At 37.6% G+C, this 72089-nt stretch overlaps 3 protein-coding genes and 1 long non-coding RNA gene across 4 annotated transcripts; 2 read left to right on the top strand and 2 right to left on the bottom strand.

The window, feature by feature from the left end:
* The first annotated feature begins 24482 nt into the window (after positions 1-24482).
* Positions 24483-26190, top strand: LOC127245603 (uncharacterized). Its single transcript, XR_007837456.1, has 7 exons — positions 24483-24621; positions 24846-24971; positions 25089-25173; positions 25247-25566; positions 25635-25767; positions 25846-26006; positions 26081-26190. It is a non-coding gene; the product is annotated as an uncharacterized LOC127245603 (long non-coding RNA).
* An 18008-nt stretch (positions 26191-44198) lies between these two features.
* On the top strand, positions 44199-45294 carry LOC127245486 (uncharacterized). Its single transcript, XM_051266405.1, has one exon. It carries the CDS (start codon positions 44422-44424, stop codon positions 45064-45066), a length of 645 nt encoding a protein of 214 aa, XP_051122362.1. The 5' UTR covers positions 44199-44421; the 3' UTR covers positions 45067-45294.
* A 1399-nt stretch (positions 45295-46693) lies between these two features.
* Positions 46694-51762, bottom strand: LOC127245689 (DNA replication licensing factor MCM2). Its single transcript, XM_051266702.1, has 17 exons — positions 51394-51762; positions 51103-51281; positions 50697-50866; positions 50393-50582; positions 50077-50296; positions 49793-50000; positions 49546-49680; positions 49274-49465; positions 49017-49189; positions 48751-48939; positions 48556-48672; positions 48113-48197; positions 47870-48022; positions 47589-47714; positions 47322-47504; positions 47092-47256; positions 46694-47012 (listed from the first exon to the last, which is right to left on the bottom strand). Exons 1-17 carry the CDS (start codon positions 51660-51662, stop codon positions 46896-46898), a joined length of 2871 nt encoding a protein of 956 aa, XP_051122659.1. The 5' UTR covers positions 51663-51762; the 3' UTR covers positions 46694-46895.
* An 8572-nt stretch (positions 51763-60334) lies between these two features.
* On the bottom strand, positions 60335-61827 carry LOC127245620 (uncharacterized). Its single transcript, XM_051266610.1, has 3 exons — positions 61766-61827; positions 61566-61691; positions 60335-61495 (listed from the first exon to the last, which is right to left on the bottom strand). Exons 1-3 carry the CDS (start codon positions 61808-61810, stop codon positions 60869-60871), a joined length of 798 nt encoding a protein of 265 aa, XP_051122567.1. The 5' UTR covers positions 61811-61827; the 3' UTR covers positions 60335-60868.
* Between the last annotated feature and the right edge of the window lie 10262 nt (positions 61828-72089).

Here is a 72089-nt window from a genome sequence, read left to right as displayed (position 1 = left end):
GAAATTAAAATGCTGGAAATTTAAAGTGGTGATCCCCGAATCTGACTTTGCTTTTGTCGAAGTTGATTGAAGATGCCTTCTCCAGAAAAATCCAAATCCTTAAATATTCCTTGAAGAAAACGCTTGGAACCGTCGTCTGGTTGGTTACAACAACCGCCGTCAACCGCCCAAAAGAAACGTTTTGAAACATCGTCTGGTCAGTTACAGCAACCGTCTCGCCAACCCAACCGACTAATCCAGCGACTAACTGGTCGCTAGACCAAGAGACTCCTTGGCCGCCCCCACCAAGCGACCAAACTACTGTTCACTTAAGTGGGCAATCAATTACTAGACCTTACTTCGCCCGACCTCCGTAGCAGCCGATTTTACTTGGCTGACCAACCAACTGTGAACCAACCGACTACAAACCATCCGACTTATTGATCTGACCTGCTGACTATCCGACCTGCGGACCTTCCGACCTGCGGACCTTCCGACCTGCGTACCTTCCGACTCGCTGACTATCCGACCTGCGGACCTTCCGACCTGCGAACCAACCGACCGGACCAATCGACCGAGGACCAACCGACCTGCCTATTCGACCGCAGACCTTCCGACCTGCCGATCCGATCAAGGACCAACCGACCAGACCAACCGACCAAAGACCAACCGACCTGAGCGCAAATTTTTCTCCTTTTCCACCCGACTTCGTGCCTAACTTCCTTTAAGATCATGCTATCCTTATTTTTATTATTATTATTATTATTATTATTTGTGCGTAACAATAATATTTTGTAAAAAAAATTATTATATTTTTATAAAAATTGTAAAACAAGTGTAATAAAAAAAATTAAAATTAAAGTTGGATTAAATATTTTATTTTTTATTTTTAAAGAAAATAAATTAAATAATAAGGATAGAATTTAGAGAAGAAAAAAATTAAATATAATCAAACACTATTAATTCTCTTTCTTATTTATTAGTATATATAATGGTGTAACTAATTAATTTATTGATTGAGAGAAATTCATAAAATTTGGAATAGAGGATTTATTGCCCTATTAGAGGTCTCCAGCCACAATTCATTGGACATACTTTGGGTGCGTTTTGTCTTAAAAGATTTAGAAATTTTGATTTAATTTTGTTATTAAAATAATATATGATAGAATATTTATCTAAAAAAATTTAATTTAAAATTCAAATAATAAAATTTAAAATTTTTTTAATTAAAACATACTTTGTATTTTAACATTCAAACTACCAAAATGCATACACCTGTTACGAAACGTACATGTAGTAATTACGTAGATGTTATTTGGATTACTACATAGATGTTATTTGGATACTTTGTCATGCTATATACGTAGTAAGCACGTGAATGACTTGTGGTATATTATTAACCAAAAATGTCATTTATTGTTATGCTATAAATACCTAATGCAATGTAATGAAATACACAAATAGAAGTGATCCCATTCCACCCAAACTTCATTCTCTGCTCTCCCTCTCAATTTATTTACATCCATACATATATATATATACTCACAAACACAAGTCACTTAACACACACTACTATCATCGTTACATATATATATATATATATTGTTATACACTCCACCCACCTATTATACATATATATAACACACACTCACCATTATATTATTATTATATAACACGTTATCAACACGAAAGCTCTTGCCTATTTTATTTTTAGTAAGTTTTATTTTTATATTATCTATATTATCTATTTTCTACACTATGAAAAATCTTGCAAATTTTCTTTTAAATCTCTGTCTCTCACTGGCAATAATTTTCTGACTTGGTCTCTGGATGTAGAAATACATATAGTTTCTATGGGCCTTATTTATACAATTGCCAGTGAAAATGCGGCTACAAGTCAAGATCGGGCTAAGGCTATTATTTTCATTCGTCACCATCTGGACATTCCTTTACAGTATGAATATTTGACGCTGAAAGATCCACTTGATTTATTGAATGAATTGACGGAAAGATTTGAGCACTTGAAATATATCACTCTCCCCAAAGCCTGACATGATTGGCTACAGTTGCAAGATTTTAAAACTGTTACGGAGTACAACTCTGCTATCCATCAGATTACATCTCAGTTGAAACTCTGCGGAGAAATTGTTACTGAGAATGATAAATTGAAAAAGACTTTTTCTACCTTTCATGCTTCTAATGTTGTTCTGCAACAACAGTATCGTGAGAAAAACTTTCAAAAGTACTCACAGCTCATTGCATGTCTTTTATTAGCTTAGCAAAAAAATGAGTTACTGATGAAAAATCATCAGTCTCGGCCCTCTCATTCCAATATGTTCCCTGAAGTGAACGTGACATTTTCTTAACGAGGCCGAGGACGTGGTAGAAGCTGTGGACGTGGTCGTGGTCGTAACAGTCAACGCGGTCGATATACCCTATACAATTGCCGCAGTTTTGACATTAACAAGATACAGAGTAAACCCCAATATGGGGACATAGCCGAAAAGGCTAAATAGAGAAAGAGAAAAATTGTCATTTATAATCGGTGTGGCATTGAAGGCCATTGGATCAATACCTGAGAACAACCAAACACTTAGCCGATCTTTATTAAGCCTCATTGTAGAAAAAAGGGAAAGAGGTCGAGATTAATCACGCTGATAATGATAATAACCCCGATGATGATCTTCTGGATTACGACACAACACATCTTGATATAGCGGATTTTGTCGTAGATCCAGCAAACCCCCAGTGACAGACATACTATGTCATTTTACATTATGCTATTTTATATTTTGTAATATTTAAATTATCGCATATTACCTTTTTATAATGCATTTTATAATACTTATATATGCCTTTATTAATACTTCATTTATTTATATTTGAATGTTAAATGGATGTCAATCAAAATGATGCAAATATGTGTTTCATTAACAGTGCAACGACACATACTATATTGAAACACAAAAAATATTTCTCTCATTTGAAAAAGGAAAGGACGAATGTCAATACAATAAGTGGCAGTGCAAAATTAATTGAAGGCTCTGGAGAAGCCATTATATTTCTCCCCGCAGGGACGGAAATTGTGATACAGTTTACACTGTTGGCCACTAAAGCTCGAAGAAATTTATGAGCTTTTATGACATTCGGAAAAATTGTTATCCCATTGAAACTATAAGTAATACTGATGGTGAATTTTTATTGATCACCAATATCGTTGATAAAAAGAAATGCATCAGTGAGAGATTACCCTCATTCTCTACTGGTTTATATTATGCCAGATTAGGAGCTGTTGAAACACACCTCACGGTAGATCAAAAGACTACCGATTTTCAAATATGGCATGATCGCCTTGGGCATTCTGGCAGTATAATGATGAGGCAAATAATTGAGAATTCGCACGACCATTCATTAAAAGGTTAAAAAGTGTTAAACTCAAATGAGTTAACCTGTGTTGCCTGCACTCAGGAAAAAATGATAATCAGGCCATCGTCAGCTAAAGTAGGTATTGAAACACCTACATATTTTAAAACAATATACGGGGATATATATGGACCAATAGACCCACCATGTGAGCCGTTTAAATATTTTATAGTGCTTATTGATGAATCTACCAGATGATCCCATGTCTGTTTATTATCTACTCGCAATATGACATTTGTGAGATTGCTGGCCCAAATTATTAAATTACGGGCACAATTTCCCGATAATCCAATTAAGACTATACGTCTGGATAGTGCTGGTGAATATACATCGAATGCATTTGATAATTATTGCATGTTGATTGGAATTAATGTAGAGCACCTAGTTTCTCATGTTCATGCACAAAATGGCTTGGTAGAATAACTTATTAAAAGATTACAACTGATTTTTAAACCATTACTGATGAGGTCTATGTTGCCTGTTTCTGCTTGGGGGCATGCAATCTTACATGCAGAAACACTTATAAGAATGAGGCCGACAAGCTATCATAGCTACTTCCCGATGCAGTTAGTATTTGGTCACGAACCAAATATATCTCATCTACGTATTTTTGGGTGTGCTGTTTGTGTTCATATTCCACCCCCCAAACGTACAAAAATGGTTCCTCAACGTAGATTGAGCATTTATGTCAGATATGAATCGCCGTCAATTATAAAATATCTTGAACCTATGACGGGTGATTTATTCACTGCAAGATTTGCAGATTATCATTTTGGCGAATCATATTTTCCGACATTAAGGGGAGACAAAAATGAACCGAAAAGGGATATTAATTGGAAAATCCCATTGAATTTTTGTGATCCTCATACAAAGCAGTGTGAACTAGAAGTTCAACGCATTATACACTTGCAAATATTGCAAATCAGTTACCAAGCCAATAGCTGTTTCCCGGACAAACTGATGCTAATGCTCCGGCTAAAATAATTGTCCATGGTGGACAAATTGCAAGCGTTAATGAATCAGTGACACACTTAAAGCGTGGTAGACCATTCGGTTCCAAAGACAAACATCCTTGAAAGAAAAGAGGAATTAATAATGATAATCATGAAAATATCATGAATGACATTGATAAACCTCAATCTAATGAGGAAGTCAACCCTAAAATAATTGCTCCAGAAGAGCACGATCTTGAAGAACATGATGAGATTATTGAAAACTCAATTAACTATGTTACTTCAAGAAAATATTGGAACCGTAAAGAGGTAATTATTGATAATGCCTTCGCATACAATTTAGCACTTGATATAATGAAAGAAAATGAGGATCTAAAACCAAAATCGGTTCATGAATGGTGGCAAAGAAATGACTGGCCAAAATAGAAAAATGCGATTCAATCAGAGCTTGACTCATTAAACAAAAGAGAGGTCTTCGGACCAACTGTTCAAACAACAGATGGTATAAAACCAGTTGGATATAAATGGGTGTTTTTACGAAAAAGAAATGAGAATAATGAAATTGTGAGATATAAAGCCCGTCTTGTAGCTCAGGGATTCTCACAAAGACATGTAGTAGATTTTAATGAAACATACTCTCTGGTTGTTGATGGAATAACATTTAGATACCTTATGAGCCTAGTAGTGCGAGAAAAACTCGACATACGTCTTTTAGACGTAGTTACTGCATATATTTATGGCTTATTGGATACTGATATTTATATGAAAGTTCTTGAGGGATTCAATATGCCTAAAGCATACAAATTAAACACAAAAGAATCATATTCCATCAAATTGAAGAAGTCATTGTATCGACTTAAACAATTAGGGCGAATGTGGTATAACCGTGTTAGCGAATGTTTAATAAAAGAAGGTTATACTAATGATCCAATATGCCCATGCGTCTTTATAAAGAAAAATGGATCAAATTTTTTTTCTTATTGCAATATATGTTGACGATCTCAATTTAATTGGAACTCCTGAAGAGATCCAAATTGCAGTTAAATATCTAAAGAAAGAATTTGAGATCAAAGATTTTGGAAAGACAAGATATTGTCTGGGATTACAAGTGGATTATGTTAATAATGGAATATTTATCCATCAATCCACATATACCCAAAAGGTATTAAAGCAATTTTATATGAATAAATTTCACACTCTGAGTACATCAATGTTGGTCAGATCCCTTGATCCCAGTAAAGATTCATTTAGGCTAAGAGAAGAAATTGAAGAAATACTTGGCCCCGTGGTACCATATCTCAGCGCTATTGGGCGCATTAATGTACCTTGCAAATTGTACCAGGCCAAACAACTTTTTCAGTAAATCTACTAGTCAAGTTTAACGCATTCCCCATAAAGCGCAATTGGAATGGTATCAAGCACATTTTTCGTTATCTTCAGGGAACTCATGAGCTCGGTTTATTTTATTCGAGTGAATCTCGAAATGAATTAATTGGTTATGCTGATGCTGGTTATCTGTCTGATCCACATAAAGCAAGATCTCAAACTGACTATTTATTTACTTGTGGTGGAATCACAATCTTTTGGAGATCTTCTAAACAGACAATAACAGTTACTTTTTCAAATCATGCTGAGGTTTTAGCAATTCACGAAGTCAGTCGTGAATGCATTTGGTCGAGGTCTATGACTCACTATATTCAGAAAAATTGTGGTTTGATTTTTGATGATGATTACCTCCTACAATATTATTTGAAGATAATGCAGTTTGTATAGCTCAATTATAAAAGAGATATATCAATGGCGATCGGACAAAGCACATATCTCCGAAATTTTTTTCACTCATGATCTTCAGAAAAATGGTGAAATTAGTGTGCAACAAATTTGATCGTCTGAAAATTTTGCAGATTTATTTACGAAGGTGCTACCGACTGCAATATTCAACAAATTGGTGCAAGGAATTTGAATGCATCTGATAAAAGATATCAAATAAAGTCCAAAACAGGGGGAGTGCATTAATACAAAAATGATGTACTATTTTTCCTTCACTATGATTTTTTCCCACAGGGTTTTTTCATAGTAAGGTTTTAACGAGGCACATTCTTCGTATGAAAGCATCTAAGGTGGAGTGTTACGAAGCGTACACGTAGTAACCACGTAGATGTTATTTGGATGCTTTGACAATGTTCATATATATATAGATATATATGTGTTCCCAAATGATAATATACAAAAAAATGCTAACATCCCTTTTAAACTCAAATGGTAAAGTATAAACCAACTTAAGTTTGCTCAACAATGTGGAGAACCTGCTTGGAAAGAGGGACTTGGTGAAGATATCCGCAGTTTGATCCTCGGAAAAGACAAGAAATAGGTGAACAATACCTGCACAAATATGCTAGCGAACAAAGTGGCAATCAATCTCAATATGATTGGTGCGCTCGTGAAAGATATCATTATGGATATCTAAATTGCGCCCGTGCTGTCACAATGGAAGGAAGTGGAAGAAGGGTGAGGAACCTCGAGATAAGAAAGAAGCCAACGAAGCCAAAGAAGCTCTAAAGTCGAATCCGCAAGGGCACGAAACTCAAACTTTGCACTTGAGCGAGAAACAAGATTCTATTTCTTGCTACGTCAAGAAACAATGGAACTCCCCAAGAAAAAACAATAACCTGTGATGGATCAATGATCAATTGGATCATCTGCCCAATTAGCATCAGAGAAACCAACAAAAACCAATAAAGAGTCAGCAGAAAAGTGAAGACCATGTAGGAGTGTTCCCCTAACATAGCAAAGGATGCGTAACACAACAGCGTAATGAACTGTCCGGGGATTAGTCATGAACTGACTAATAACATGAACCACATGAGCTATGTTAGGGCGAGTAACCGTGAAATAGATCAGGGATCTCACCAACTGCTGATAGCAGGAGGGATCATCTAATAGAGTGTTGTCGAAATGAGTAAGTCGGCAGTTCCCCTCGAGAGGGGTGGATGCGATCTGGCTGTCATTCAAACCTGAACGAGATATGAGATTAAATACATATTTCACCTGAGATAGATATATATCATCTAGAGCGTCAGAAATCTCAAGTCCAAAAAAGTAGCGGAGCTGATCACAAGACTCTTCATGTTGAAGTATCGATGGACATAGGTCTGTAAATCTGATATACCAGAGGTGTCGTCATCGGTAATAACCATGTCATCCACATACAATAAGATAATGATGATCCTCTTTAGAGAACAACGAATAAAGAGAGCAGAGTCATAAAAAGATGCAGAAAAACTATACTGAAGAAGCGCAACACTAAACTTCGCGAACCAAGCTCGGGGTGCTTACTTCAGTCCATAAAGGGCACGACACAACTTACATACCTTCCATGAAAAATCTGAACCAGATGGAGGAGTCATGTATACTTCCTCAAACAAATATCCATGAAGAAACACATTCTTCACATCCAATTGTAATAATTTCCAACGTCGAACACCAGCAACAACAAGGAGACAATAGACAGGTGTCAAACAAGCAATGAGAGCAAATGTCTCCTCATAATTAATACCCTACTTTTGCGAAAAACCCTGGCTACAAGGCGAGCCTTGTAGCGCTCAACAAAACCCGAGTGAGTTTTGATATTGTATACCCACTTGCAGCTAATATGTTTCTTGCCAGGAAGGAGATTGACGATATCACACGTGCCAGTCTTCTCAAGAGCCTGCAATTCCTCAGACATATCGACACACCATAAGGGATCACAGTTCGCCTCACGAAAGGTCTTGGGTTCATGGTGAGATAAAATGACAGAAAAACAATGATAATCAAGTAGATGAAATGGAGAATGACTTACATAGGTGGGTCGCCGATCAATGGTGGCAGGAACTGGAACTTCTAGAGGATCGGACACAGGCTCAAGAGGTACAGATGGGTTAGCTGGTGGTGAAGGATCAGCATCAGACAGACCAACAGGCACAGATGGGGGTTTGGGAGCTGTAAGAGGATGAGAGGAACCCAAAATAAGAACGGGGACTCTGACTGAAAGGGAATGGAAAATTTAGACTCAGAGAAAAATAACTAATGCTCTCAAAATTTAACATCCTAAGAGATACATAGACGATTCGATACAGGATCCCAACATCGATAACCTCTATGTTCTACCCCATACCCCAAAAAACAACACAGACGGGTACGTGGTTCTAATTTGTTTCCTTCATGAGGAGGAAGATGAACAAAGTTGACATAACCAAAAGGATGAAGATGAGAGTAATTAGGTGCCTGGCAGAAGAGCCTCTCAAAAGGTGTGATATCCTGAAGGACAGAGAAGGATACACAGTTAATATTATAAACAACAGTAAGAGCATAAACACCCCAAAACCGATTTGAACAACTGATAGGTAATAACATGACTTGAACTGTGTCTAAAATATGACGATATTTGCACTCTGCCCTACAATTTTGCTAAGATGTGTAGGGACCATGGTTCGCCGTCGCGGATCGGCCTTTACCGTTCCAGATACGTCGCGGTGTATCGGCACGGCGTATCGGTCTATATAATTTTATGTATATATAAATTTATATTTTTATAAAGAAAAAATGATAAATTTTAAATAATAAATTTATCAGTTATTCTAAAATATTAATTTTAATAAAAATTAAATACAATAAAAAATAATTAAATCTAAATTAAATATCAAATTAATCAAAATAAATTAATATTAATTCCAATCTAAAGATTAAGTAAATAAATAAATTAATTTTGTATTATATTTATAAAAATTTAAATTAATTGGGTTAATTATGTCAATTTAATTATTTCTCCAAATCCATTTCTTCTCCAGCACTCACCTTCTTCCCTCAACCTTCGCAACCTTTATCAGGTGGCAGACACCTTCTAGCCTCTCTAAATTTACATCAAGTCTTTTCAAATGCTGTCTTCATTGTCCCAAATTTCAATTTGTTAAGATTTGAAATGGAAGGAGCGCAAAAACAGAGAAAGAGGCTACAACAGAGAAAAGGAGAAAATATCGGATATTTTCTTTAAACCGGAACAGTCCTGACCGTTCTGGTTCCGGATCGGCCGTGTCGGACCGGACTCGGCCGATCCGGCGAACCATGGTAGGGATAGAAACGCTGGACAAGAGTACCCTGGGTGGACAGAAAACTAAGAAGGACAGAATCATTTTATTCGAGGGCATTGTCAGTGCGAAGAGTCTGAATATGACACGAGAACTAAGTTTGTACCATTTTAGCGGAAGTAGAGTAAATTGAGGCAAGTTCAAACCGGTTACGCATAAACTAAATCCAAGTAAATTGAGAGTAATCATCAATAAAAAGTACAAAGTTACAAAACCCAGTAAGAGTAACAACAGAAGAGGGCCCCAAATGTCAGAATGTTTGAATGAAAAAAGTTTATCAACAATAGACAAGTTGTTCAAAAAATGTAAAGCTGATTGTTTTCCAAGTTTACAATACAAACAATCAAAAGACTCAAAACAAAATGAACCTAAAACACTTGTATTTGCAAAAGACTTGAGTTTAGATAGAGAGACATGACCAAGTCTGAGGTGCCAGTGATAGGAAGAGGAATGAGAGACTACAACGGAAAGATATGGTGTCTGGCAAGGGCGAAGGTGGTCAAGCTCAAAAAGCGTCCTATCTTGCGACCCGTCCTATCTTGTACACTAGAAGAAAAAAAAATTACAGTAAGATCCTGCTCAACCAATTGACCGACATACGCAAGGTTTAGGGCTAATTTGGGAATTACATAAACATCATCAAGGTGGGGGGACGAGATATATCCAGTATGGGTAATGCGCATGGAGGTGCTATCAGTGGTAAGTATAGGAGGGGACGAGGTGACAAGTTGGGAGGAATGTAAAAGACGATGATCATGTGTCATGTGGTTACAACACACATAATCAATATACAATGTATTTTTACCTGATGTTGAGGTTAAGAAAGGGTTGACTGATAGTGAGCATGTGACGGAGGTTCTTAAGAGTGGGAGGCGGCTGAGGCGACTGTTATATGCTAGTGGCAACTACTTTTTCATTTTTATTACATAATCGCCACTACTTTTTACACTAATACACTCATAAGGGTAAAAAAGTCGTTTATCCATACTTTTTACCAACTACCAATAAATATCAATATTTCTTAAATCCCGTGTCCAACCCAATTAAGATTATATTTATGGGACGGAGGGAGTGTATATCTATTACCAATATATACAGATGGTAGGTTTTTGACACCTGAAATATCTATTTTACCCTTGTCCAAATTTCCTTTCACCCGTTTGCTCTGCTCCATTTTCTCGCAAACCTGTCATATGTCGCAGCTTCTTGTCTCAGCTCCTTCTTTCCCCAACCATTCCGTCCACCTGCGTCCTGTCTGCTAGGGTATTGCACTGCCTTCTCACTCGTTGAGGTTGCCTGCTTCTCCGCTGCCCCCAAACGGTCGTGGGTCGTCCCAATTTCTGCCCGGGGATTGTCGCCGCTCCTCTTGACGACCTGTCTGCTAGGCTTTGCCGGTTCAATTATTTAAGGTATGTGCTTACCCAGCCCTGCGGAGATCTAATCGCTTACATGGGTCTCTTGTGAGGGTCCTTGCTATGAAGATTTATTCAATTTGCTCGACATTGCGGCACTCGAAATCGACATTCTTTCCTCATAATCGAACTGCGTAATCGCGGTTCCTATGCTGCGTTGTATCGTTGTTGTCTTCCATTTATTTTTCCCAGTTAACAACCACATGCTATGACTGTTTTCGAATAGCTGCATCATACTTGCTTTGCTGTTATTTTGTTTAAGGTCTTGTTTGGTTTGAGAAATTTGGAGGGAAAGAGAGGGGAGGGAATAAAAAAAATTACAATTACTCGTTTCGTTCAATTTTTTTTTTTATAAAGGGGAGGGAAAGGGAATGAAGTGGAGGGAATTTAAAATGAACTTAGGTTTTTTTCCCTCAAAATTGGGGGAATTTGGAGGGGAGTCAAAGATGTTTTTATTTTTATTTTATAAAATTACTATTATATCCTTAATATTATAGATTACTTTATCTGTATTTAATTATCCGTAAATTATATTATATGTATATTATAATTAATAATTAGTTATAATATTTTTAGATTTTATAATGTAATTAAGTTATAAAACAAAATTTATATAAATTAAATTAAATTAATTTTATTTTAATCATTTAATTAAACTCTTAAGAGTTAGGTTTTAATTAATAAAATAAATTCATTTTTATTATATTTATTTAACAACAATATTTATCTTATAATTTATTCTAAATAAATAAAATTTATATTATAATGATTATTTTGTTATTAAATGATTCGATTTTCTTATATATAATTTTATTTTTATTTATGTTTTATTTACATAATATAAATATATATTTATTTTAAAATAAACTATGTCATACTTATATCAAAATTGATGTATTATTAATAAATTAATAAAATGTTATTAAATACTTTTATTTTTATTTATTTATACAATATAGGAATAAAACAGTAAAATTATTGTATTTTCTCTTCTCTCCATTGTTTAACCAAATACAAAAATACTATTTTGCCTCACCTCCTCTCCCTTCTTTTTCATATGAACTAAACACACTATTACAATTTTAATATTCTTTCCCCTCCCCTCGCCTCCCCTCTCTTCCGTTAAAGTCCCTCCCCTCCCCTACCTTCATTTGAACCAAACAGACTTTAAGTTACAAATGGACCAATGGAAAATGGGTTTATTTCCAGTTGATACAGTAAGTTTCGTTTTCCACTCAAATGACTCATCAAGAATAGATAATTGGCGTGCTTTGTGTGTATTTTAAATCGTTATGCTTATTTTCCAGAACTACAATTGTTTTTCGATCCATATGCCTTTCTTTAAAAAAATGAAATTGTTTGATATTTAATTGATAGAGGGAGTGTGTCACTTTGTGCATCTATTATTTCATCTCGTTGGTGTTTGCTTAATGAAAAATTGCAATAGACACTATTTTGGTTTTTTTCCGCAGTTTGATTACTTTATCTGCTATTTTTCTAGGCTGGCTTGTCAAATTTTAGGCTATTGTATGAGTTGATCCTCTTTCATTTAATAGTAGTTTTCTTCATTGTCAAAATTGTAAGTGTAGCATGTGCTTGCAAAGGCCCCACATTCACTGCAATTTCATTTTTCACCTTGAACATCCTTCACCAAATAGATTGTTATTCTGAGGTAATGATCACATACGATTTGTATCCATTTTTGTGAGTAAGTTCAAGTTCTATGTTGGGTCCTTGTCATAGTTTAGTTGCCTGCTGAAAAATTTGGATTTACAAGTCTCTTTTTAATTAAATATTTTATTTATTTGAGAACTTTTAACTTGCATGTTGACTTTTTCACAATTAGACTGGATTTCTTTATTTTATACATTCTGTAGCATTGTTAATGAGTGAAATTGGAAACAATCTTAAGTTTAGTGCAAATATTTGTGCGACCAATGTGATCATTGTTCACTTCATTTCAAAATTGTCGGTTTGTATCTATCCTCCGTACAGACATTAGGTTAAAACATATTTGGCCAGATGGGCACGCTCTATCATCAACAGCATCAACATTTTGATTCCACCTTTGGTTTTGATTCTACTTAGCAACTTTAGGAGGAGGATGTGATGGTGTTGGATTGTTATTTATTTTTTTTTGGATAGTTTTTAAGCTATGTTCTGCTCAGATTTGAGTTATTTTGTTGCATTTACAACATAAATTGCACATTCTTTTCGGCCACAAGTTGTTTGTTTTGATCATTTTCCCATTGGTTCTCACTGTCAATATGCTTTTATCTGTATTTGTGCATTTTCTGGGATTCATATGCTTGTTGTGGGTCAAAGTGATTGTGGGTGATAGTTTTCCATTTCGTGTTCTTCCCTAGAGGATTGTGTGATCAGGATCACTGTTTGGTCTTACCCAGTTAAATCTCTTTTCTATTTTTGATAGGACTGTAAGTTGTTGCTGAATTTCGGTGCTTAAGATTTCTTATTGTTGGATCTCAGAAAGTTGGCCATTGTTTCACCAAAGATGTCTTGTTGTCTTTCTAATGTTTATGTTCAACATTTGTTTTTTGATATGTTAGGTGTTCCTCAGTGAGACAAGACGATTAATGACACAAGTGCAATGACCAGTTTCTAAAATAATGTACTGGTCTACTTAAGGCATATTGTTTTATTTTCTCATGACACTCTTTATCTTAATAAGTTTGTATAATCAAAAGTGGCTATATGGTTCTTAATATTTTGTTATTAGAGGATGGTCTATTGGTTTGTGTTGCTTACTAAATTAGATAGGGCATGTTAACTTTGTTTCCCTTTTCCAAATCTCCTTTGTCTTTGAGTATGGTTGCTAAGTGGCAATTTCATGGCAACATTGAAGGGTTGTCGGGTTCTTCATTGTTTAGTTTAGAGGGGTCGGGCAGTTGCATAAAATTAGATAGATTTCTAGCTTGTATACATGGATGTAGTGATTTTGTCTAAAGGCATCGTTTTATACAAGAAAATATATTATACAGTCTATCATACTATATGGATTCTTTTACAATAAATTTACTTTATATACACATCCAAGTTGAGGTCTCAAATACTTTTTCAATTTGATCAGACAAGGTCTTAGTTCAGCTTTTTGCTACTACAACCATTATAACTGGTACTGGGCGTTAAGCATAAGAGGACCAATAGTCCGTTATTGATTCACTTATGTCTTCATCGATACCTACGAATGTTATGTAATAACTGCTCAGAAATTTTTATATTGGTTCGTTCAAGGACCAACAGTTTGAGAAGAGATAAAAATGATGATAGAAAATAAGAAATCCAGTCAGCTCATACTAACTCCTTGCACGTACAGTTGTATCTAATAAGCTATCTAACATTGGTCCTTGTCAAACTCACTTACCATTCACGTCTAAACCATTGTCCTGCAGTTTCAGTATCGTCCATACAGTTGTGCACTAAATCTTGTTGTGGCTGGTTTTACATACCAATGTGTTCAACAGTTATGCAAGTCTTCTTTTGCTACCTTATTATTCTTCATTTGATTTTGTTTTTCATTATTCATTGTTGCATTGATTTATGTTTAATTTTGGTTCAAAGGTGGAGGAGAGATTAGCATTACCACAAGCCCACGCACATCACCAAAGTGTGGTTAGATCTTATGCAATTTTGTTTAGTAAATAATAATTTTTTTTTTTTTTTTTTTTGTGGCACAACCATCTACAATATGTAATATAAACATGATTCATGACACAAATTAGATTTATAATTCATATGTGCATTTAGCTTCCTACCAACAAGCCTTAGATTAAAAAATTCTGTTTAAGGCTTATTATTACTTTTTTTAAAAAAAACAATATGCATGTAGAAATGTTGATATAAAGCAGATGAGTGCAACGTTGTCATGGGGCCCTTTGTGGTTCGTTGTATATGGGTCGGCATAACAACATAGCAATATTTCACCCGCCATGAGTACAAATAGCACGCACGTCAAACTGTGTATAAAAACATAATATATATTACAAGTTTTTCCTCAAATATTTCCACCATACAATCCAAAATGAATGTTTGCTTAAAACATTCTCATTTGTTGCACTACTTTTAAAAAAATTGTCGTCTTCCTTCATTGTTAGAAAGTGGATACATTTTGTAATATGTGAAGCCTTCAATTCTTATGAGGTGTTGGTTACTTCTTACTGTTTGATAATGCTTTTGCTTCAAAACACTTCTAACCACTATCTTCATACCAATATCATTTTTGTCATATATATAATTGTTTTCTCGGAACAACACTAGGATCAACATTCACTGTTCTTTTGTTATTGGATAGTTCATAATTTTTTTCCCCTCTCAGAATTTTGTGAACATTTATCACCACTCACCTGCTTGGATCAACTTCATCACTTATTATTTTTTACATTCTTACAAATTTAAAAAGGTTATATATCACTATCAACGCATTACATAAATTTATATATGCATACATACATATGTATGTATATAATGTCAGTTTTGCATTAATTTCGCTTCTTACTTGTTGAGAAAATAATTATTACTATTATTTATATTTATTTTAGTTAGAAGATGAGAAGTAAGGCAGCCATGATCAAGTCACTACTGCAATAGAGAAGAAATTTTTTATATGCGGCTAACACACAAAAATATTGGCCCACTTTGAAATCTATTTCCTACACATATAATTGAATAATATAAATTATTATTATTATTATTATTTTATTATTTGAAAGGCTGAGGTAGTCATAGTGGCGGTGGTTATAGTGTTTTGGGTCTCTCATTATGGTGATCATGTTACTCCTTATCTCCAACATGTTTGTTATGCATATTCATCAATGTTGATATAGATACGGACATGTACACATTCCTATACTATAAACTTACAATTTTTCCTCTATAATATTTCACTTCTATTGAGCCATAAAGTTACAAAACTATAAATTACTCAATGTTATCATTAGAATTCTATTGTTGTTCTTTATGGTAAAACAAAATTGCTTTATGATTTGTTTGCGGCATTTATTTGTTCTAGGCCACAAGCTCGATCTTTTTTTTTTATTCTTGATTTTCTGCTCGGAAAGTGTTAAAAAGCTTTGATTGACTTCCGCATGTGAGTATATAGTACATTCACTTTGTAGATTTCCAATGTTAAAAAAACCTATATTTCAAGTTTTGTTAGGGAACCTTTCAGTAAAACGTTACTTATTGCTGCTATAGTTGTAGAGATCTCTATTGGATATCATTTTTTTTAGTTTCGATAGACGAATATCCGAAGGGAATTTCTGTTTCATTTAGCTGAAAATCTGAAAGTTGCGGATTTTACTATGGTCGTTTCGAGCAGCATTCCAGTATTATGTGATAACAAATCTTCATGTTCTTTTGCAGCTCTTTCAATCCTACAAAAATGTTTACATTCTGGTTTATGCAAAAATGCTAACGGAACCATCCTTGCGAAAAATTTGAAAACGAATATTGAGAGCAGATTCCCACTCCCAAACTTCAGGTACTTAAAGTTTACCGTCAACTCCATAGATTGCTCACACTGTAGCACAATGCACACATTGTGTGCAATGCTGTTCCATCGAGAACCTCGAACAATATGTTGTGCTGGTGGGAGCTTCAAACTTGCGCCTTTAGATGTTCCTCAATTGCTTAAAGATCTGTTTCTCACGAAAAATTCTCTATCTGAACACTTTAATACATTCGTACGAACATATAATAATTCGTTTGCTTTTACTACTTTCGGAGTACATTATGATGTTTCAATGTGCCGGAATGAGCAAAACCTCTATATTTTTAGGGTCAATGGCACAATGCATCATTTCATTAATTCTTTGGTCCCTACCAACAATGTATGCCGCAATTTGCAACTTTATTTCCACGATCCTATTTCCGAAATGCATTCCCGGCTTACAAACTACCCATGTCTGAATCATGACTTGGTGTCTTCTCTTATAGAATTGTCATCCCTTAACCCATATGCTACTTTTTTTAGACAGTTGTATTCAATGTCCGCTATTTCTGATTATAGAATATATCTAAGAAGTAACCCCCGTCTTGATCAAAGAGTTTATAACTGTCCAACTGTCGATGACGTCTCAATAATTTGGCGAGACAACCAAACAAACAAACTGGATGTGCAACGGGATATTCAGGTGTACCCAGTTGACCATTCCATAAAAATAATGTTATATTATTCTTTCGCCTATTATCCTGTTCAATATCCATTCCATCATCCTTACAGTCAACCTGGTTGGTATACAGAAATTGTTAAGCAACTACAGCTGGTACTTCTGCCTTAGATCATTACACCTCTGACAATATTGATAAAGATACCAGCCCAAGTACGATAATCAACTCTTATTACTCGGTCGCCACTTTGGTGCTCATCAACTTACATTTTTAACACCTACCAATTTATCTTTGCTATTGCTTCTTTCCTGGGAAGAAAAAAATGCGCATGGATAAAGGGCATGTTTCGATTAGAGAATATTATTCGAATAGACTCCAAATTCGTCCGTCTTGCCCTACTATCTTGTTGCATAGTGAACAGCTCTTGCAACAATACATTGTAGATCAATACATCAAAATAGAAACTCAAAGACTAGATTTCTTCCACAAAACTAAATTTCAGAATATGTACAGACAAAAAACTTTGCAAGGAATACTTGATGCTTACACTAATTAGGGCATTGAAAACTTAGGAATGATTGGCCAGCCTAAGGTACTCCCAACATCGTTTATTAGTGGTCCTTGTAACATGTAACAGAGATATATGGATGCTATGGCTCTTGTTCAAACATATGACAAATCAGATTTCTTTATTACAATGACTTGTAATCCACAATGGATTGAAATCCAATCCCAAATGCTAGCTAATGAAAATATTACCAATCGACCCGATTTGGTTGCTTGAAATTTTTGTATGAAACTTCAAGAACTAAAATATGAATTGTTTAAAAAACATTTGCTAGGTAAAGTTAGATCTTACTCATACGTGGTCGAGTTTCAAAAGAGAGGTCTTCCACATATTCACATGCTACTAATAATGTACCCAGAGTATAAAATGACAGTCCCTTGCAAATATGATGAATTCATATCTGCTGAAATCCCAAACCCGGATGCGAATCCATATCTAAATAATTTGGTTAATAAACATATGCTCCATGGCCCTCATGGTTTGCTTATCCAAATAATGTTTGCATGCATAATGGCTTTTGCAAGAATCATTTCCTAAAGGAATTCAATGCTATTACCGAACATGCACCTAATGGTTATCCTAAATATAGAAAACAAAATAATGGTGCAGTTGCTTATGCGCGAGGTAAAACATTGGATAATAGATGGGTTGTACCCTATAACCCATTCTTTCTAGCAAAGTTTGATTGCCATATTAATGTTGAGGTTTGCTCTACCATTAAGCTTGTAAAGTATCTATATAAATATGTTTACAAAGAACATGATTGGGTTGCCTACTCAGTCGGTCCATCTGGTGGTTCCGTGCCAATTGATGAAATCTCAACGTTTCAAACTGGGAGATGGGTTGCACCACCAGAGACATGTTGGCGTATTTTTAGTTTCCCTCTTAATGAAATGCACCCTCCAGTCTTGGCGCTCCAACTTCGCTTGCCAAATTTTCAATATACAACTTTTAGAATAGACGATACAATAACAAGTATTGTTGAGGACTCACACTCTCAACGCACAATGCTAACTAAATTCTTTAAAATGAATAGTTTATGTTTGGTTGCAAAAGAATTAAAACTATTATATTGATAATTTCCACAATACCTTGTATGGGATAAAACCTCGCGTATTTGGTACCAAAGGAAAAAAGGTATACTTACTGGCCACGTTGTGACTGCAAGACCTGTTGAGAATGAAAGATACCTTTTGCGTATGTTACTTCAAAGTCGTAGAGCACCTACTTCATTTGAAGCCCTTGCCACTGTGAATGGACAATTACATGAGACATTTCGGTCGGAATGTGTAGCTTTGGGCTTGTTAAAGACCGAAAATTCGCTCATTACTTGTCTTCAAAAGGCAGCTCTGTTCCAAATGCCCTTCGCTTTTGCACAACTTTTTGCTACAATACTCGTGTTTTGTATACCAGCTGAATCACAAAAACTTTGGTCAATGTTCTTTCACTACTGCTCTTCATTGGATCAATCAGTGGACTTTGTTGAAGCGGCCGCAGTAGCAGTGGTTAATAGACACCTTGCACCCTTGGGCAATCATTTAGGTGATTTCGGTATCCATGTTGCTGACTTTGAGCCTGTCCATGCCTCAATATCTGGATGTGGAACTACTAACTCTTGCAGTTTACCAAATGGAACTCATTTTCCAACCGTTGAACAGTTAAATATAGAGCAAAGAAAAATCTTTGATACTATTAACGATGCTCTCAAAGCCCAAAAAACATTTGTTTGTTTCATAGATGGGCCGGCCGGAATAGGAAAAACTTTTATGTACAATGCAATACTAGGATATGCATTTGCTGTTGACATATTGGCAATATCAGTGGCAACGTCGGGTGTAGCAGCATCTTTGTTGCCTAACGGCCAAACTGCCCACTCAAAGTTCAAACTCCCGCTTGAAATTTCCGAGAGATAGGAATGCAATATACTTAAACAGTCAAATCTTGCTAATCACTTACGTGCTTGTTCTCTAATTATTTGGGATGAAATATCAATGGCTCGACGTGAATTGATAGAGGCATTAGACAATGCTTTAAAAGATATAACTGATTACAATGAACCATTCGGATGGAAGGTTGTTATCTTTGGTGGTGATTTAAGACAAATAACACCGGTCATTCCTAATTGAACTAAAGATGCCTTCATTGAGGCAAGTTGTGTCTCATCGCTATTATTCAAGAAGGCACATAAATACCATCTAACCATCAATATGTGTGCAAAAAATGATCCTGAGTTTGCATCATTCAGTGAGAAAGTTGGCAAAAATACTTGCCCTAATAATCAACAATGAGAGATCAAGTTGCCTAACAAGACCTTAATAAATTCTGATCTCGGTCTTGAATCGTTAATAAATACAATCTTTCCAATGGAAATACTTGAAAGTCAATCATGAAATTCATTTGTTGCGAGAACCATCTCACTACCACAATGAAATAGTATATCAAATATATTGTTTTATTGTTAATAGAATGCCGGAAGAATCACTCATATCAACTGGAAGAGATGTTACGAAAGATCCAGCACAACAGACTCCCTATGAAGATTATCTTTCAACTGTTATACCCAATGGCATGCCACCCAGGACATTAGTATTGAAAAAAGGGGGCACCCATTATGCTTTTGCGCAATTTAGATCCACCAAATGGTCTTTCAAATGGTACAAGACTTATTTGCAAACAAGTTACACAACATATTATTGAGGCTGAAATCATTTCAGGATCTTGAACATGAAACATTTGCTTCATACCTAGAATTCCGCTACAACCAAAATCTGTTAAGGAAACATCCATAGAGTTTACCATAACACGATTCCCAGTTAAGCTATGTTTTGCAATGACTATAAATAAATCACAGGGACAGACTCTAGAAATTGTCGGTCTCTATATTAAACAACCAATATTCATGCACGGCCAATTATATGTTGCTCATTCAAGGGAAAATCATTCAACTCTTTGCACATTTTATTGGAAAATAAAACACCTACAACATCCGGAATTCAATGGACAACAAACATTGTATATCAAGACCTACTTTTAATGGCTGGTACTAACATTTGAATTTTTGCAACCTGTAACAATAGGGAGGAGAAGATGGTGTTCAAATAAATCAATAAATTTTCTTACAAGAACCACAAAACTTGGAAACCAAAATTCGTTTAAGCCATTACATTGTAAAGAAATTGCTCTTATACAACATCTTTTGTGTAGCATCTGTTTTGTTTCATAAACATTGATTTATGAAATCATTAGAAATAAAATTTAATGATTGAATTAAATACAGAGAATTATAGTGATAGCGAAAGTGGAATGTTGTTTTCAGTCATCAGCCAACATATTTTTTGGGATCTAAATGACTTCTTGCTTTCAAACATATACAAATGGCAAAGGACATTCCCATACGCCATAACAATGAATTTCATATTATGGATTCAACACACTATTTTCGGCACAATTGGTAGAGCTTGTCAAATACAAATTACACTGTTACAAAGGTATGGACAACATGAAATATTTGATCTTAGTCCACCAATTATTTCTCTTATACCATCATCAATTGAAATCTTTCCTCCATGTTCTTGCATGTGATAGATGCCAGGTCAGTCGTTATTTCTTTATAATAATGACTGTATTAAAGCTGGAAGTGAGAATTAGATTTAATTAACTTTGTAGGTTGTACTTTACGTTATTTATTTGTTCTATGATAGATTGTAGGCTCAATATTTTGCTTTGTTGTCTATTGGTGTTGTTTATTTACAAAAAAATTCAATAATAGTTTTTTCCGTTTATGTTTAGTAATTACATAGACGAGTTTACCAGCTTATGTTAATTTCATTATTAATTTTCTCGTGTACAGTGGCCGCCAAAAATTGAATGTTGAGTTTACTTCCAAGACCGTTGTTAGGATGAATGAATACTGCTAATCGAGTATAAATATTATGAAGACATTGACTCAACAACGTTGCTTTGTTTAACTTGCTACTTCATTATATATAAGAAATTAACACCACAACAAATTGTTGTTGTGTTAAAACATTCCAATGCTGCCTGCACATGTATGTTCTGATCATTGTAAATAATATATATTATATTTGGTGTAGCGTTTGCAGGACTCTTATGGAGGCTATATGGTTGCATTTGGTGGGCAAAAATATGTAGCAAGTTCGATCCCGGTTTTTTTTGCCAATGGTACATACATTGTAAGCGGATTTACTCTGGTATTGTATGTTCATAGTAATCAATATATATATGTATGTATGTCAAGGTTCACGAGTTTAAGAAAGGAAGGCTTCAAACTTGTACTGGAGAAGAGATGGGTGTGCTCATGCTCGGGAAAATTGAACTTTGTGTGCCTTTTCTCTTATACCACCATCAACTGAAATCTTTTCTCCATGTTCTTGCATGTGATAGATACCAGGTGGGTCGTTATTTCTTTGCAATAGTTACTGTATTAGAGCTGGAATTGAGAATTAGATTTAATTAACTTTGTAGGTTCTACTTTACGTTATTTATTTGCTCCGTGATAGATTGTACACTCAATATTTTGCTCTGTTGTCTATTGGTGTTGTTTATTTACAAAAAAATTTCAATAATAGTTTTTTTCCCTTTATCTTTAGTAATTACATAGACGAGTTTACCGGCTTATGTTAATTTTATCATTAATTTTCTTGTATACAGTGGCCGCCAAAAAATGAATGTTGAATTTACTTCCAAGACTGTTGTTAGGAAGAATGTATACTGCTAATCGAGTATAAATATTATGAAGAAACTGACTCAACAACATTGCTATTGTTTTTAACTTGCTACTTCATTATATATAAGAAATTAACACCACAACAAATTATTGTTATGTTAAATCCATTCCAGTGTTGCCTGCACATGTATGTTCTAATCCTTGTAAATAATATATTATATTTGGTGTAACATTTGCAGGACTCCTATGAAGGTTATATGGTTGCATTTGGTGGGAAAAAATATGTTGCAAGTTCTATCCCAGCTTTTTTTGCCAACGGTACATACATTGTAAGCATATTTACTCTGGTTTGTTTAGCCAACTCAGCACCGCTGAGTGTGATGTTAATCCCTTTTATCTATTGTATTTGCATACTAATCAATATATATACGTATGTATTTCAAGGTTCACGAGTTTAAAAAAGGAAGGCTTCAAACTTGTATTGGAGAAGAGATGGGTGTGCCTCATGCTCGGGAAAATCGAACTTTGTGTGTCTTAACAAGCAAGATTGCGCAATCAGAACAAAAAACTGCAACAATCGATAGGGGGTTCTGGGTTGCAGCCTTGGAATTCAGCTGGCGTTTTCGGGCACAGACAAGCATGAGTTGGTCTTCAATTCATGGTATGAGGTGCTGAACCTCCGGCAGTATTCTCTCAACGGCCTCTATGCCAGCCTCCAAGACTCTCTTGTCTCCTAGTACAACAGATTTCTCTAATTGCTCTATCTCTCTCTCTCATTTTATATTACATTGTGCATTTAAAAATAAGTTCTCACATGTGAGTGTGTCTTCCAAAGTTCTTATTTGCTTATGTGTATTTAATCTTTTTTTTTTCATTTTTCTTTGCATATGATATTTGTTAGTTTATTTGAGTACATGAAACACGAGCCGACTTAAAGAGTCATATTTTTTTCTTTTAAAAGATCATTATAGATTGATGAACACGATTCAAATCACATGTCATCGAAACATTCGATTTTGCTAATTGATACATTGAGACAGGATATAAAGCCTCTTGTATTGCTTGTGTTGTTTTGTCTATGCTGACATACCTTTAAACCAAATATAGTGTTGATGGTTTGACTACTACTTTCTTTTCGAGTTGTGTAGATGGTACGTAGTTGTTGAGCTTTGTTACCCAAATATAATGTCTTCAATTCAATTATATTGTGCTAACTATGCAGCCATTGACGGTGTTGACTTTACAGATCATGCTCATCAGGCTATGGACATCCATCAATTGTCATTTGCCACTAGATTAATGCACAATTCAATTTTAACATGTTTCTTCACTTAGTTAATGTCTCAAAAAAAGACAAAGAAATTTATTAGCAACTTCCTCTTTTACTATTTATGCCTTTTATGATTATTATGTAACGTATCTCCTTAAAAAAGGCTCATTAAAACATCCTAATTTTTACACTACTGGCCATAGGCCCAGTTTGGGCACACTAGATTTTAATATTATTTTATTTAAAAATATCTATTATTATTGATTTTATTAGTATTATAATATACGCTATTAAACGGATTCAAAGTTTCACTAAATTCATTTTATGAGAGAATTCACATCCGGATTCTCATAACACTGTCCGACTCAAGTGAATGTTTGGAATTGTATATTTTCCATCTTCCAATTTGAAGATTGAATTTTCCAAATACATCTCTCCTTATTCGCTGTGCATCGCCTAATCTTTTTGGATCTAAACCCTAGATTCTTTTACTTATGTGTTCTTACATTTCATACGGTAGGCCAATTTTATTTTTCGATCCAAAAAATTGTTGGTAATCTGTGTTGATTTACTTAACAATGTTCTTTTACTGATTGGCACATCTCAACGCTCATTCTGTCATAAATTAGCTCCACAGAAATGGTGGGTTTGTCATCGACCAAGTTCCCATACAACCAACAACATCAACCACTCAAATGTACAAGCTGTCACACAACCGTACATTGTGGAAGTAAAAAAGATTTTTTGCAGACTCCAATTATTTCCCTGATATTCAGGTACCAAATCCTAGGCATTAGATACATAGATTTCATGATTACTAAGGTTTTTCTTTCCTATATAAGTCACGAAACTTGCAACTAAATATTTTACGTTCTTGGGCATAACTCTCAAACCTTCTCTTACGCCATGGATGGAGGAAAACAAACTGTTGAAGATCACTTTATCAGTAAGGTTGCAGAGCTCACTCCAGATGCAACATACTGAACTATAAGAATGATGCTTCTTGAGTTCTCAGCAGAGCGTGTGTCTGGACGTACTAGAAAACATTACAAGCGGTTTATCTTTGTTGATGATCAGGTAACAACTATTTCTACATGTCTTTACCTTTGATAGTCAACTAAAGTTCCTCATTCTATACAAGACACAAAAATTCAGGCATGTACATTTCATCCTAATCTTCGCCTCATAGATGATTGTCTGGAGCTTTTATAGACCTATGATCTCTGCACAGAAACCTCGCAGCCCTTCACAATAAACACTATGAAAGGTTACAATACATCTGTCCAACTTGTCTTAAATAGGAGATCAAGCATTAATCCCATCACCGATTCTCCAAACCGATTCTCCAATTAATGTCATGGTGGGGAAGCCAACATTCATACAATACTCTGCCTTGCACCAATACTTGGAAGAAAAAGATTATATAGGTAATTTTACTTTTTACAATAACTAAGGTTACACACAGCATATATATTTTGTCTATGCAGAACTTCATATTTGTATCCAACATTTTCACTTCCCTTCATGCTTTACTCACTTGATAGATGTTGTGGGAGTTGTCATTGACATGGGAGCGCCCAAAAAAAAGGTGTCTGATTGCCTGCAGGAAATGATCATTATCTCACAAGAGTATTCCTCTTTATTCAATTAACTTCACTTTATTTATTCAAAACAAATGACTCTTTCTTTCTTTTAATTCCAGAAAAATCACCGACAAAAATAATTTTGTGGAATGATGTTGTAAATGCTGAAGGCAAATTTTTCACCGCACTTATGGATAGCCGTCCAATAATTGCAACGCTTAACATTCGCCCCTCACATTTTGATGGTAATTTGTACCAACCTTCCTCCCCAAAATATATGTATACCTTTACGCATTATCGGTATTAATATATGCAGCCAGTTTTAGCATCTAAATCTTTTTATTCCTAAAATATATATAGGTATATCCTTATCTGCCATTACAACGACTAACTTCCTTGTGCAACCTCCATATCTTCAATGCATTAACCTGCTGAAATGGTAAAGTTCATTGCATCCACTTACAAACTAACACCATATTAACTTCCACAATCTATTTTGTTTTGTAGGAAACTTGAAAACATGGCCTACTTGGATGCTTTTGTTCTGAAAAATGATTACTCTAATGAAAAGTCTTTACGTTTGGGTTTTGCCGAAGCTAGCCAAACTACAACCATTTCTCATATGCTTGCATCTACAAAGGTCAGCATCACATGTAAAATATAACTACAATTATTTGCATTGCTACACAATTGTAACTTTTTTTTTTTTTTTTTGTAGAATGGAGAATTTCACTGCAAAGCTTCATTCCAAATTACAATCAGTTCAGCAATGAAACTATCATATAGGGCATGCGCAAAATGCCACACCTCCACCATGACACATGACAAACGCAATTTCAAATGCTTCCGTTGTGCAAGCATTCAAGTTTGCGAAATCAGGTTACCTACTCTTTTGCATATGCTAATTACATAGTGTTCAAAAGCCCATTTTTCACTATATGTAATTTATGTAGGTACCTCTTGCATATGGAACTGCAAGACTCAACAACATATGTTAAATGTGTTGCTTACGATGAACTTTCATCTTAGTTACTCGACATTGACACAAGTGAGATGATTCACCAATCTAATGAGGTAATAGAGTTTTTGGGAACTACTACCATATAATGGTTCCTATATTTTCCAATGTTTATTCCTTTACAACTTTTACTTTAAAATTATTTGGGCAATTCATACATTGTATTTTCTATTCTAAAGTGCATTGCATCACCACTTTGTTTAATTTTTTACTGTTCATATTAAAAGTTTCATTCATATTATTATATTACAATACATTTTCCTACCTACATTTTCCTTCTGCAAATATACTTTTCCGAAATTAATGTCCTTTCTCACATTTTTGTCTTTCACAATTTCTTTGCATATCACTTACTCATGTCTTCCAAACAAGCCACACATTCTCTCTATTCTGTACCTAGATTTGCATCTTTTCACATTAAATACATTCTTCGTACACTTGTATATAATAACTATTTATGCAACTTTCGTCGTACAGGATATCATTGCAATGTGTCATATGCGGAACATGTCTGTAAGTAATATGTAGTTTCTATTCACAATTAAAAAAAGGACTCAAAAATCCACAAAGTTTGAAACTGGTGCCTACATAATTGTTGCAATGCAAGCTTTAAAATCAGGTGCATTACTCGAATATCAAATTTTCCAATATTTTTGGCCAAATATGTAACTAATTTACTGTCTATTTGTTTCATGGTAACATGAAATTTTACAGAGGCTACTGAACCAAAAAGTTTGTCTCCTACTTCATCCACGTCTACAATATACAATTCTGGTCTTACACCAAATCTCAAACATCTGGCGTTTTCAGAAGAACATTCCAAAGAAGACCAATGCTTATGTAAGTATGCACTTCCTTCAACCCATTCAAATTATGAATACATGTATTTGCCATTTCAATTGATGTGCACTCTATAAAATATAATTGCCTTTTATAGTTGCTGATCAAATTATAAACTTATACCTTGCTCGAATTTTGTATAATTGGTTTCTCATTACAGCTGTCGTGGATGTTGAAGTTTCAAACACTTCCAATGAAAAAAGTCCCGCATCTACAGGTGTTCAAAGCTCGGCCAAAAGATCCAAATCTTGAGGACGAAAGTAATCACCATATCTGCTCACAATCCCACCAGTAATATGTAATGGCAAGAAGATAACTTAAGAGAAAATGCCTAAGAAATGCAATATCATAATAGTGTTAGATTTAAGGATGTTTTCCTCACATATTTTGTTTTTGTTTTTGTTGCAAAAAAATGTGTGAAACCTTGGCGTGTTTTGAATTGCTCTAACTTCTACTTGCATATTAAGGTGATGTACTTATCAAAAACTATATTTTGTTGCATTGCTTCAAGAAATATTATATTTAAATCCTAACTGAAAATGATCAGTACATTCTCTGGTTCTTCTACATTGTTAATTGGTACATTTATTCCTATTTTGTTATACTAATGTTTCCATAGCTTTTAAGTTATTTAATACATGTTGTGGTGTCTTCTCTGGTCTTAAGTTTTTTTTTTTTTTTTGGTTGCCAATCTACTACTATAAATCATACAACCCATTTTTCAGATGCTAAAATCTGGACTAGATGTAGGCATCTTCTCCAAATGATCCTCATGAGGTTTGCATTGTTATTATTATTATTATTTTTAGAGGGGGAATAATTTAATTCAATAGTTTCTGTTGATTATGAAATTGCAACTCTTCCCGTATAAGACGTCTACATTTTTTATAGGCAATCTTCTCGTACAAAGAAATAGACTTTGTGGATTTTTTTATGCGTTTTTGTTTTTTTTGGGTTTACTTTTTCTATATATAGCATAATGGGCGATACGTTTGTTCACCTTCAACGGATTGTAAAGATTTTTTAGCCCCAACTGCAACACTTTGTTATACCTTCCATTATTTAACATTATTAATTACATGCCTGAAATTACTTTAGATTGATTTAATATTTCAATTATTAATCTTTTTTGTGTTTGATAGACACGCAGACTTCTTTTGGATCAACTTTTATCATTTCAACATAATTATTTTTCTTTTCCCATTGTATATAATTGGCTCAGCATAATGATGCACATATTTAAATGGATCGAGATTTTTCACATGTAGATCTATATTCATTACTCCGTCTTTTCTTTCTATTATGTATATTCACATCGAATATACAATCTTTTCTTCCATACCGACATTTCGACTTTGCATATACGACCTTATTATATTATATTGCACCCGCGCGGCGTAGCGCACTGCGGGTGCTAGTATAAATATATATATATATATATATATAACAATGATATTGTGCATTAACTTAGGGTGTGTTTGATTAAGAGATTGAATTTTAAGTTGGAATTTGAATAGTAAAATTTTTGAATTGTAATAGTTGTATGATGTGATATAAATAGGTGTTGATGTGATGTTTTGAATGTAAAATTAATTTTTAGCATAATATAAAAAATAAAAAAATAGGTGTTTAATTTGATGTTTTTTAGGAAAAAAATATTGGATAAATAGTACAATTTTGGATAAATCCTTTAAACGAACACACCAATGTGGTGTGAAGGTAAAATATGTAAAACTATCACAAATTGAAAAAATAAAATCCTAATTATAGGTCTTTACTCTTCTATTTCTTCTGTCTTAATGTAATTTTTTTAAAATAAATAATTATACATTTTAATAATATTTTAAATTTTAATTTAATTATTTAGTTATATTTAATTTTTATAAAAGAAATATGTTTGCATATATACATATATATATATATATAATTGTCTTGAAATATGGTGAATGCATTTACTCTAAAGTACTTGCAAATATATAATCCGCCCGTCTCATTTGAAAGAGTCTTTTAGAATTCTATAGTATATTAAAAAATAATAATATTTTATTAGTTAGTGGAAGTATGTAAGAGATTTCAATATTTTTATCTTTTGACTTTATGTAAAAAATAATTGTATGTGTAATGATAATGTTACTTCCTAATTTTCAGACCCAATAAAGAGCGGTAGCTCAAACCAGACGATCAGCCCATCCGGCCCGAACATCCGTAGTCCAGCCCAAGGTGGTGTACGGATTAAGATAAAATCAAATTTGGGAAGTGGGGAAGTAATATGGATAAAGTTTGAGGGAGTTGTGGATAACGGAGACGTGGAAAAGTGGACAGTTAGCGGATGAAGTTGTGATATAAAAGGAAAAAGGAAGAGACCTCAAATTAGACGTCTAACACCCCATTAGAAATTCCTTTCTTTTTTTTTCTATTTTTTTAAATATATTTTGTTGTATCCTTGCATTATTTTTTATCTGCATATTTCATTATTTTTTTTTGTTCCTATTTTCTTGCTGAAAATCCTTTTTTCAATTTAATTCTTCCAATTATTGTTCCAAGAATCTTGTTTTGAATTTTTAGATCACATCCATACCAACATAATGCAACAATAATCTAGATATTTTTCATTAATTTTCATATTGTTTCAACAGTTAATTTCAGTTTATTTCGTAAATTCTTGTTTATAAAAAGCTTTTAGATTTAATTCACAGCAACAACTCCGTTCTTTGCTTTGTTCTACTATTTTTCTTTATTTTCAGATTTTTTTCCTACAATTAATTTCCACTAAAATTAGATTTAATTTCCATTGCGAGACTAGTCCGGATATTTTCTTGAGTAGGTCAAGGAACCCGAATTACGTCGATTTCAACAGACCCAATTCATCTGGCCATCAACGACCATTTTCAGCATGAGAGATTGGCACGCCCAGTGGGACTCCGATAAGTCTCTCATTTTTACGCAACAGAGAAATTTCAAGTTAGCATCTTTGGTAAGAACCAAAATGTCGATTGCCGGCGAAATTACGTCGCATATTTTCAAAGAAATTATACATGACGAATCATCTGCACCTCCGGGAGGTGTGGAAAGAATTGTGACAATCCCGGCTAGCGTTTACTGGATCAGATCCGGGAAGAGATCCAAACGGAACTCCACGGGTTGGCGCCGAAGCTTTCCCGGTACGTTACAGAATTACTAAAGCTCACTATTCGCAATGAACTAGCATGGGCGAGGGAAGAAGAGATTCACAAAAGAGTAACTCCCACGACCAACACCAAACTTTCCGGAAACGATCCTCTGTCAAGGGCGAAACTGGGAGGCAGCATCGGATTCCATTTTGTAACGTTCCGGTACGGAAACATGACCGTATTGATGTGATAGACCAACAACAAAGGTATCCCGGATGAGTTCGTGACTGAAGCAGCGACGTCCTCTGAACAAGCTATTACAAGGCAATCGCCATTTCAAAGACCTTCGGGAAGCATCGGAGGTATGCCACCAAGCTCTTAATGGTACACGAACCCTTTATTTGGTGGATTGATAGCTAGAAATCACATGCATTTTATGTTCATATCATATGCGATATTTGATTGATTTTGATTGGATTCTACCTAATTTCTGTGCATATTATTTATTTTCGACATGCAGGAAAGAAAAGACAAATTTGGTGAATATGGAGAAAAAAAAATCAGCTTTGAACAGTCAAGTTAGTCATGACCATGACTAAACACTCTCCTGACATGAGAATTTAATTAAAGGGTCAAAGGCCCAACTGCTAAAAAAATAGGGCAAAATTAAATAAAAAGAATGGGGAGTCACACGCAAAAGGGGAGAGGACGGCCAGAGAGAAAATACGCACAGGAGTAAGAGACTGACAGACTCATAAATCGCGCATGAGCAAATCGGCGGAGAAGATTTCCCTTTCCACTATGACTTTATCTTTCCTTTTTTTTTTTCTTTGCTATTTGATTATGGAATAGATACGTTTCTGGTGTGAGGGATGATAATGTTTTGGTTCTTGTGTATTGGAGATTCTTAACATTTTTATAAAAATTCATTTTGATTATCAATATTTTTCTAATTCTTAGAATAACATTTGTAATTGTTAGATTGATTGAATATTTTGGTATCGATATTTAAATTAGTCTGATAATTTAAAGTTAATTTAGGTAGGATAACCGTAATTATATTCGCACTTGAATAGGTGACAACAGGGTTCAATAGTCTCTTCCAAGGGGTTAGGCAATCAAATCTAATTGCTCATCTTAGGTAGTAATTCTTTTGAATTGGGTTTTCTAAATTAGAATGCAATTAAGCAATATTTCTTATGACGCACCTAGATTTATTAATTTAATTAGGGGTAGTTAACGGTCGTACCTTAATTACCTATACTATAAGGAAAAATTGGTTGTCAGAGCTTGTTGATAACTATAACCAATTTATTGATACTTTAATAAGAACTAACAATTTTGAATAAATGATCAAACACAAGTGTCATAACTGCATCATCTCTTAAGCCAAACATCCTCTTAAACTTAATAGTTAGTTCTCCCTTAATTTATTTGTTTTGTTATTTTATTTTCATTAGATAATAATAAAAAAATTCCCCTATTTTATTTACTACATTAGAACGGGAAAGAGTGAATCACACAATCCCTGTGGAGACTATCTCTTCCCCTTGTTACACACAAAAAATAATAATAATAAAAAAATAAGGATAGCAGGATCTTAAAGGAAGTTAGACACGAAGTCGGGTGGAAAAGGAGAAAAATTTGCGCTCAGGTCGGTTGGTCCTCGGTCGGTTGGTCCTCGTTCGGATCGGTAGGTCGGAAGGTCTGCGGTCGGATAGGCAGGTTGGTTGGTCCTCGGTCAGTTGATCCGGTCGGTTGGTTCGCAGGTCGGAAGGTCGGAAGGTCCGCAGGTCGGATAGTCTGCGAGTCGGACGGTACACAGGTCGGAAGGTCCGCAGGTCGGAAGGTCTGCAGGTCGGAAGGTCCGCAGGTCGGATAGTCTGCGAGTCGGACGGTCTGCAGGTCGGACGGTCCGCAAGTCGGAAGGTCCGCAGGTCGGATAGTCTGTGAGTCGGACGGTCTACAGGTCGGACGGTCCGCAGATCAGAAGGTCCGCAGGTCAGATAGTCAGCAGGTCGGATCAATAATTCGGATGGTTTGCAGTCGGTTGGTTCACAGTCGGTTGGTCCACCATCGGTTGAGTCGGTCAATACGGAGTTTAGACCAAGCGAAGGTCTGTTAGTGAACAGTAGTTCAATTGCTTGATGGGGTGACCAAGGAGTCGTTTGGTCTAGCGACCAGTTGGTCTCTGGAATGGTCGGTCGGGCCAGTTGAGTTCTGGAACTGGTGGAAGCGTTTGACGAGACGGTGTAAGACACGTGTCAGTGAAGGAGGAATTAGTGGGCGGTTGCTGTAACCAACCAGGCGATGGTTCTGAAACATTTTCTTGAAGGAATATTTAAGGATGTGGATTTTTTATCTTCAATCATCTTCAATCGACATCAAATTCAAGAGAATTTCTTTTGGGGATCACCACTTTATTTTCTAGTCTTTAGTTTTATTTTTCCTATTTTATTTATGTATCCTAGAGTGTTTAGAGATTCCTAATCTCAGGCACTAATTAATCAAGTTCGAAGATAATTTTCTATTTTTGGATTTTACTTTTGTTTGTTGAAAAAATACATCAACAAATTGGCGACCACAGTGGGAGAAAGGCAAGATTGCTGATCCTACATCAACAGAAAATTTCATACGACTGAGGTCTGGCCGAATCATCAGAAAGATCAATATGGCAGACTCACAACCTCAATCATCATCAGCACCAGCGGGAGAAAATGTTTCAACACCCGTCATGCCAAATCCAGGGGAGATTCCCCAACCACCTACCAATTGGTTGTCTTATGTTCAACAATTGAACAATCAGCAAACTTTGGTTATGCAGAACATGTTGCGTGAACAACAAAATCTAATGCAGAACATGTTGGATCAGGCGTTCTCTAGATTCACCATGTATCCAAACAGGCCTCCAGCCGTGTCACCTTCTCGTTTTCAGGCGACTTTTCCAAGATCAACGTTTGCAGGGCCAACATACGTTGACAGTACGTTTCCAAGCGTCACAAGTTTCAACCGAACAGATATGGAGAAGACTCCTCCAACTTTCCCAGATAATGTTCCTTTGGGACCGAGGGTTGATAATACACAGCTGAATGAGAGATTGGGAGGACAGACTCATAATCCGATCCAAGACAAGCCAACCGTCCCCAGAGAAGAAAGATTGGGAGATCAGATTCATAATCCCATCCCAGCCGAGCCAGCCTTCTCTAGGGAAGATTCTGTTCCACCCAAGATAGATCCGGAGGACATCGCTCGAGTCTTGCGGGTACATTTCGGAATGAATCCGCAAATGGTGAACCGACCGGTGTATCAGAGGCCATTTCTGGAAAGGATCATCAACGATTATCCTCTCCCGAGGAATTATCGACCGCCAGACTTTCATGCTTTCTCAGAAGAAGACGGATCCTCCGCCATAGAGCATGTGGGTCGGTTCATAGCACAGTTAGGGGAAATCGGTAACAATCCTTTTTACAAATTACAACTGTTTGGATTGTCTCTCACCAGGACAGCATTTTCATGGTTTGTAAATCTGCCACCTGGGCAAATACAAACGTTGGAGGGTTTGGAGATGGCTTTTCATGCTAGATTCTTCAATCCTTTGCCAACTGTTTCTCTTACCGATTTGTTGGAATTGAAACAATATCCAGAAGAGTCAGCCTCACAGTTTATCGAAAGGGTGCGATTGATGAAAGGACGTTGTCCTACTATAATCAATGAAAAAGAAATGACCAATTTGGTGGTCAGGAATATGCATGCACCATTACGGGAGGCTTTGACGGCTCACGACGTTCAAGATCTGGCCAGTTTAGTGTCCAAGGCAGGGAGATTATAATCCTTTTTTAAAGAAAATGATCACGGCTTCTGTCAGAGAAGAGATGTTGACGAAATGGTAGTGCAAGGTCGAACAACGCGCATGCCACCGCCAGTCTACGATAAGTGGAGGTCGGGTCCAACGTAGCCTCAAAAGATGGAGGCCGAATCTGAGGCTGACGTGGCCTCGGATGACGGCCTACAAACTCCTAAAACATCATTGGAAGTGATGCTTAGGAGTCTTGAGGATGAGGCATATTGTTACGCACAAATAATAATAATAATAATAATAATAATAATAATAATAAGGATAGCAGGATCTTAAAGGAAGCTAGACACGGGGTCGGGTGAAAAATGAGAAAAATTTGCGCTCAGGTCGGTTGGTCAGGTTGGCTGGTCCTCGGTTGGTTGGTCTGGTCGGTTGGTCCTCGGTCGGATCGGCAGGTCAGAAGGTCTGCGGTCGGATAGGCAGGTCGGTTGGTCCTCGGTCGGTTGATCCGGTCGGTTGGTTCGCAGGTCGGAAGGTCCGCAGGTCGGATAGTCTGCGAGTCAGACGGTACGCAGGTCGGAAGGTCCGCAGGTCGGATAGTCTGCGAGTTGGACGGTCTACAGGTCGGACGGTCCGCAGGTCGGAAGGTCCGCAGGTCAGATAGTCTGCGAGTCGGACGGTCTACAGGTCGGACGGTCCGCAGGTCGGAAGGTCCGCAGGTCGGATAGTCAGCAGGTCGGATCAATAAGTCGGATGGTTTGCAGTCGGTTGTTCGCAGTCGGTTAGTCCGCCATCGATTAAGTCGGTCAATACGGAGTTTGGACCAAGCGAAGGTCTGTTAATTAGTCGCCTAATTGAGTGAGCAGTAGTTCAGTCGCTTGATGGGGCGACCAAGGAGTCGTTTGGTCTAGCGACCAGTTGGTCTCTGGAATGGTCGGTCGGGCCAGTTGAGTTCTGGAACTGATAGAAGCGTTTGGCGAGACGGTGTAAGACACGTGTCAGTGAAGGAGGAATTAGTGGGCGGTTGCTATAACCAACCAGGTGACGGTTCTGAAACATTTTCTTGAAGGAATATTTAAGGATGTGGATTTTTTATCTTAAATCATCTTCAAATTCAAGAGAATTGCTTTTGGGGATCACCACTTTATTTTCCAGTCTTTAGTTTTATTTTTCCTATTTTATTTATATATCCTACAGTGTTTAGAGATTCCTAATCTCATACACTAATTAATCAAGTTCAAAGATAATTTCCTATTTTCGGATTTTACTTTTGTTTGTTGAAAAAATACATCAACACCCCTGTATTACATTAAATTGTGATTACAGAATATGTGAAATATTTGATTGACCGTGCGACAGGTTATGGAACATGTACTTATATCTCGATTTCGGATCGCAATAGTCAAGGAGCGACTGTCGATGCTTGGGGGGCATGGCCGAACATGGCCACGACACCTCCAGTTGTTCCTCCGACCTCCGGAATTACTTGGGGGGCAACCACACTACCTCTGAGTGTACCCTGGGGGCGACCCCACCTCCTCCGGGACCTTGGGGGTCAGCTCCTTCATCCGTCGTAATAGCGTGAGGATCAAATATACCAACTCCATCAGCGTTGCCTCCGCATAGGAGACAAGGAACATACTACGGGATGAATTTTCCTAAGGCGTCCGGACAACTTCAAGATTACGGATCTCCAAATCAGGGAGTTTCTATGCCATTCAGAAACTTTCAGGCTCTGGCGGTGCCACAGATGACTTGGGGCAGCTCTGACTCCTCCGGGACCACCACCAGCTCCACAGATGACTCGAGGGCTACCTCTGGCAGCACATCCAAGGCCAACACTGCCACAGACAACCTAAGAAGTGCATCAAGTGACACTTTCAGCTCTAGACATTGCCCTAAGGACAGCCCGGCCACCTACCGGAGCACTTCAAGCTCCAAATACTGCCCGGAAGATAGCCCCTCCACCTCCGGCAACACTTCCAGCTCCAAACCTTACTCGGAGGACAAGCCTGCCACCTCCGGAAGCATTTCCAGCTGTGGGCATTACTCGGAGGACACCCCTGCCACCTCCGGAATAACATCCAGCTAGGGGTGGAAAAATATACCAAAATATCGAAATACCGTATATATCGTATCAAAAATATACCGAAAATACCGAATTTTTGGTATACCGTAAACTTCGGTATGGTATGATACCATATCGAGTATTTTCGGTATGGTAACGGTATGCATTTTCGATTTTTTCGATATTCCGGTATATACCAAAAAAATTGATATATCGAATTATTTTTTATATTTCGATATTTTCGGTATTTACCGAAATACAAAAATTATTATTCTTTTATATTTAATATATGGTGATATATTTTTAATAAATCTAAAAATAGTAAAAAAAAATACTAATTCGGTATTTCTGTATTCTGGTATAATGCGGTATATATCGATATTGTTTAAATTTTGGTATTTTGGATAATACTGTATATGTCAATACTGTTTAAATTTCAGTATAATACGGTATATATATCTACCATTTAATTTTGATATTTCGGTATAATACAGTATAAATCGATACCGTTTAAATTTTGGTATTTCGGTATAAATCGGTATATACCAATAACGTACGAATAGTTCGGCATACTTAATAATCGTTACGGTACGATATAAAATGTAAGTCATACTAAATTTTCGGTATACCGATTTTTTGGTTCGGTAATGGTATGATAAATTACCATACCGAAAATTTAGGTACGGTGTGCGGTATACAGTATAAGTTTCGATATGCCGTGTGGAACCAGCCCTACATCCAGCCCCAGAAATTACCCCGAAAGCAGCCCCGACAATGACGCCACCTCCGAAGGCGATAAGGGATGTAGATCCGCCACCCCTGCTACCTTTGGAAGTATCGTCAGTGTCAGAAAGGGCCTCGAAAGACCAGCCGGCTCCGAGAGGATCAACTCTGTCAAATCTGGATAGAATGGCCCCAAATCCGGGCAAACCAGCACCAGCTCCTGTACAGCCCGGAGGACACGTATCAATAACTTCACCGCCACGACCGATTATTGATCTGCAGGTAGGGATGGATAAACCTATTGAAAATATCGAAATACCGATTTACCGTACCGTATCATACCAAAAATATCAAAAAATCCGGTATACCAAAATTTTGGGTACGGTATCAGTACTACACCGAAAATTTTGGTACGGTATCAGTATAGATTTTTAGAAATTTCCGTATTTTGGTATTATACCGTACTGATAATATTTTAATTAAATAATTTAATTAATAATATAAATAACTAAAAAAATATAAAAACAATTAAAAAAACCTAACCACGTTCATTCACACTAGGGGTAGGCACGGTTCGAATATTTGCAAATATGTACGTATTTGATATACGAACCGAATCGAACAAATACCCGAAACCGTAAACTGTATCCGAACCAAAAATTTCGGTTAATATCGGTTAACCGAAAATATTTGCTAATAATTCGAACCGAATCGAAATTAAAAAAATAATTAAAATTCTAATTAAATCAAAATATTTACAATTATTTCAAATATCCGAACCGAAACCGAACCAAATATAATTATTAATATAAAATTTAAAATATAATACTATAAATATAAATATATTCGGTTCGGTTAACCGAATTGAAAAAATATCAAAAACCAAAACCAAAACTGAACCGAACCGAACAAATATCAAATATGCAGTATTTGTATTCAAACCAAATTTGCTCGATTAACCAAAAATTTGATTCAGTTCAGTTCGGTTCAGCAGTTCGGTTCGATTTTTTTGTCCTTCCTCTAATTCACACACGCCGCCGTTTCCCTACTCTTCTCCAATAATTTCTTCCTATTTCTTTTCCTTCTTTATTTCTTCTACTTCTTAGCCTCATTATGTTTTCCTTATCCTTTTCTCTCTCTCCATTTCTTTTCTGTGTTCTCTTTCCCCTTCTTTTTCTTCTTTCCCTCATCTCGTTCTTTTCATTCTTCCTTTATTTCTTTCTGCTTCTATTCTTCCTTTTTCTTCTTTCGTCGTCTCATTTTCAACCTGGCCGTATGGTCGTGCCTGCTTCCTCAAACAATCATTGGAATTAAAAAAATGTAGCTTTTCATCCGGTGGAAGTAAACGGCGGTGCCTATAAGTCGATTCTTGGTTTGAGAAATTCCAAATCCGATGACAATTCTACTACATACACTCTAATTTTAAAATATTTAATTATTGGTATAAGCGGTATATACCGGTATCGTATCGAAATTTTGGATATACCAATATTTCGGTACGGTTTCGGTATATATTTCTACCATACCGATATCTTTGGTACGGTATACGGTATGGACGGAAATATTTGGTACAGTATGGTATGCTATCCCTATCTGCAGACGATTGAAGAGGCAGTCCAAAAATACACGTCGATCCCGTCCAACTGGTTACAAGACCGTACTATCAACAACCATTTTCGGATCAGATCACCGTCAACCATCCTCTCCCCCAAAATGCTCAGACTCCGGAGTTCATTCTTTTTTCTTGGGAGGACTCGCGCTCAAATATTGAGCATATCGATCGGTTCATGGCGCCGCAATGGGGACTTCGGGGAAAACGAGTACAAGCTCCAACTATTTCCGTTATCCTTCACCGAACCGGCCTTCACATGGTATGCATCTCTCCCTCCGAATTCATTTCATATTTGGGAAGACCTAGAAAAGGCATTCCATGAGCGATTTTACAGTGTGCTTCCAGAAGTGACAGTATCAACTTAATTAACCTACGACAAAAGCATGATAAGCCGGTAGAAAGTTTTTTGAAAAAGTTTCGCAGGACAGAAGGTCGATATCAGGTGAGAATACCCGAAAACCAAGTTGTCGATATGGAGGTCGACAATATGATGCATCAACTTTGTGACAAATTGGCCCTTAAAAAATATAACGATTTTCGATAGCTTTTCGCAAAGGCGGGCAAGGCGGAACAGCTCATCTAGGTCGTTAGTGGCAAAGATCATTCACCGCATGCGAAGGAAGGCAACGATGTCGGAAAGGATCTGATCAGACTCCCGTGACCATCCAACCGTCTCATGCGCCGATCAATACCGTCAGAGTACGCCAATGAAATCTCTTGTATCAGTAGCAAGGGCCGACGGAAACAGGATGAACCAATATATTTACGAAAATCAATTTTGAAAAAAATGGAGAGATATGGAGGGTGGCCTCGGTGGACCGAGTAGTAATAACTTTTCATTTGATGCGGAGTTACGAGCAGCCCCCGAGGGATAAGCATCAGATATGCGACCGGAGGAAGAAGAAGACGAGAGGGATTAAAATAAAAATGTGTAGGACAAGAATGGAGGCCAAAACGAGTGATTTCGGACAAGAAAGCTGCCCCGAATGAACAACCCACTTCAGAGGATCCAAAAGCTCTAGATACAGAGGATGAACCTAATGCTCTCAAAGATGATAGGATTTCAAATGCCAGTTTCGATATCATAGCCACTTTTTGGTGTAAAAGTAAGGTTGTGATGATAAAATATGAGTATTTGTGAGAAAAATGAGACATTTAATGAAGTATTTATTTTGTAATTGGACAACCCAAAATAAAAATAGGTATACTTTCTGACTAGATGGATGAAATATTATATATAGATAATTGTATAGTATTCACTTGGTCCAGGCTAATTATATTATTTTGTTTGAGCACGATTTATGCTAAAAGATATTGATATTTTAATATAAAAGTGAAATAAGTGAAAAATAAACTAAAAGTATTATAGTAAAAAGTAAACTAAAAAATATTAAAAAATTGATAAAGATATGATTGGATAAGAAAAAAAATAATAAAATTATGAGTGAATAAAATTGTTTATAAATAAATTTTATATAAATTTAATGAATAATTTTAAAAATATAACATAATTATAACGAACGAAGAATATATACATTTTAAATTATAATAATAAAAATAAATTTTTATAAATAATTTTATATAATTCACCATGGCGTTTCAAGTAGTTCATTAGTCTCTCAATCTATGATAAAGTGTTTATGTTATTGTAGATATAATAATTTAGAAATATTATAATTAGTAAGTACTTAAAAATTGTATGAGTAAAATAATTATGGTATAATATAAATGATAATAGATTAAAGTTAAAATAATTAAATAATTTATCAAGAATAGAAAAATTATTAGATTAAAATATAAAATATGATTAAAGTGTATAATAATTATTTTTTAAAAATAAAATGACAAATTAATTATATAGGACATATCTAATTAAAAATACTGAATACTTCATGTAAAACCGAAAAAATAAATATTTTTAATTTGTAAAAATAAATTTATATAAAATTATAACTAATTCTTATTTACTGAAAAAAAAAAAGTCATATGATACAAAAATATCACTACATGGAATATGACACGTACAAATGACATGGACTCACTTGCGGTGAAATGCTAAAAGATAATAAATCTCATCGAACTAAAATTGCTGGTGTGTTGATATAAATAATACTTTTTACCGACATGGTTCTAAATATATATAATATTAATATTTAATTCTTTGATAAAATTGATAACTTAATATAAAATATTATTTTTTATTACTGATACAAATTTTCACACCTCAGAGAAAAAAATTAAACAAAAAACACTAAGGGGCTGTTTGTTTCAAGGATTTGATAGGATTTCATGGAATTTAGATTTTAAAATCTGAAATCTATGTTTGGTTCAAAAAAAGATAATGAAATTTAAAATGATGGGATTTAAAAACATGGTCCAAAATCCTACAAATGAGGATTGTTAGATATTAAATCCAAATTGGATCTGATTATACCAGATCCGGCCAAAACTATATCCAGTAAAATCCGATGGATCTAACAAATCCAATTCTTTTTACGATTCTTAAATTTTAATTTAAAATTACACATGTATCGATCCAATATATATTATTTATGTATTTTATGAAAAAATATTATAATAAAATAATAAATAAATTAAACTTAAAAAAAAAATTAATATAATTATATTGTTAGAAATTATTTTTTCATATGTATAGTCGATATATTATTAATATTATAAATCGAATTTGGGTGCGGGTATGGTCCGCTTAGACCCTAGACCCGATTCGGACCCGATTAGAATACCCATAATATGACCCGGATCATGATCTAATACTCAAATAATTGGACTCAACTTCAAATAAATAGGTCGGGTTCGAGTCAGGTTTCGAGTTTACGATAACCTATTGTAATCCCTATAAAATTATTAATACATTTTCAATTTATATTTATTATAAATTAGATGTTTAATTTATCAAAATAAATAAAATTCATAGGGGGACAATTATGTCATTTAGAATATAAAAAATCCAAATCCTTCTACTCATATAAAAAAATAAACAAGACGTGAGAAATATAAATTCCACGTAATTTTACCAACCAAACATATGATAGGATTTCAAATCCTAAATATAATAAATCCTATCACATATAAATCCTACTGTGAAATTCCAATCCCACAAAAAAATTCCATGAACCAAACAGCCCCTAAAGGTGTATTTGTTAGAAATTTTGGATTTTAGATTGAAATTTGAATAGTAAAAAAATTAAACTGAAATAGTTGTATAATATGATATAAATAAGTATTTATGTGATATTTTGAATGTAAAATTAATTTTTAAATATAATATAGAAAATAAAAAATAAGTGTTTGATATTTGATATTTTTGGAAGAAAAGTTTTATAAGAATAGTAAAAGTATTCCAAAATCCTCCCAACAAACACACCCTAAAGAAACACAATTTACATTTTTCTCGTTGTTTAATTATTTTACAACTATATACTATATTTATTACTCCATCAGTCTCGGCTAACGACACAAAATTTTAATTATTATGTAATTAGTGAATAATTAAAAAATATTTTAGTAAAAATAATTATGATTTAATAATACTTCTAGAAAAAACATTTTCTATTTGTTTGCATTGAATTCTGTCCAAAAATAGAAGCAACTTTTGAGGTTGAAAAGTGATTTTTTCAGAAGCACCTTGACAACAGCTTTTGAAGCAAGCAGAAACATTTTTCATTTGAAATTACTGTTTTATCCTAAATAATAATAATAAATACAATAATATAATATAATACTACTATACTATAAAAATAATTAATTTATATTTGTAATATGAAAATTTATATATATTATATTTAAAAAAAATTAAATTATTATTTTTAATTTATATGTTATACTTTAATTAAAAAATTTAAAATTATAATTAAAATGCCAAATTTAAATAGGAATATATAAATTTGTTTAATTATACTAAAATTATTAATATAATTTATAAAATTTTAAAATACAAATAATTTAATATTGAATTGTAAATTTTATTTGTAATTTATATATTATTTTTAAATTCAAATTTTAAAATATATAACACTAAATTTTAAAAATATATTTTTTATACTATAATTTAAAATCTTTAAATATAATTAATAAAATTTAAAAGTAAATTATAAAAGTTTTATAGAAAGATACTATTATATTAATATTGTGTCCTTTTGAATAATTTTAACACTTTAAAAGCACAAAAATTTGACTGCTTCTGCTTTTGGCTTCTATTTGTACTTCTGTTTTTGGCTTCTCCTTGTACTTCTGCTTTTGACTTCTACTTATTTTTTAAGTCAATCCAAACGAGCCCTAAGTAATTTAGGTCCCGCTCGAATGACTTTTGGCAAGAGTTTTTGGCTTCTGCTTCTAGAAAAAACACAAGCACTTTTCATTTGAAATTATTATTTTATCCTTAATAATAAAATAATATATACAATAATATAATACTATAATACTACTATAATATAAAAACAATTAATTTATATTTATATTATATTTTAATAAAAATTAAATTATTATTTTTAATTTATATATTATATTTTAATTAAAATTTAAAATTAAAATTAAAATACCAAATTTAAATAGGAGCATATAAACTTTTTGATTATACTAAAATTATTAATATAATTTATAAAATTTTAAAATACAAATAATTTAATAATGGATTATAAATTTTATTTGTAATTTATATATTATTCTTAAATTTAAATTTTAAAATATATTAATTAAATTTTAAAAATATTTTTTATACTATAATTTAAAATCTTTAAATATAATTAATAAAATTTAAAAATAAATTATAAAAATTTTATAGAAAAATACTATTATATTAGCATAGTATCTTTTTGAGTAATTTTAACAATTTAAAAGCACCAAACAGTTTTTTTTATAAAAGCTGTTTTTATAGAGATTCATCAAATACAAAATCAAACTGATTTTGGTTTTGGCTTCTGCTTATTTTTTAAGTTAATCCAAACGGACCCTTAATTAAAATAAAAAAAATTATAAATTATAAATTTTAAAATGTATAATTGTATTAAAAAAAATTACAAATTATGTAAGACAAACAAAAATAAAAATAATAAACAAATTAAGTGGCACATATGAGCAATTTAGAACAATTTGTTAGAGCATCTCCAATGGGGCTGCATTTTTGTTGTTGCACCCCATATATGGAGTTCTTTCTCCAACTATGCACCAATTGTGACACAAAAAATGATGCTTGTTGTAACACTATTTTAAGGCGTTGTATGTATTCTATTTTTTTATATAATTATTTTTATATTAATTATTTTATTATTTTTTCATTTTTGTTTTAAAATATATCAATTGTAGATATAAAAGGTGATTTAAAATAATATATAAAATAGAATGTTTGAATAATATTCTTTTTGAAGTAAAAAAAATAGAATTGTAAATTGAAGTAAGAATACTGTATCAACTATATTTTAAAAATTAAAATTGTATAAATAGAGTTTGTGAGTTCGATATGACCTTATATTGTATCGTGTATATGTAAAAGAATAAAACAAAAAAATTATAAGCAAAAAGTCCAAAAATTTTTAGAACCTTCCAAATTAAATTTAAATAAGAATCAGTGAAATACAAAAGTGAATATAAAATAGAACAAACATGACCGTACGAGTAGAAGTTAGGCAGAGTGGTCTGTGATTGGAAGAGAGGCAGCAAAAGACAGGTCAAAATTTTAAATATAAAAAGTATTTGAGGGCGGGCGGGAGAGCGATGGAATTCAATAAAAAACTAAAAAACAAACCATTTTCGGGTGGGCCCTATAGTAAGATGAGGGTCGGGTCGGGTCGGGTCTGGTCTACTAATGAATGCGAGTCAAAAAAGTAACATAGCCCTCTATTTTTGAAGTTAGAAGAAACTTGTTCGTATAAAAACTACCATTCATTTCTATATCATTGACTGACTACTTTCTCTCTCTCTCTCTCTCTCTCTCTATATCAGCTTCTCTTCTACCTATTTCAATTTCAGTTTGCAGGTGGTGGATTTGAGAAGTAAATTTCGAAGTAGTGCTCTGATTTGATTTTGATTTTGTTGTTTGTGGATTTTGATTTTGATTTTGATTTTGATGAATTGAGATTTGAGTGTGGTGTTGAAAGAAAGAAGGTTAAAAATGGGAATGAGCAAAAGGATAAATCGGATAATTACCGGTCCATTGCCGCGGTGCTTTAACGGCGGCGTGTCCTGCGTGCATCTCCGGCGGGAGGGGGAAGGCGAGCACGACTTGACGATAAAGCTGATTAAATCGGACGGCGGAGTCGAGATCTACGACCGTCCGGTGAAAGCTAGGGAGTTAATGGAGGAGTTCCCCAAGCACATGGTGTGCCGCTCCGATTGCTTCTACATCGGCCAGAAAACGCCGGCGCTTTCTCACCACGACCGCCTCCAGCCAGGTCACTACTACTTCCTCCTTCCGGCGAACTTCTTCCAGTCCGCCCTAACCTTCGCCTCCTTCATCCGCTATCGATCGGCGCTGGCGATTCGGCCGCCGTTCGAGGTGGAGAAGACCGCGTCGGGGAGCCTGCGAATCAAGGTGACCGACGAGATGATTCGCCACCATCTCAAGGAGGAGGAGACGGAGGCGCGGAGGTTGATTCGAGTGTGCACGACGCCGCAGCTGCGGAAAGAGTACGAGCAGCTGGTAGGGCAGCGCTTCCATTGGAAGCCCACGCTGGACTCCATTTCAGAGAAGAAGAAGAGCATTCAACAGCAGCAGCAGCACAAAAGCTTGAGGAAGACGAAATCCTCATTGAAATGAAATGAAATCAAATGACAATGCAATTAATCCACCACACTATTCATCATACATAATATATACAGTAGTGTAGTTGCACCATTTCAATACTTTTTTTTTTGGCAGTTAGGAAGAACAACTATACAGTGAATTAATTAATTGTACAGTGAAGTGAAGAATCGTCACAATTTTGTTCATCTACCCTCTCCTTGCTTATGTTTTCAAACTTATTTCACCAAAATTTCTCTATAATATTCACATTAACACTTATTTGTTTTTTTAATTCTAACATAGTAAACTAAAAAAATTATTATTATTATTATTATTATTATTATTATACAATTTCATTTTCAAGACATACCAACTTCCAACGTTTGGAAAGTATATCTAAACACACTCCCATCCCATCCCATCCAAGTTTCATCAAAATTCAAGCCTATTACTTTATTGTACAAATTGCATAAGATGCTTTTATAATTTAACAACAATATATTAAACAACTTACATTTGATTTATTGTATAAAATTCTTTTATTTTTCTTTTCAATGACAAGAACCTACAATTGGTATTTTTTGAACGTACAGCTGATAATAAATCTACCCACCACATATGTGCATAATATATAAATATAACAATTTTTTAATCCAAATTAAAATAACTAAAAACCATACATATGTTAGATGAATAACTTATAAATTGAATGTTCCGATAAAAATACTACTCATTAATAAAAAACAAAAGAACTATCATAGATCATTCTACTAGCACTATAAAATTGTATGTAATAAATAATAATAATAATAAAAATTCTTTGTAAATATTAATGGAAATACAAGGTAGGACTCAATTCACCCAAAGTTATATTTAATAAAAATTCTAGTGTGGTGTGGTTTGGTGATAGCGAAAAAGGTAAGATAATCAAATGGTACAAGCAAGCAAAGCAAAGCAGGCAAGGGTAAAGGATGGGTGAGTAGGGCAAAATTAAAAATAATACTCTCTTCATCTAGTTTTTATTGTCCTTACACGAATTTTTAAGTAAATATTAACAAATTTGTACTTAATAGTATAGTAGATATTAAAAATAGTAAATAAATAGAGAGTAAAAAAATAAAATAATAATTATTGGATGCCCAGATAAAAAAATAAAATATTAATTTATAAATGAAGGGAGTATTTATCAATGATACTGTATCTGTATGTAACATGGAATACCAACAAGGAAAGATGCCAAAAGAGCAGTCAAACACAAACTCAAACACAGTCAGCCATTTCTGGATCTATTCAAACTTACACATTCCTTTCCCACGTGCGGTGCGGTGCGGTGCCGTGCCGTGCCCGTGCCTTCTCTCTCTTGCCCACTAATACTAATAAAAATACTACTACTACTACTACTATTACTACTATTTATATTTATTGCTACATCCGGTCAAATGCTTTCATACCCTTCTTATCTTTTTCTTCCCACGTTTTTGACCCAAAATAATAATTTGCATAGCTGCAGTACACTATAGTAGTATATTAATATAATCCAAATAAATGTATAAACCGAAGATACCATCCAACCTACCCAATACACTACGACTGGAGCGGAGCACATATAAAATAAAATAAAATAAAACAAATACATGATAATAATAATAATAATAATCTCTTAAGCAAATATGTCATGGTAATTGATTAACATTTAATAAGCGACGGAACATTTGTTCTATAGACCACACTCGTCAACAACTCATCCATCCATCACAATAAGAGGGCGAGTGAGATTGAGCATAAGAAATAACTTAGCTTAGATTGATTGCAGCATTTTCATATATGTAGTAATTGTGTGAATTAATCCCAAACCGTATTGTTCAACGAGGAAGACGATGCCTGATAACGCCACGTGCCTCGTCCAACTCGAAGTTGGCGCTGGAAAACTCGCTGCTGCTGAAGAACGGTTTCAGATCACTGATCCCGTAGTCGAGTGCCTGCAATGGCCGACAGTGTATCGTATTACATATATCAAATTGAGTATTCAATACAGATGGCAACCAAAGGCATTAATACCTTGCTTTGGAGCTCCTCCACCTTTACATCGACGTAAGGGAGATTTGCAGCTGCGGATCCTGTCACAATTTCTTCCAAGTGCAAGGCTTCCTTCACAAGAATACGGAGGAGGTGCAGTACGATTGCATTGAAATCCTTCTTGAATATCATGTATTTCTTGAAGCTCTGCAATGAGAATAAATTGTGTTCAAAATGCTTGCAAGACCGTGATCAGTAGAGTAAAATCTTACCTTCTGTAAAGCTTTCTGTACGCCAAACTTTTGAGTTGAGATGAATGAATCCAGCAGTACTCGGATGGCCATGTCGACATCCTCCTGAGTAACATGGTGTCTCAGGTGCATTCTTGCATGGGCTTCCGACATGCGTATCATGGATTCAATGTGTCTCACTGCAATCGGAACCCCTTGTCCGTGCTGCAAATGTAAAAACAAAACCACAACTGTTGATAGTGCGCACATCCACAAACTATGCTATGCTGTGTCAAATTTGAGGCTTACAGATGATTCTCTTCGCAATTCAGCGTACACTTGTGTAAGCTTGTCTAAATCTGCATCATGCAACCGTGGAAACACATTCATCTTGGCGTAGGTGATGTACTTCTTTAGCAGCTCTTGAGGTATTATCTGCAGAAGATGCTGCAAGTGTTAATCTAAACTAGAACAATCTCAAGCGAATAAATTCATTCTGACAGAAGCTGCGGCAACAGAGAACGTGAACATATATCCTCCTATGTCAAAAAAAGGGAAACTCGGGTAAATGCTTTCAAAATCTGCTAGACCTCAGAATCAGTTTGTACTGCAGAAGCTGGATTGTCATCCTGTGAGCTGTTTACAGGCCTATTGTCCAAATTGACACCTTTAGGCTGTGATTTGAAGTGGCTGTCTACTACAAATTGAGCCAGCATTTCATCAGTTACTGGATCGACCACATCCTGCACGCCATAATATAATCTCTAGTTATCAACTGCTAGAACTCAGACAGCAGAAGCATCATTAAAGTAGTAAAGAATTAATTAGCAAACCTTGACTACACAGAGGATATCAAATCGGGAAATGATTGGATCCGTCAATTCCACATTCTGTGAAAATGTCTTGGATGAGTCATATCTGCAACGAATATTGCCAGATCAAACCGATAATAAGAGGGGCTCTGAGAAACAGATAAACATGGACCGATGGACAAATTCATAAGAATAAATGCATGTGTATAAACTAATATTCTTGTCAATTGAACCAAAAAAATGTTACGTATCTCTGTAGATTTGAATATACAATTAGAGTGAAATTAGCAGGAAGGGTATAAGATAATAGATTAGCATGAAATTTGTAGACAACTGATGCATAACCTTTTAGTCTAATTAGGCTGGAACTGGAGAATAAAATTATCAATTGCAATGCAAAATGTAAGGACTCAGAGGTCCGATTTCCAACTAAAAAATATCAGCTTAATTTGAGTTTTGCATACCTTCCTCCAATAGGATTTGCTGCAGCAATTACAGAACAACGAGCCTGGAGAGATGTAACTATCCCAGCTTTAGATATGCTAATACTCTGCTGTTCCATTGCTTCATGAATGCTCACCCTGAATAATCATGTTGGCAGCAAGGATGTCAACAAATACTCACGTATTCATAGCTGATGTTTCGATACCATACCATACCTGTCCTGATCATTCATTTTATCAAACTCATCAATAAGACATATGCCTCTATCAGCTAGAACAAGAGCCCCTCCTTCCAGGGTCCACTCCCGGGTGACTGGATCCTTGTGAACTGCTGCTGTCAAACCAACTGCAGAAGCTCCTTTACCTGTGGTGTAAACAGCTCTTTGGCCGGTCTTTTCAACATACCTAATATGTTGTCAACAAGGTTAGTCTATTTAGTAGTGTACCATTCCTTCTACTGATACAATAAAGATAAATCTTACTTAAGGAATTGAGATTTGGCTGTGCCAGGATCACCAAGCAGGAGTACATTTATGTCACCACGTAATCGATGTTTCCCTTCAACATTTTTCTCTTGGCCACCAAACATAGCTAGAGCTACCGCAGTTTTTATGTCTTCATGACCATAAATTGATGGAGCTATGGATTTGACAATCTGAATAACAAAGCATAGCATAAGGAAACTAGTGGATCTACAAGACCAATCTTCTGTAACAATGCATTAGCACGTTAAACTTACTCTTTCTCCAATTCTAGGGTCTTTTGCCAACTTTTCAATTTCTGCTTTGTCCTCTTGGGTGAGTTTGTAAACAGAAAACAGGTCCTGTTTCTTGGTGATGTAGTTGGCTTCTATCACCGTAGCAAAGACAGGAAATCCATTTTTGGTATTCAAAGACAAGTCAAAGTTGTTGGTATATATTCCAGTCACTTCCTGGATTTCAAATTACATTAATCAACACAGAGGATGAAAAATTCAGGTATGACAGAAAAACAAGGTAGTCAGATACATACAATCTCTTCTCCTGGCCTGGCACAATCGATGAGATCGTTTAAAAGTATAACTTCCTTGTATCTAGGAAGTCGGCCTGCAGGAACAACACCAGGGCTTTCTTGGAGAGTAAGTTTCTGATAGTTCCTATATATTGTCTGCCACAACGAAAGAGAAGAAATCAATGCAGCTTATTTCGAAAGCATTTAATATATATGTATACATATGTGTGTGTGTGTGCGTATATTTTTCTAAATTGTGGTTATCCACCTGTTCAATGTTAACAGTGAAAGGCCCTCTTGATTGACAATCTGGACAAGAACCAACTTTCACTTCTGAGTAGGAATTCTGAAAAAATGGCCCCAAAATTGCTCCACATTTATTACAATCATATTTAACTTGCTGCAACTGCGGAAAGACTCCAGATCGCCGAGTCACAACTCCACCAATTCGAATCAGTGTGTTCAAATGTATCTGCCTACAGATAATTACAAGCAAATCTCAGATGCCATTAAAATGTGAAAATCACATTGCATAATTTGAGGGAAATATACCTAATGTTGCGTATCTGATCATAGACAGGTAGGTTGGTAATGCGGACATAGATTTTATGCTGAATTTTCCTGTAATTAGGATGCAAATCATAAACAATCTTGTTGACAACTTCTTCCATAACCTCAAGTACAGAATGTGGAGCATCTGCAAGCCAGATGGCAATGTTCGGGTGGACGTAGATGAATTGTTTGTAATCAATCTCTAGGCTGCACTTGTTAACTGCAGGAAAAAGATAACAACTTTATAAAAGAACAAACTCTTCTAACCAAACTGAAGGTTCCAAGTCAAAATATTATGTGTAAGTTAGTTTCTTACACAAGACCATTTCGTTGATCTGTCTTAGATATTCAAAGTCCCCATGGTCACTCTTCGGGTTCACATAGGTGAGCAAGAACTTTTTGAATTTCTTGGCAATGAATCGCCTCACTTCATCCCTGGTGACCCACTCTCGTAGGGTTCCAAGAACTGTATACATCTCATAGTCACCATCATCATTCTCTTCCTCCTACAATAATAGGGCTTGTCAACAAACTAATAAATTGCACTAATCGTGCTATGAATCGCAAAATTTGTTTCCAACATCCGGCGAAAAATGGTTTAAACCAAGGGAAACACATACATCAAAAGGATCGTCATCTGTCTGATCAGTCATGGGGGCGTCATCAACAGAGTTCCCCTGTTGTGATCTACCAGGTGAACTTTGGATTCCATCAGTATCATTTGGAGTACCCTGGGGCCTGTAGTCAGCTCTTACTCTTTTTGATGGCCTGACGCTGTCATCATCTGTGTCTGCAATCATACAGTTTTCAACAATCCTAGTCAGCATTCCCATAATGATCGAAACTTTTTTGCCTATGGACACATCTACTGAAACATTCCAGAGTAACATCTAAAATTGGGGAAATCTGTTCGTTAATTATCAGTATGCCATAATTCAAAGAAAATTGCTTAATTCAAACTGTAGAGACGTATTAGACATAATTAGACCTACAGTGGTAAATAAAAAGCTCGAAAAATGAGGAGACCTTGATCGTGAAGAAGCTGAGGAAGCTTGCGGGTAGAGGCACGAGCTTCCCGGTTCTCAAGTTCGATCTCAGCAGCTCTTCTGTCCGCCATAATCTGACTTAAATCCCTCTCATCCTCGACTGAATCGTCAAGCCCTACGGCCTCGTACTGATCCTGCTCGCCCATTCTCCGATAATCACTACAAAAACCATACAATCATCCATCAATCTTCTATGCTTATGAAAAAATGCCAGTCTGGTAGCAACATCTTCGTATTGAAAAGCAATACACCAAATTAAATGAAAACTGACTCCATAAAATTGTCGTTGAAAAGGTCCTCCCCGTCGTCTTCTTCCTCGTTAACGTTGTCCTCCTCCGGTTCGTCTCTGATGATCTCAGGATCCACAGACGCTTCATCATCGTCTTCGTCGTCAGTATAATTCTGGCTGGTGTTGAATGGCAACTGGTCCGTGTTGAATCCAACGGACGACGGAGAATCCGGGGTAGACGGTGGCCCCCCATTTCCAGCAGCAGCAGCATCCGCACCACCGGATCTGGACGAGTCCTCATCCCCTGCCATTAACGCTCCCTACAGACCTCCCCAAATTGCTTGCACGATGCGGTTGACAGATTCGCCGGAGGGAGAAGAAACCTCTAATTAGGGCACACCCGAATAAGAATTATTCGCTACATAACCATAGCTTTGGCGGGAAATCTTCCCGCCAAAAGTGAAGTTGGCCAAGCGGCCCACGGCCCAATCACAAGCTTCCGGACCATTTAAAAATGGGTCAAAAAAATTCGTACAATATATATTAAAGACTAAGGTCATATTTGCTTCCAATAATAATAATAATAATAATAATAATCATCGGTGTATTTCTTTTTAATTGGATTTTTGTGTTTTTCTTTTTTTTTTCTTTTCTTAAATTTTTTATATATATTTTGTTACGTACGAAATTTAGAATTAGGTTAAAAGCCCAAGGTAAAAAGAAGAATGGGCCTGGCAACAGGGTTGATTGAACTGGCTGAAGGACACTGTGAGGAAATCAAGGAAAATAGATTTATTTCTAACGGAAGGACCTCAGGTCGGAAGGATCTCAGGTCGGTAGGTCCTCAGGTCGGTAGGTCCTCAAGACGGAAGGTCCTCAAGACGGAAGGTCCTCAAGACGGAAGGTCCTCAGGGCGGAAAGACCTCAGGTCGGAAGGATCTCAGGTCGGTAGGTCCTCAAGACGGAAGGACCTCAAGTCGGAAGGTCTTCAGGTCGGGAGTTCCTCAAGACGGAAAGTCATCAGGACGGAAGGTCTTTAGGTCGGTAGGTCCTCAAGACGGAAAGTCATCAGGACGGGAAGTCCGCAGGTCGGGAGGCTTTCAGGTCGGGAAAAGGAAGAAAGTTAAGATCTCAAGAATTGATCCAAATCCAGACCGAAGTCGGGCAGACGCGGAGGTCTGTTAAGAGGAAGGTCGGGCAAGGAAGAGGTACGGACAGATGCGGAGGTCTTCGGTCGAAGACGGAGGGCGGCTGATGCGGAGGTCGGCCCAAGCGAGGTCGGGCGAAGAAGCAGGTCGGGCGAAGGACGAAGTCGGGCCAAAAGAGCGGAAGGTCTGTGGTCGGTTCAAAGAGTGAAATATAAGGATAATTTTGGTCTGCTGAGGACACGTGTCAGCATGAAAGGGGTTGGAGGACGGTTGGGAAGGAGACGTTGTAACCGTTCGGGTGACGGTTTTCAGTACGGTTTCCCAGAGAATATTTAAAGGTTTGAATCATCATTTGGCAAGGGATCTTCAATCAACTTCAACAAAGCAAAGTCAGATTTGGGGATCACCACTTTAAATTTCAGTCTTTTATTTTCCAGTTTATTTTCTGTACGTTACAGTGTTTAGAGATTCCTAATCTCAGGCACTAATTAATCAAGTTTAAGGATATTTTCTATATCTTTGAATTTTACTTTATTTTTGTTGAAAAATTACATCAACAAATTGGCGACCACAGTGGGAGCAAGACAAAATTGCTCATTCCAATTCCGGCGATAATTTCATACGTCTTAGATCCGGCCGAATCATCGGAAGGGTTATGGCAGGTTCACAACCGCAATCATCTTCGGCACCGGTGGGAGAATCCGTTCCACCACCCATTGTGCCAAATGCCGGGGAAATCCCACAACCACCAACTGATTGGTGGTCTTATGTTCAACAAATGAACAACCAGCATACTTTGGTTATGCAGAATCTGTTGCGTGAGCAACAAACGAACATGTTGCGTGAGCAACAGAGTCTAATGCAGAATTTGATAGATCAAGCACTGTCAAGGGTGAGTCTTCAAACCACTCAAACGCCACCAGGAGTGTCCCCGTCCAGACCACAGGCAAATTTCGCAGGGCCATCATTCGTGGATAGTACATTCCCAAGTGCCACAAATCCCAACCGAATGGATAGGGGAAAATCTCCTTTGACTTTTCCCAACAATGTTCCATTGGGACCAAGGGTTACCAATATGCAGCCGAGCAATACAAGGGAGGACAGGCCTGAAGGATATATACATGATCCTATTCATATTCCTGTGCAGGATCCGTTCCATGTTCCTGATCATCAACGCTTTCATGTAGATCCTGACGAGATTGCACATATATTAAGGGATCAGTATGGATTAACTCCTCAGATGGCTAACCGCCCTGCATATCAGAGACCTTTCCCAGAAAGGATCATTAATGAATACCCTCTCCCAAGGAATTTTCGACCACCCGACTTTCATGCATTCTCAGGGGAGGACGGATCTTCCACCATAGAACATGTTGGTCGGTTCACAGCACAATTAGGAGAAGTTGGCAATAACCCTTTTCATAAGTTACAGCTGTTTGGTTTATCTCTTACTAGAACGGCGTTTTCGTGGTTTGTAAGTTTGCCTCCAGGACAAATTCAGACATGGGAAGGACTGGAGATGGCATTTCACGCTAGATTCTTTAATCCTTTACCAGTTGTTTCTTTAACTGATTTACTTGAATTGAGACAGTATCCAGAAGAAACTGCTTCACAGTTTATAGAAAGGGTGCGATTGATGAAGGGACGATGTCCTACGGTAATCAGTGAGAAAGAGATGACCAATTTAGTGGTCCGGAATATGCATACTCGTTTTAGAAAGGCACTCACTGCCCTGGATGTTGAGGACTTGGCAAGTCTTGCATCCAAGGCAGGACGTCTAGAGTCTTTGTTCAGAGAGGAAGATCAGCATAACAGGCGTAATAGAGGCCAACATATGGCGAGTATGGGAACAGAAACATGTGACTTTGATTTTAATCAGTCAGAAGAGATGGCAGCCGAAATCCTTTCTGGAAAACCGTATGTATGTCCTAAATTGAAGCCAGTACCAGGATCTGAAGGAAAGGAGCAACCGACCTTTGATAGTTCGAAAGCTGATGAAATCTTTGATATCCTACTGACTGATGGGCAGATCCGTATTCCAAAGGGCCAAAGACTTGCCACTAAAGAAGAAATCAAAGGGAGACCATATTGTAAGTGGCATAATTCTTTCACACACACTACAAGTCAGTGTACTCATTTTAGGAAGGAAATTCAAAAGGCCATCAAGACAGGTCGGCTCAAATACATCACTCTAGGTGTAGACCAGCAACCGTTTCCGAATGTAACAACGGCAATGGTTGACATCCAACCAAGTTCGGAAACAAGGAAAAGTTCGGCCAACGATGGACAAAAAGGGGAACGAAACCAGCCAAGCCCCGAAACAAAAAAAGGAAGTCGGCCAAACAGCAGCCGACCAGAAGAACGGCTCAAAGTTTGTGAGAAGCCAGTTGCTGAAAAGTGGGACCATCCAGATGGTTCTTTTAATGTGGAGGTGAAAGAAAAGGTTTTGGTACGTGAGCACCCGACCAGAAAAACAGGGTCGGTCGGGAGCAATTGGGCTCGAAATAAAAAGCCTTTACCAGTTGATATAGACCCTCGTTTCCCGGGTATGAATCGTACACAGATTCGCAATGCCAAACGCAGGTATGCTGCAAAGTATGGGAAAAGAGGTCCTTCAGCAAAACAATTAACCGACGAACAAAAAGCAGCCGACCACTTGGCAGGAGATCAGTCCATTCGGGTCTTTACAGAACAAACGACCCACGAGCAGGGAGTAGCCATTCAGTCTCCAGGTGGTCGGTCCAGTCGGGTCTGGTCAGAAAAGCAACCGAATGACGGATTAGGCGCTTCCGACCATACCAAAAGAAGTTCGTCGGGACAGGGGAAAGGTAAAGGAGTGGCAGATGAAATAATTAAAGGTTTTAGATGCCAACATTGTGAACGAATCAACATCAATCCATCTCTGGAAGAATTCCGTATTGAATCTTTGACGGTTCAACCTCAATCTCGGGATAAGACAAAGGAAGAAGTGGTAACTACAGAGGAAAGTTCAAGATCTGTTAAATCTCGTCTGGGACCACGAATCCCTTGTCGAATGACAGAGATTAATCAGATGAGTGATGAACCGACGTGGGCGAGTCTGGTAGATGAAACTATGGACGAACCATTATGGGCATTCTTGGCAGATGGTGAATTAGAGGAGACAGAGGGGGCAAAGACCTCAGATTCCGACCCTCATTCGGAAACACCTTCGATTGTGTTTCCTCCTATTCCAGAGGGTGCGATCTCTCATTTGAAACCTCTGTATGTTAATGCTCACATTTGTGGGAAACCAATCACTAAGGTTTTCGTGGATAATGGAGCAGTCTTTAACGTTATGCCATTGAAGACCCTCAAGAAGTTAGGGAAAGGAATTCATGATCTGTCTCCTGTGGAATTCGAAATGACAAGTTTTACAGGGGCTGACTAAGCCTGAAGGCATGATGGTTGCCACAATCGAGGTCGGACCAAAGAAGATCTCCACTGTTTTCTTTATTGTGGACGCAGATACTACATACTCTCTCTTGCTGGGAAGAGACTGGATTCATGCCTCTCAATGTGTGCCTTCAACCCTGCATCAACAATTAATGTTGTGGGAAGGAAATCAGGTCTTCAAAATGGAAGCGAATGATAATCCATTCGATGTAACAGAACAAGTTGAAGAGTCAGTGTTTTATTCCAGTCAGGTGGCTCCGATGTCTCAGTTGTACATGGCCAGGGAATACCCAATCAAGGGTTATAAAGTCACTGGCCAGAACTCGATGTTCTATTAAAAGAACACCTTTATTGTATGGCTCATGATAAAGCCACACCCATTCCCGTATAATTTGTTTGTAATGGAAGATACAAGCTTAGAAGTATGTAGTTCTCTTATTAATAAGTTCTATTTAAAGCAATTATTACATAAAGCAGAAAATAGTAAAGAGATTCTTGATGTTCACCTCCAAGAAGACGAACAATTTCGTTGGCCTGATTTATTGGAGAAAACAGAACCAACAGCTTCATCACAAGACCCATTATTGGAGTTTAATTTAGGAACCGAATTGGTTCCAAAAGTGATCAGGTTAAGTGGTTATTTGTCTAAAGAGCAACAAACAATGATGCTCGAAGTTATTAGAAACAACATTGATTGTTTAGCATGGGATTATTCAGAGATGCCTGGTTTGACAAGAAGTCTAATAGAGCATCGATTGCCTATTAAAGAAGGTTGTAAACCTTACAAACAACCTCCAAGGCGAATGAGCCCGGACCTAATGCCTCAAATCAAGGAAGAAATCCAAAAACTTCTCAAAGTGGGTTTTATTCAGCCTTGCCGTTATGCGGAGTGGCTGGCTAATATTGTGCCAGTGGTCAAGAAAAATGGTAAGATTAGGATATGCATCGATTTCAGGGGTTTGAATCTAGCTACCCCTAAGGATGAATATGTGATGCCTATGGCCGACATGTTGATAGATGCAGCAGCAGGGCATAAAATCCTTAGTCTGATGGATGGTTATGCAGGTTATAACCAAATATTTCTGGCAGAGGAAGACATTCCTAAGACAGCATTCAGATGCCCAGGGGCTTTAGGTATTTATGAATGGACAGTCATGCCATTCGGGTTAAAGAATGCAGGGGCAACTTACCAAAGAGCCATGAATTCAATCTTTCATGATTTAATTGGCAGATCTATGGAAGTGTATATTGATGATGTTATTGTTAAATCTGCCAGTTTTGATGAACATTTGAGAAATCTTGAAGAGGCATTTGAAAGAATGAAGAAGTACAATTTAAAGATGAATCCAACCAAATGTGCCTTTGGAATATCAGCCAGGAGCTTTTTAGGATTTTTAGTTCATGAGAGAGGAATTGAAATCGATGCCAATAAGGCTAAAGCCATTCTTGATAGTCGGCCACCCAAGACGATTAAAGAAATCCAGAGTCTTTTGGGTAAGGTGAATTATTTGAGGCGTTTCATTTCTAATGCTGCTGGCAAGGTCAGACCCATCACTAAATTGTTGAAAGCTGGAAAAAATGCTTTCGAATGGGGTCCCGATCAACAAATGGCTTTAGATGCTATCAAGCAGGCATTGGTTCACCCTCCAGTCTTGATGCCTCCTAAACAAGGTCGGCCACTCAAACTTTATTTGGCAAATACATATGAAGTGGTTAGCTGTTTATTGGCACAAGATGGTGATGACGGGAAGGAAAGGGCAATCTACTATCTCAGTAAAACCCTTACAGGACCAGAACTGAATTACACTATGCCAGAAAAAATGTGTTATTCATTGGTCTTCGCTTGTACTAAACTCGAGCATTATTTGCTGCCCAGAAGAATTGAGGTCATATCAAAGGTGGATCTCATCAAATTAATTTTGCAGAGACCTACTATGAAGGGCAGACTTATGAAGTGGGCCATCAAATTGGCTCCTTTTGATCTTCAACATTCCCCGCTGAGGGCAATCAAGGGACAAGCAGTAGCCGACTTCTTAGCAGAATTTTCACAAGTCGGGTATTCTCTTTGTGATAGCGTCCGACCACTTGGTCGTTCATCATATTTGGATAATCTACAGGTCGGATGTGTGCCATATATAAGTACCAGAACATGGTTGATGTTCTTTGATGGTTCTACCTCTGGAAACAAATCAGGGGCAGGGGTCTTTTTGCAAGGACCTGATGGTCAAAAGATCAACTTACAATTACGATTGGAAGCCATGACCCATAATTCGGCAGAATATGAGGCTTTAATTTTGGGTCTGGAGGCTTTAATAGCCAGGAAGGTCCAGTCTGTAATCATAAGAGGGGATTCTCAACTAGTAATCAACCAGGTAAACAACCAATATGTTTGCAATTACCCTCATCTTCGCAGATACAGGGACATTGTGGGTCGGTTACTGACGAAAATCTCAGAAGTAATAATTGAGTTCATTCCGAGGAAAGAAAACCAACGTGCCGATGAGTTGGCTCAAAGGGCCTGTAAAGGAATTCTGGAGGATATGTGGTCGGAGGTCAAGTCAGGCATAGAAGAAAAGACAGACCCAATATGTGACCGAATGGTCGGGCAAGAGATGGTCGGACAGGAGCCCGACTGCGAAGTTACGGTCGGGCAAGAGACGGTCGGACAGGAGCCCGACTGCGAAGTTACGGTCGGGCAAGAGACGGTCGGACAGGAGCCCGACTGCGAGGCTGTCGGGCAGGAGACGGTCGGTCAGGAGCCCGATTGCGAAGTTATTATCGGACAGACTGCGAGGCTGTCGGGCAGGAGACGGTCGGTCAGGAGCCCGATTGCGAAGTTATTATCGGACAGAAGTCCGATGGCGAAACAGTGCCCGATTGGAGAACAGAGCTTATCCTGTATTTACAGAATCCTGGTGCGAGTGTTTCAATTGCGACACGATTGAAGGCTTTACGTTTTCAATTGATAAATGGAATTTTGTACAAGAGATCATTTGAAGGTTTACTTTTGAAATGCTTGGGATTTAAAGAAGCTCTAGAAGTGATGACAGAAGTACATGGTGGGATATGCGGAGCTCATCGAGCAGGTCTGAATATGAGATGGGCCATTCATCGTTTGGGGTTTTTCTGGCCAAAGATTTTTGAAGATTGCATACAGTTTGCCAAGGGCTGTCAGGAATGTCAAAGACATGGAAACTTAAACCATTTGCCAGTAACCGAATTGCAATTCTTGGCAAAACCATGGCCTTTTAAATCATGGGCTATGGATATTATTGGTAAGATACATCCTGCTTCATCGAAACATCATTGTTTCATATTGGTCGCGACTGACTACTTTACCAAATGGGTAGAAGCAGTTGCTTTGAAAAATGTGGATCAGAAAGAAGTGATAGACTTCGTTTTGAACCAAATTATTTACAGATATGGTATTCCTCAGTCTATAACAACCGACCAAGGCCTGGTTTTCACAGGGGAAAAGTTCTCTAGTTTCTTGGCAGAATTCGGGGTTCGATTACATCATTCGTCACCTTATTATCCCCAAGCCAATGGACAAGCGGAAGCAGCAAATAAGATTATTATTGGGATTATAAAGAAGATGGTGGAAGGGAACCCAAGAAAGTGGCATTTGTTATTGTCTCAGGCTTTGTGGGCACATAGGAATACCAGAAATACGGCAACAGGGTTCTCACCTTACCAACTCACGTTTGGCCAAGATGCTGTTTTACCAGCCGAAATCCGAGTATCATCTGGCCGAACAGAATTTACTGATAGTGATCTTACAGAGGAATACCAACAACTTATGTTGCAGCAGTTAGAAGATTTGGATGTTAACCGACTCCATGCAATAGAGCGAAGTGTGAAACAGAGTGAAATCAGAGCAAAGAGTTATGGAAAGAAAGTTCTTCACAGGACATTCCAAAAAGGAGATTTAGTCTGGAAGACCATTCTTCCTACATATAAGAAAACTGACCAATTGGGAAAATGGTCACCGAATTGGGAAGGACCATACATTGTTCAAAAAGATATTGGAAATGGCGCGTTCATTATTGTAAATCATGAAGGTAGAAGAGTACATGATTGTATTAATGCTAAATATCTGAAGAGGTATTATCCTGCCTTTTCAGATAACAAAACTGCCTGAAGTAAAATATTATTCTCAGAACCCGTTTGTGGGGTTCGAACCTATTTAAAGGTTCAGTTCGGTTAGTCATCGTGTAGTTGTGGGAAATTTTCTGCCTCTGAATCAGACTTTTCATCCCAGTGAGTGGATATTAGCTCTGGTTCTTCTTCAATAAGATCTTCCAAATCTGGTCGGTACCTTTCCCATTGGCTTTGCATTTCGTCTAAATCTTGATTGGTACGTGCTTGCATGTCTGTTATGGCTTGATGTTCACGATCAACAATAGTCCGTAGTCTTGAAAAGACTTTTCGTTGATTGGAAAAGATGTTATCCCAACCAAGATCTGGAAGTATAGTTGCTGCGTGATTTTCTATCATTTCCATGTGGTGATGGAGATCAGGAATGCGGCTAAGGATGTCACGAAGAGGTTCATACCCCTCAATGACTTTTTCCATCAGGCGGATGACGCGATGAATGGTTCTTCTTCCTCGTTGGGAGAATCGGAATTTGAAGTCTAGTTGCTTGAGTATATGTAACAAGTCTTCTGCATGGCCTCCAATAGGGTGATTACCCACAAAGAAGGGTTGAAGAACACCCTGCCAGTTGTTTGATGGAACATAAGGTCGGTCATTCGCCATGTTTGTTAACACGTCAAGTGTTTTGATTTTTCAAAATATGCCTTGGAATGTGTTTCTTGAAATGTGAGAAACAATATTCTTTTAAAGAAGGAGTTTGTTTCGATTCCTACAAAGTTGGGAATTGAAAGGTGATCCTTGTTTTGAGAAGAAAGAAAAAATGGATTACTAAGTCAAGTATTGTTACAAAGGGGAAAGTATTACAACAATGCCCCTAGGGCAGTTTTTATATGGGTCCATTTGATTTCATCCCTGGATAGCCTTCTGGTATTGGCAGCCGTCTGATATCTTATGATGAATTGGGATCGGGCTTGGGTTTTCAGTTCTTGATCCAATTCAGCCTCATTTTTGGTATACTTCTCAAGCAGACGCTGTTCATTGATAATTTGCTTATCCAGGGTAGACTGTTCTTTCCTCAGCTCCCGCAATTCTGCCTCCTTTTTCTGAATGGCATCATCAACTAGAGCTTTTGTGCTAAGGAGACCACCCAGCCTTCCGGTAGTCTGCTGAAGAGATTCTCGAGTCTTAGCCAAAGAATTCTCCAGCGTTGTTTGATCGAAGTCGGGCTGGGGGGTTTCGGCTGACAGGAGTCCAATGACTAACACTTCAGTCTTGAGCTCTGTAAGTCTTTCCATCAGCCGATGCAGAATAGGGACGGCTGGCGATTCCGTTGGAGTGTAAAATAGAAGGCCACCAACCGTCTGAATGAGTTTGTCCAATAAGTCGGATCTCAATTCTGACAGGGGATGGTTAATGGCCTCAGTGAATATGGTTCGGGCCTCCGCCGGAACCGGAACAGTCGATAGGACAGCTAAGTCTGAAGGCCCCTGCAAGTCCTACAATGTCAATAAGTATTCCAAGAGAGGTGCAAATTTATTCTTATAAGATATGTGTTACCTCTGGGCGGACTGCTGTCAGTGAGGGGGGCAGCAATGAGGTCGGTCGAGTAGGGCGGACAGCTGGTATAACAGCAGCCGACTCGTCGGCTGCTGCAAATGGTCGCTGAGGTGCCGACCTGGGTCCCTATTGAAAGTAGTATGTAAAATAGTTAGTGTTTTCTGAAAGAGATATTGTGGCATGGATTGGTTCAATCTTACCAAATTCACAGAAGTCTCCGAATCGGATGAAGACACTTCTTCCATTTCTGGAGGTTGGGCTGCCACAGGTGGTTCTTCTGCCTGCCACTCGATTGCTAGAGGAAGTGCCGCTGCAGGCTGGGCGGCTGCAGGTTGGGCGGCTGCTTCTAGAGCCACTGCAGCCAGAATCTCTGGGGCACCTTCGATTTCGGGATCAGCAACATCAAGGATGTCGTTTTGAGGGTCAGCTTCGGCGAGGGCAGTTGGTCTTTCTTTTGACATGGATGAGTCTGATGCTATGTATGGCGGTCGACCCATCTGGGAAGTAGTTCCCTCGCTGTCAGAAGAGACCCCTGCTGCTGATCCGATGGGTGAAGGTGTCTGTGAAACAATCATGGAAATGTTGGTTGTTAAATATATCAGGGTTGATCATTAGAATCCTAAGTATGGCTGATGAGAGAACTTACTGGTTCTCTAGGTACTACTGGTAAAGATTGCCTCCTGGTCGGGTGCCTGACCCGACCGCTCTTCGGTGCAGGAGGAAGAGTTTGCCTCCTCGTCGGGTCCTCCGCCCGACTGCTCATTGGCAGATTGGTCTGGACCAAAGGCCCGGTTGAATGGTCGGCTGGGGCTGGCGTCGGTTGTGTGGTCGGTGCTGCCAAGGTCGGTTCTGGTGAATAATATGTGAAACAAAGTTAAGATATAGTGAATTGGTTCACGGTGTTAAGAAACATTACCAATTCGGGGTCGGGCCTTTGCTGACGTCCTATTTGTTCCAAGGTCTGCTAGTGTTTGCTGGTCGGTCCCCGAGGTCGGGGGCGTTGGCAGCTGGGACACTTTTCTTTTTCGCGTTGGAGCACTAGACCCGATCCCCGGGGCGGCTGTTTGTTGTTGAGTGCTAGAATGTCTAGCCGCCCCTAGAACCAATCCTTGGGGGGGAAGGAGTATGTTCAGCAACCGACCCTCATCAGGGGCGATCAGGGGCCATACAACCGACCACCATTCATTGAATGTTTCTACAGTCTCAGGGTTGGAGCGGAAAGGAATATAAGAATTGGAAGTTATATACGTGGTGAGCTGGGAGATATAAGAGGGGATTGAATTTGGTAGGACCCGTCGGTCAGGGCTTTGAAAAATTATATGTGGACACGCGACGGGTCCAGGGATACCTTGGCAACAGCCGAACTGGCGCACCACGAATTGAGGCTCATAATTAAAAGTGTAAAAGGTTTTCTGCCCCTTTTTATCAAGTTTTTTGCTACTAAAAAGAGACCTGGGTTTGAGGGCAACGTCCCAGGCAAAAGGATAAGTGGAATGAGGACAAGGCTCAGGAGTCGGAAGCGGATTTGGTACTGGAAAAGGCCAAAAATGGTCGGGAGCATAGCCCGCATACTTTTTATACATAGAAAATCGAGAGTTATTGCGGGTATCTGTTAAAACTGCGATTATTATTGGATCGGAAGATTGGAGTTTATTGCGTCCTGAGCAGAGTCGGTTAAGGGCTAATCCCAAATGTTTTTCCGTTGTTGGCATAGTGGGCGGAGATCCTAAGTTAAACGCGTTGGGGAAGTAAAGACGGAACCAAAGTTCTAAAAACCAAAAAGGACCCGATGCGGCAGTGTCTAATTTTCTACTATCATTATCTGTCAGACGAAGGCTAACCCTAGTAAGTCCTTCAAACAGATTGGCTAAAAACAGGGTGCCAAGGGAAAAGAATCGACCTGACGCGATATGAATGGCCAGGTCGAGATGAGAAGGAAGAACACATTTGGAAGGGGAAACAATGACGTACCTACAAAGCCAAAAAAGGATAAAGGCAGTATGCTCCCGGTCGGTCACAGGGGTCCCTGGAGCCCCTTGCTGGTCGGTTGCGAACTTTGTCCAACCCCATTCCTTCACACCTTGTAAAGACCACCCTGGATGGTTTTCTGATGGCTCCTGCCCATCTAGGGCTCCCATTACAGGGTCTTCACCCACGACTGGGAGATGCGCGATCATGGCCACGTCCATAAGAGTTGGACCAAAGGGGCCAGATGGTAGGAGGAAAGTCCCATTTTCCGCATTCCAGAAGGCAGACATGGCCAACAGCACCTTCTCATGCAGGTTGATAGGCATGGTGGACAGTAGTATGGCTTGGTCGATTTTTTGAGATCGCCATTGGGCCTGGAAGTGTTCTGCTACCCGTCGATACCAAGCGCGGTAAGGATCTTTTGGGTCTGTGAGATGGGTTTTGATGCTGTCTCGAATGCGAATTGCTTGGTAGTTAGGATTGTTGATAGCCAAGGAATTTCGGGATTCCAAAACTTCCCTCATCCGATTTGAGTCTTCAGGAGTAGTGCAGTATGGACGGATCGTCGGAGTTAGTACTTTCGAGGCTGAAAATGGGCCCTCCGGGAGGGTTCCGTCGAAAGGAAGGGCAGGAATGTATTGATTCGCCATAGTTAGAGTGTTTTGGGATTGTGATTCACAAAGGCTTGTATTGCGGAGAAGGAAGTCCAGGAGTATTGCAGTAACTGGTGCAGTTGCTAAGGGAATGTTTCAAGAAGGTAGTGATTTATGAACTTCCAAACATTGATTGTTAAATGGCGTTTGAAAGTCCCTTGGCGGCGGGCAAGTTGTTACGTACGAAATTTAGAATTAGGTTAAAAGCCCAAGGTAAAAAGAAGAATGGGCCTGGCAATAGGGTTGATTGAACTGGCTGAAGGACACTGTGAGGAAATCAAGGAAAATAGATTTATTTCTAACGGAAGGACCTCAGGTCGGAAGGATCTCAGGTCGGTAGGTCCTCAGGTCGGTAGGTCCTCAAGACGGAAGGTCCTCAAGACGGAAGGTCCTCAAGACGGAAGGTCCTCAGGGCGGAAAGACCTCAGGTCGGAAGGATCTCAGGTCGGTAGGTCCTCAAGACGGAAGGACCTCAAGTCGGAAGGTCTTCAGGTCGGGAGTTCCTCAAGACGGAAAGTCATCAGGACGGAAGGTCTTTAGGTCGGTAGGTCCTCAAGACGGAAAGTCATCAGGACGGGAAGTCCGCAGGTCGGGAGGCTTTCAGGTCGGGAAAAGGAAGAAAGTTAAGATCTCAAGAATTGATCCAAATCCAGACCGAAGTCGGGCAGACGCGGAGGTCTGTTAAGAGGAAGGTCGGGCAAGGAAGAGGTACGGACAGATGCGGAGGTCTTCGGTCGAAGACGGAGGGCGGCTGATGCGGAGGTCGGCCCAAGCGAGGTCGGGCGAAGAAGCAGGTCGGGCGAAGGACGAAGTCGGGCCAAAAGAGCGGAAGGTCTGTGGTCGGTTCAAAGAGTGAAATATAAGGATAATTTTGGTCTGCTGAGGACACGTGTCAGCATGAAAGGGGTTGGAGGACGGTTGGGAAGGAGACGTTGTAACCGTTCGGGTGACGGTTTTCAGTACGGTTTCCCAGAGAATATTTAAAAGTTTGAATCATCATTTGGCAAGGGATCTTCAATCAACTTCAACAAAGCAAAGTCAGATTTGGGGATCACCACTTTAAATTTCAGTCTTTTATTTTCCAGTTTATTTTCTGTACGTTACAGTGTTTAGAGATTCCTAATCTCAGGCACTAATTAATCAAGTTTAAGGATATTTTCTATATCTTTGAATTTTACTTTATTTTTGTTGAAAAATTACATCAACATATTTATTTTCAATAATGGTAAAATTTAAATAATAAAAATCTGAATAAAAAAGTAAAAAGTAAAAGGAAAAAAAAAAAATCATTGAGCAATATTAAATGTATATTATATTAAATGATTTAACAATGAATCTACTTTTGAGATATAAGTATATACATGTGATACAACTAACTTGATCTGTGCAGTATTAGTTCAAAAACATGTTTTGTTATTTATCAGTTATGTGCTCGTTAGAGTATTGATCGCCTTGATCGTCACTCTAATCATTCTAGTGATAATATATGCAATGCAATTATTACTATTCCAATGCACGTCAAAACTAGTTATAGATGTTTTTTAATCTTTTGACATTTAATTTTCTTTAATATCATACCATTTTTTTTTTTCTATAAAAACTACATTGCATACTCTTTTCCTTTTCTTCTCTTTTTTTTTTTTTTTTTCAATTTTTTTACATTTAATTTTCTTTAATATCATACCATTTTTTTTCTTTTCTATAAAAACTACATTGCATACTCTTTTCCTTTTCTTCTCTCTTTTTTTTTTTATTTTTTTTTAAAAAAATTCTAAAACTTTTTATTAAGACTTCTGTTCATGTATTTTTTCAACAAACAAAAAGTAAAATTCAAAAATATAGAAAATATCTTTAAACTTGATTAATTAGTGCATGATATTAAGAATATCTGAACACTGTACTGTACGGTACATAAAGAAATTAACTGGAAAATAAAATGCTGAAAATTTAAAGTGGTGATCCCCAAATCTAACTTTGCTTCGTTGAAGTTGATTGAAGATGACTGTAGAAGAAAAATCTAAATCCTTAAATACTTTTTGAAAGACGCTTTGGAACCGTCGCCAGCAACCGCCCAAAAGAAACGTTACTGACTTGCTTATCCGACCTGCTGACCATCACCAACCGTCTGAGGACCTCCTAACCTGACCAACCGACCGAGGACCAACCGACCTGACCACAAATTTTTTCCTTTTTCACCCGACTTCGAATCTAACTTTCTTTAAAATCTTGCTATCTTTATTTTTTTTATTATTATTTTTTGTACGTAACAACTTCAAATTTAAAGAAACGCAAATGGGATCGACCTCTACTTCGACATACTTAAAATATTTTGTAAAATAATAGTAATAAAAACTATTACACTTTTGAATGTACCGTTGAAACTACCCGATTATAAAATCATAAATATATTTAAAAAACAAATCCGTCAAATTTACCACGGTCAATTAATAAAAAATCTAATTAAAAACAAAACTCAAGGTAAACAACAATATATAGCTCAAACCATTCAGTCTTTGCGCGCCATTCACTCGACCCGACGCCATTGCCATTTATTTACAACATCAATTCTTCTTCCTCCTACTCTAACGCTTATGTAGCATAAGAGGAGGAGGATAAGGAGATAGGGCCGACGTCACTTCAGTGCCAAGAATTGGCGTGCACTGTGGGTCTGGCCTCCTAAAGAACTTGAAGATCAAATAAGGAAAAGGGAAGACATGGTTGGAAGTCTTATAGATATTGATCTCGTTGCCAGCCTTGAGACGGTTGAGACCAACGAAGCGGTCCTAGCCCCAAGTGATGCAAAAGTTGATCATGCCGTCGTTGTTGTTGGAGTACTGCACCAACAAGAAGCAATATTCCATGTCTTCCGAGTCGAATACATAGAGCGGCTTCAACGTGAGCTGCGAAGTATTGAATTCTATGTTGGGGCTAATTGCTTATGACGGTAGCATCAAACATATTGAGTGAAAACACTAGTAAGTTTCGTTTCGTATTTACTTATTTTTTAATTTTTGGACTAAATATATATTTGTTACGTATGAAATTTAGAATTAGGTTAAAAAGCCCAAGGTAAAAGAAAAAATGGGCCTGGCAATAGAGTTGATTGAACTGGCTGAAGGACACCGTGGGGAACTCAAGGAAAATAGGTTTATTTCTAAGGAAAATATAGGTCGGGAGGTCCTCAGGACGGAAAGACCTCAGGTCGGGAGGTCCTCAAGACGGGAGGTCCTCAGGTCGGAAAGTCCGCAGGTCGAAAAGTCCTCAGGACGGAAAGTCCTCAGGTCGGACAGGTCGGGAGGTCCTCAGGTCGGGACTCTGCGGCTGGACCAACAAGTCGGATGGTCTGTTAGTCGGGAGGTTTGTAGCTGAACCAAACAAGTCAGATGGTTTGCAAGTCGGGAGGATTGGCAGTCGGACCAATACGGTTGTAGATTGGCAGTCGGGCCAAAAGGGCGGAAGGTCTGTGGTCGGCTCAAAGAGTGAAATATAGTGACAATTTTGGTCCGCTGAGGACACGTGTCAGCAGGAGAAGGGTTGGAAGACGGTTGGAAAGGAGACGTTGTAACCGTTCGGGCGACGGTTTTCAGTACAGTTTCCCAGGGAATATTTAAGGGTTTGGATTTTTCTGGAGAAGGCATCTTCAATCAACTTCAACAAAGCAAAGTCAGATTTGGGGATCACCACTTTAAATTTCAGTCTTTTATTTTCCAGTTTATTTTCTGTACCATACAGTGTTTAGAGATTCCTAATCTCAGGCACTAATTAATCAAGTTTAAGGATATTTTCTATATCTTTGAATTTTACTTTATTTTTGTTGAAAAATTACATCAACAAATTGGCGACCACAGTGGGAGAAAATTGCTGATCCATATGGCAAATTTTCAATTCCACAGTACAGCCGTTGGCTTTATCACGGCAGAAGAAGCTTCCCAACTACGGGCCGAATTGACAGCAGGTTTTACAGCAGGTTTTCGGCAAATGTACGACCAGCAGATAGCAAATCTGCAGGCAATACATGACGCAATGCAAAACTTGATGGAGCAATCAAAATTCATGTTGAATTCGGTTCCTGCACCGCCAGAAATGTCATGCCCCCAAACGGACAACGCCATTCCTGAGCATATACCCAGTCAGACAGACTGGAGACAGGACCAAACAGGAGGACAGGCCCGACCAGGGACGACCGAATGGACGGAGACAGGTCGGGAGGACCCCGCCGAATGGACGGACACGGGTCAGGTCGCCGACCATAACTTTTCAGGCGAGCAAAAGAATGACAGAACAACAGTGGCCGAAAGGAGGAATAAGTCGGACGGGAGTCTGAATACAATGGTAGTGCAAGATCGACCAACGTCCAGGCCAGCACCAGTCCGCGATAAATGGAGGTCGGGTCCAACGTAGCCTCAAAGGATGGAGGTCGGATCTGAGGCTGACGTAGCCTCGGATGCTAACCTACTAACTCCTAAAACATCATAAGAAATGATGCTTAGGAGTCTTGAGGAGGAGGCATGTTGTTACGCACAAAAAATAATAATAATAATAATAATAATAATAATAATAATAAGGTATCCAGAGTCAGTCGGTGGGTTCTCAGTCGGTTGGTTCTCAATCAGATAAGCAAGTCAGATGGTCCGCGGTCGGGCAAGCAGGTCGGATTATCCGCAGTCGGATAAATGGGTCGGTTGATACAAAGGTTGGCTGCTATGGGGGTCGGTCGAAAAAGGAAGTCGGGCGAAGAAAGGTCTGTTGATAGGTCAGACGATTGAAGAGACCAAATAGTGGTCATTTGATGGGGCGACCAGTGAGTCTTTTGATCTGGCGACCAATTATGTATCTAGATTGGTCGGTTGGTCGGTCGTTGGGTTATGCGGTTGGCGAGGCGGTTAAAGACATGTGTCAATGAAAGAGGCAGTTCTGAGTTCTGTAACTGGTGGGAACGGTTGGTGAAACAGTGCGACGGTTCTGAACGTTTTCTTCAAAGAATATTTAAGGATTTGGATCATCATTTGGCAAGGCATCTTCAATCAACTTCAACAAAGCAAAGTCAGATTTGGGGATCACCACTTTAAATTTCAGTCTTTTATTTTCCAGTTTATTTTCTGTACCATACAGTGTTTAGAGATTCCTAATCTCAGGCACTAATTAATCAAGTTTAAGGATATTTTCTATATCTTTGAATTTTACTTTATTTTTGTTGAAAAATTACATCAACAAATTGGCGACCACAGTGGGAGCAAGACAAAATTGCTCATTCCAATTCCGGCGATAATTTCCTACGTCTTAGATCCGGCCGTATCATCGGAAGGGTCCATATGGCAGGTTCACAACCTCAATCATCTTCGGCACCGGTGGGAGAATCCGTTCCACCACCTATTGTGCCAAATGCTGGGGAAATCCCACAACCACCAACTGATTGGAGGTCTTATGTTCAACAAATGAACGACCAGCAAACTTTGGTTATGCAAAACATGTTGCGTGAGCAACAAAATCTGATGCAGAACATGTTAGATCAAGCACTGTCAAGGGTTAGTCTTCAACCCACTCAAACTCCACCAGGAGTATCACCATCCAGACTATAGGCAAATTTTGCAGGGCCATCATTCGTGGATAGTGCATTTCCAAGTGCCACAAATCCCAACCGAACGGATAGGGGAAAATCTCCTCTGACTTTTCCCAACACTGTTCCGCTGGGACCAAGGGTTTCCAGTCCGCAGCCGAACAATACAAGGGAGGACAGGCCTGGAGGACATATACATGATCCTATTCATATTCCTGTGCAGGATCCTTTCCATGTTCCTGATCATCAACGCTTTCATGTAGATCCTGATGAGATTGCACATATATTAAGGGATCAGTTTGGGCTAACTCCTCAGATGGCTAACCGCCCTGCATATCAGAGACCTTTCCCAGAAAGGATCATTAATGAACACCCCCTCCCAAGGAATTATCGACCACCCGATTTTCATGCATTCTCAGGGGAGGACGGATCTTCCACCATAGAACATGTTGGTCGGTTCACAGTACAATTGGGAGAAGTTGGTAATAACCCTTTTTATAAGTTGCAACTGTTTGGTTTATCTCTTACTAGAACAGCGTTTTCGTGGTTTGCAAGTCTGCCTCCTGGACAAATTCAGACGTGGGAAGGACTGGAGATGGCATTTCATGCCAGATTCTTCAATCCTTTACCAATTGTTTCTTTAACTGATTTACTAGAATTGAGACAGTATCCAGAAGAATCTGCTTCACAGTTTATAGAAAGGGTGCGACTGATGAAAGGGCGATGTCCTACGGTAATCAGTGAGAAAGAGATGACCAATTTAGTGGTCCGAAATATGCATACTCGCTTAAGAAAGGCACTCACTGCACTGGATGTTGAGGATTTGGCAAGTCTTGCATCCAAGGCTGGACGTTTAGAGTCTTTGTTCAGAGAGGAAGATCAGAATAACAGGCGTAATAGAGGCCAACATATGGCGAGTATGGGAACAGAAACATGTGATTTTGATTTTAATCAGTCAGAAGAGATGGCAGCTGAAATCCTTTCTGGAAAACCTTATGTATGCCCCAAATTGAAGCCAGTACCAGGATCTGAAGGAAAGGATCAACCGACGTTTGATAGTTCGAAAGCTGACGAAATCTTTGATATCCTGTTGACTGATGGCCAGATCCGTATTCCAAAGGGGCAAAGATTGGCCACTAAAGAAGAAATCAAAGGGAGACCATACTGTAAATGGCATAATTCTTTCACACACAATACAAGTCAGTGTACTCATTTCAGGAAGGAAATTCAAAAAGCCATCAAGACAGGTCGGCTCAAGTACATCACTTTAGGTGTAGACCAGCAACCGTTTCCGAAAGTAACAACGGCAATGGTTGACATACAACCAAGTTCGGAAACAGAAAAACAAAATTCGGCCAATAGTGGACAAACAGGGGAACGAATTCAGGCAAGCCCCGGAACAAAAAGAGGAAGTCAGCCAAACAGTGGCCGACCGGAAGAAAGACTCAAAGTTTGTGAAAAGCCAGTCGCTGAAAAATGGGACAATCCAGACGGTTCTTTTAATGTGGAGGTGAAAGAAAAGGTTTTAGTGCGTGACCACCCGACCAGAAAAACAGGGTTAGTCGGAAACAATTGGGCTCGAAATAAAAAGCCTTTACCAGTTGATATAGATCCTCGTTTCCCAGGTATGAATCGTACACAGATTCGTAATGCCAAACGCAGGTATGCTGCGAAGTATGGGAAACGAGTTCCTTCAATAAAACAACTAACCGACGAACAAAAAGCAGCCGACCACTCGGCAGGAGATCAGTCCGTTAGAGTCTTTTCAACAGAACAAACAACCAACGAGCAGGGAGCAGCCATTCAATCTCCAAAAAATCGGTCCATTCGGGTCTGTTCAAGAAAACAACCGAACGACGGATTAGGCGTTTCGGAGTATACCAAAGGAAGTTCGTCGGGACAGGGGAAAGGTAAAGGAATATCAGATGAAATAATTAGAGGTTTTAGATGCCAACATTGTGAACGGATCAACATCAATCCATCTCCTGAAGAATTCCGTATAGAATCTTTGACGATTCAATCTCAGAGTAAGACAAAGGAAGAAGTTGTAACTGCAGAGGAAAATTCGAGATCCGTTAAATCTCGTCTAGGGCCACGAATCCCTTGTCGAATGACAGAGTTTAATCAGATGAAGGATGAACCGATGTGGGCGAGTCTGGTAGATGATCCTACGGACGAACCTTTATGGGCAGTCTTGGCAGATGACGAATTGGAGGAAACAGAGTGGGCAAAGGCTTCAGATCCCGAGTCTCAGTCGGAGACACCTTCGATAGTGTTTCCTCCTATTCCAGAGGGTGCGATCTCCCATTGGAAACCTCTGTATGTTAATGCTCACATTTGCGGGAA

This window comes from Andrographis paniculata, unplaced genomic scaffold (genome assembly GCF_009805555.1).
Source record: "Andrographis paniculata isolate CXL003 unplaced genomic scaffold, ASM980555v1 Contig22END, whole genome shotgun sequence".
Classification (NCBI taxonomy): Eukaryota; Viridiplantae; Streptophyta; class Magnoliopsida; order Lamiales; family Acanthaceae; genus Andrographis; species Andrographis paniculata.
This window is presented reverse-complemented; position numbering and strand designations above follow the sequence as displayed.

What these genes read in the sequence shown, in the direction of transcription:
- LOC127245689 (XM_051266702.1), bottom strand. Translation starts at nt 51,662, where the DNA reads ATGGCAGGGGATGAGGACTCGTCCAGATCCGGTGGTGCGGATGCTGCT. An exon ending in AAAATGAATGATCAGGACAG is followed by an intron (nt 48,673 to 48,750) that starts GTATGGTATGGT and finishes ATGATTATTCAG; the next exon opens with GGTGAGCATTCATGAAGCAA. An exon ending in ATATCCTCTGTGTAGTCAAG is followed by an intron (nt 48,023 to 48,112) that starts GTTTGCTAATTA and finishes TATGGCGTGCAG; the next exon opens with GATGTGGTCGATCCAGTAAC.
- LOC127245486 (XM_051266405.1), top strand. Translation starts at nt 44,422, where the DNA reads ATGGGAATGAGCAAAAGGATAAATCGGATAATTACCGGTCCATTGCCG.
- LOC127245620 (XM_051266610.1), bottom strand. Translation starts at nt 61,810, where the DNA reads ATGGAAGAAGTGTCTTCATCCGATTCGGAGACTTCTGTGAATTTG. An exon ending in CGGAGACTTCTGTGAATTTG is followed by an intron (nt 61,692 to 61,765) that starts GTAAGATTGAAC and finishes TACTTTCAATAG; the next exon opens with GGACCCAGGTCGGCACCTCA. An exon ending in TGACAGCAGTCCGCCCAGAG is followed by an intron (nt 61,496 to 61,565) that starts GTAACACATATC and finishes TAGGACTTGCAG; the next exon opens with GGGCCTTCAGACTTAGCTGT.